The sequence below is a fragment of the Cimex lectularius genome, unplaced genomic scaffold (genome assembly GCF_000648675.2).
Source record: "Cimex lectularius strain Harlan isolate CLEC.00 unplaced genomic scaffold, Clec_2.1 scaffold210, whole genome shotgun sequence".
In the NCBI taxonomy this organism is placed as follows: Eukaryota; Metazoa; Arthropoda; class Insecta; order Hemiptera; family Cimicidae; genus Cimex; species Cimex lectularius.
Window position 1 is genome coordinate 755,816 of NW_019392884.1, and position 70,329 is coordinate 826,144.

Here is a 70,329-nt window from a genome sequence, read left to right on the forward strand (position 1 = left end):
ATTTGTTAAAAATCTTTTAGTTTTGGAGTTATCATTGTTTATTTGGACCAAGGTCGTGAAATCTTAAAAAGTCAGAAAAAGTAGAATAACTCCGAAACTGCTGAGATTCGGACCATAGTTAATTAGGTCGTTTTGGTTCCATTTTGAATGTAGAATCTACTGGCAAAGTATGTAACACGTGTAGCCGAACACCTTGTATATAAAAATAAGCTTTTACTTAATTACATCAGCAAATATAACACAAAACACAATTCATTGGCACAATCACATTTTTACAATGTAAAAACTACGCAATATTATCATTTTTCATTAAATATGACACTTCGTTATTTTATAAAGAGAGGATCATTATACAAAATTTCAAAAACTACAAAACAATGCAACATAAATTTCAGAAATTTTAAATTTTACTTAAGATATTTCAAAACCAAAATTTAATTTGGTTGTTTTTGTTCATGATAGACGTTTATTCTGTATTATGTTTGTTTATTTTTCATTAAGATTTTGTAAATATATATTCTGTTTATTTCTCTGAAGATCTACAAAAACTGTTGAGATGGGACCATATTTAGTTTGTAACACGAGTAGCCGAACATCATGCTTTATATATTCCCAATATTTTAATACTGTTTTATAATATTGTTTATCTTTGTAAATTATGTAAATCCGGTTGGATAAGTAAATTAATAACGTAAGGGGATTCGTGGTTATCCATTAGCACTGGATGGCAAGGTGGATTGAATACAATTCCACCCTTTTCCAGTTGAATGAATCCGTCCGGACAAGTCAGTCCGCGTTGAATAACAACCTAATTACGTCATTAAACTAAATATATTTCTCGAAGGTTTGCAAACAGGCAGCTTTCTAAGCTTTATGCTTTGCGAATTGAGTCTGACAATGAAAACGGCGAAAATAAACGGAATGAAACGGTTCCTGGGTTGTGGGTTAAAGACGAGAAGTCTCCTTCTTCCTCAGACATTCTCGCTCGACAGACGTGAATCGACAAAATTGTTTTCTAAGCCGCAAATCCATCAAAAATGTCATGTTGAAAGTAATTTTCTCGATGCCGCTGAAATATATTTAAACTGAAGAGACAAAATAATTAGGACCAAAAACAGTCACTGTTCATTAATTTCAACGGTTCATCAAATTGAACGAAATTTTCTCATTTAATTTCAGCCCGGTACCATAAAATTTTTTTTAAATTTCTATCACATCTTTTCAGTAATTTTTGTTTTTAATTTTGAAATAAGCGGCGTATCAAGCCGAAGATCGTGGGTTCGAATCCCGCTCGTGCCATTGACTTTTTTATCTCAACTGAAAACCTTAATTAATTGTAAGATATTAATTCGTCAAGCGGACCACGAAACTAGTGATTTTTTGAAATGACATTAAGCCAAATAAATTTAATACAAGTTTTATTGTAATTTGGTCATAACCGATTATTTCAGTAGAACCAAATGCATTGCCAGAAATAAACAAATCAATTTATTGGAACCGTCCAAAATTTAATACTCCATAAAGGTCATGGAAAAAAGAGAACATACTGTATAAACTCAATTATATTTTAACCAAAAAAAAAAAAAAAATCAATTTAGACTTATTTGTTATTTGTTCGAACCTCCTCTTACTTAAAGATTTAGAAATCTTATCTTTATTAAACATTCATCTTCGCTAATGTTTCCTGTAATTGTCTAAAAAGCACGTTAAATGATTAAAAACGAGGAAAAACCTTAAAAATTCTAAAATCAAGGAAATTGTTAATAATTAAAGACTGGATTTTCGTTCAGTAAAAACCTTCAAAACGTGCAATGAAAACATAAAAATTTGGCTTGGAAAAAGCCTGGCCGGCAAAGAAAAAATTCTAAATGTGCAAAAACGACAAAAAAGACTTAAAATTGCGAAAACTTGTAATAAAGATGAAAATTCATTTAATATAGTAAAATTTTTATTTACTTAATAAAATTAATCATCGTCTTAAATATTGTTATGATTGATTGTTTACTTTATAGTCAATCGTTTATATTAATTTTAAACCCAACATGTACAAATATATAATTAAATTAAAAAATACAAAGCAGATAAAAAAATTAACTTAGTGAAATTTAATATAAATTTGAAATCCATTATATTTCGTGGTCCGATTGACAAAATAACTTCTTTCAATTAATTAAACTTTATATATGTTGAAATGAAAAAAATTAGTGTCACGAGCGGGATTCGAACCCACGATCTTCGGCTCAATAACCGCTGCTCTAACCACTTGAGCTATCGTACAACCAATACCTTACATAAAGATTAATTAATAGAAATATATTTTAAATATAATTTGTTCTCATTTTCCTTACAAAAACTTTTTATATGTTTTCAAAACGTTTTGTTGTAGGAAATAAAATCGAAACAATGATATGGTCATTCTGGCTTTACGCGTGGAATTTTAGATGAGGAGGGTTAAAAAATTTGGACATCGGTCTTGGGCTCCGGGATGTCCTGGGGAGTCCTGCATTGTTTCCAAGTCGAAGAGACATTGAGAAATTAAAAACGAAAAATATGCAAATGATGTAACGGTTCATTTAATTAAAAAACAAAACAAAAAAAATTTGTGTAGTGAACCATAAAAACTTCCAATTTCGTACAATAACGGGCGAAACGTGAATTTCGTGCAAAATAAAAATAGGGTCAAAAAGTCGACCTTTCCCTGATTCCAATGCCTTTCTTGGTTTCATGCAGTCGGATTGAGCGTAAAAAGATGAATTTGCACCTTTATTAATAATAAATAATAATATAAATAGCGACATAATTTATGATAATGTAATAGTTTTCTTCCAAACATTTAAGCGAACTTACTCCTTTTTCCACTCTATTTCTCTCTCTCTCTCTCTCTCTCTCTCTCTCTCTCTCTCTCTCTCTCTCTCTCTCTCTCTCACTCTCTCTCTCCCTCCCCCTTTCACTCTTTCCAGAAATTCCTACTTTTTAACTTTTAACTCTTTTAAATTATCTCATTTTGTATCTTTCACACATTTTACCANTTTTATTAATAATAAATAATAATATAAATAGCGACATAATTTATGATAATGTAATAGTTTTCTTCCAAACATTTAAGCGAACTTACTCCTTTTTCCTCTCTCTCTCTCTCTCTCTCTCTCTCTCTCTCTTTCTCTCTCTCTCTCTCTCTCTCTCTCTCTCTCTCTCTCTCTCTCTCCCTCCCCCTTTCACTCTTTCCAGAAATTCCTACTTTTTAACTTTTAACTCTTTTAAATTATCTCATTTTGTATCTTTCACACATTTAACCAACTTACCCCAGGTATTTTCTCTCTGTTTCTATCCTTATTTGTTTTCTATTTTCTTCTTCTTGATGTCACTCTCCCTTTCTGTCTTCCTTTCTTTCTCACTCTCCCTCCCCTCATCTCTATCTATTATTGTCGTTGTTATTTGCCATTCGCTCTCTACATTTTTCTCTTTCCCTCTGAATTTCTCTCTTTGTCTATATTTCTCTTTCCTTCACTTTCTCCCGCTCTTTCTTTTTATTTCTCTCACTCTATCTCAATTTGTCTTTATCTATTTCTTTGTCGTTTTATATATATTTTATTTATCTTTTTATTTGACTCTTCCATTCGCTTTCTATTTTTTCTCTCACCCTCCCATTTTATCTGTACTTCTATATTTCACTTTTCTCCATTTCTTACCAAAAAATTCCTACTTTGTTAATTTTTAATGCATATAACCTTGGACTAATAAGTTTTTCATTTTATTCTTTTCTCATATTTAAACGAACTTACTCCATATACTTTCTCTCTTCCCTTCTTTCTCTCTCTGTTTCTTTCTTCTTCTCTTCGTTTCCTTGTCTCTTTCTCTCTCTTTCTTTCTCTCTCTCTACCCGTCTCTCTTTCTCTCTACCCCTCATTCATTTTATCTCTATCTGTTTCTTAGTCTTTTTATATATCTTTTATTTAGCTTTCTCTCTGACTGCCATTTCTCTCTCTCTCTCTCTCTCTCTCTCTCTCTCTCAATTTCTTTCTTGTCGATTTGTATATCTTTTATTTATGTGTGGTGATTAATGACCGTTAATCGATATTTATTTAGAAATCGTGTGATGCGGTCTGGTGTGATGTAGGTTTCAGAAAAACATTTTCTTCATCGTGCCAACGTTTCGATCTTTATTGAGATCATCTTCAGGGCCTGGGATTTACAAACATTGTTTACATATTACAATTACATTTTGGATGTAGAAAAGTGAATTTGACCCTAGTGACCCTACTCCTTCTCTCATCAAACAGACAAACAAAATTCTCCAAGAAAGACTTATACGAAAAGAAATTGACACATACACCTACAAATCACTTCAAAACAACTCACCAACAACCCCGAAACTATATGGATCTGTAAAAACACATAAACCCGAACACCCTCTAAGGCCCATAATTTCATTTATAAACTCACCCACATATAACATGACAAAATACCTAACCAACATACTCAACAACATCACAGATAACACATATAATGTAAATGATTCATTTTATTTCATTAACAAAATTAATAGTATCCACATTCCCTCGCACTACTCTCTCATATCCCTAGATGTTTCATCTCTGTTCACCAACATCCCAATAGACACAACACTGAACATTATTAAAGATAATTGGCCCAACATAAGACCACACACAACTCTATCACAAAACACGTTCATTACAATGATCCGACACTCCTGTGTTAACGGATATTTTACATACGACAATCAATTTTACAAACAACTATTTGGTATAGCCATGGGTAGCAACCTAAGCCCGATACTGGCAGACATAATCATGACACATCTATTAAATACAGTCATACCACAACTTCCTTTCACATTACCCTTCCTCACTAAATACATAGATGATATATTGGCAGCTGTTCCCACAGATGAAATTCAAACTACATTAGATACATTTAATAGCTTTCACCCACGCCTACAATTTACACATGAAATCGAAAACAACAAAAAATACCATTTTTAGATACACGCGTAATAAAACAACCAGATGGCACATTAATCACAGATTGGTATAAAAAACCAAGAAATACAGATCGCTACCTCAACTTTACGTCTTACCATCCTCTTCATACAATAATAAACACGGCCAAAGGGTTACTTCACAGAATGATTACCTTAAGCCATGAATCCTTCCACCACAAAAACATAAAGATATACAAACAGATCCTCCATAACAATCTCTACCCTAAACACATAATTAACAGAATAATCAACAATTACAACTCAACACTAACACCATCCACTATTACTAATAATACCACATTAAATCTATCGAACCCAAACAAACCAGCATGCATTTCCATACCATTTATCCAAGGCCTATCACAGAAATTAAACACATTTCTCTCGTCCGATAATTTCGAAATAGCTTTCAAAAATTATAAAACAATTCAAACACTTTTTTTCCAAAATTAAAGGTCCCACACTAATAACAAATAAATCTGACGTAATCTACAAGATCAACTGTTTAAACTGTCCGGCAATTTACATCTGCCATTTTTTTTCTCTCTCTCTCTCACACACTTTCTCTTTACTTTTAAATTTCTCTTTACTTCTCTCTTTCTCGCTCTCTCTTTTTATCTCTCTCACTTGACTTTACCTTTATCTATTTCTTCGTCGTTTTATACATTTTTATTTGTCTTTTTATTTTATCTGCTACTCGCTCTCTCTATATTTTTCTCTCTCTTCCTCCTATTTTCTCTTTTCGTCAACATTTTCCTCTCTCTCTCTTTCTCTCTCTCTCTCTCTCTCTCTCTCTCTCTCTCTCTCTCTCTCTCTCTCTTTATGACTTTCTTTTAGTTCGTCTTTTCTCGCTTTCTATCTTTTTTCCCTTACTTTGTTTTTTTTCTCTCTTTTTGTCTCTTTCACTCTTACTCAATTTATCTTCATCTATTTCTTCGTCGTTTTAAACATATTTTATTTGTCTTTTTATTTTACTCTGCTACTCGCTCTCTCTATATTTTTGTCTCTCTTCTTCCTATTGTTTCTTTTCGTCAATATTTTCCTCTCTCTCTCTCTCTCTCTCTCTCTCTCTCTCTCTCTCTTTGTATCTCTCTTTTTGTCTCTCTCACTCTCACTCACTTTATCTTTATCTATTTCTTTGTCGTTTTATCTTACTCTGCTATTAAATCTCTATATATTTTTCTCTCTCTTCCTTCTATTTTCTCATTGCCTCAATATTTCTCTTTGCTTTTCCTTCTCTCTCCCTCCTTCCCTCTCTTTCTCTCTCTCTCTCTCTCTCTCTCTCTCTCTCTCTCTCTCTCTCTCTCGCTCTCTTTATTTTTATACCTCAAATGATTATTCAAAGCAAACTAGAGATATGTGAGGGCGCAAATCGTATGGCTTGCAATTTCTGTCTTTGACTAAACAGACCAAGTTGCCTACAACCACAGAAACTAACTTCAGTAAGTCGGTGGACAGCACGGTCTCTCGCCGGACCACCGGAGTTAATAAATAACGTCGTAACGAGTGAAGATTACACCAATAACAAATTGGCAATAGGTTGTATGTTTGTACATATATATTTGTACTACTATACTATACGCAGTTATATAACCAATAGGAACAGTGATATATTGTTTGATAATGTATTTACTTTGTACTAATTTAATTTCCATTAAGTTTAGATGAATTGAAGGTTGCATTTTTTTTTCTTTGTATAATCCTGTACTTGTGAAAGGAAATAGATAAACAGATCATTTATTCGGGCCATATTACCAGCCATGCCAAAATTAATTGAAAAATTATCAAACGTTTCCCATTATCAAATTTTGAATTTTCTGTTGTTACATATATTTTCGACAGTATGTTAAAGCATGTTTCACACCAAGTCGCGCAAAGCATAAAAGACATCGCGAGAGATCCGTGAATTTGTTCAAGCGAAAATCTCCTTCCGGAGTCCTTGTACCAAAAGATATACCTCTTTCCTTCTCCACCTTTAACTTTAACATTTATTTATTGAACCTCGTGTAATAAAGTTATTGTGATTTTTTAAAAATTTATTATGAGATAATACATCAAGAATAATTATTTAACGGCTTATTGTTAAAGTTACTTCCTTCAATTAAGTACTCACGGATATTCTAATTAGCCGGTCGATTAAATCCGTTTTAAACATTTATTCTAGAAAGTGTCTGTAAAAGTGACTGACATGAGCTCACAATTTAAAAAAAAAGAAAGTTCGTCGTGAAATAGTTAAGTGTAAATTGCTTCAAACTTAGTAGAGTTTGTGAGAAAAAAATCCACAATTAAAAGTGTCCTGTTAAACATATTTTATGTTTAACGACAAAATAAATAATTTATTAACGTTGTAGTGTTTTTTAAAAATATTTACTTAATCAAACCGGCAAATTGATGCTATGTTAATGAACCGCTTTTTTGGCCTAGGCTTTTAATTATTACGGTAAGAAGATCCCTTTCATGAGTTTTGTAAGGAAAAATCACTTTCCGTTGCAAACCAATCTTGATGAAAGTACATACTCTCGATTACAAAAATATTGTATTTAGTAAAAAATGTATGCTGATTAGTAACCGTTAGTCAGTGATTATTTGGAGATCGAGAAATGCGGTCTGCTGTGACGAAGGTTTTAGAAAAACATTTTCTTTGTCGCGACAACGTTTCGATCTTTATTGAGATCATCTTCAGGGCTCAAAGTGGTTGTTTTATATGGTAAACAGCAATACCTCACTAGCAATCTCAACACGACATTCAAGAATGACACAATTACGCAGAAAACAAACACTTGGAGCCCTGAAGATGATGTCAATAAAGATCGAAACGTTGGCACGACAAGAAAATGTTTTTCTAAAACCTTCGTCAACCAGACCGCATCTCACGATATCCCAATAATCACTTATAAATAAAATAAAGTATTTTCTGTCAAACAAGACGGTTTAAGGGCAAACTCAATATGACCGGGGTATAAAGCCAGAGGTCTTGGGTTCGAGTCCCGCTCGTGACACTAATTTTTCTTCGCAATCTCCTTTGAAAAATGAAATCCCACTTGCGTCACTTCAATATTGAAGACAGCCAAGTCGAGATGATTCTGATGATTCTCAAAAAGAATAAACAATTCTTAACTGTCGTGTAGTGGATGTGATAAAGTAATCAGAAGAATGATTCCTCAAGGCGAGAAGTGGCCTCTTGGCACTTCAGTTGAAATGACTGGCAATCTTACTTTTTTGATAGAACTGCTTGGATGTTATTGATTGGCCCTTACGCACGCGGTAAAAGGTTCTGGAACACGTGTACACACGTACATACATGTATTGAGACCCACCATAAGTTTGCGGGAGGTCTCAGTGTGCCGGACATTCCGCTGAAAATCAGCCATCATACATGCTAATAATTATATTTCTTTGATTTCGTGGTCCGATTGTCCAAATAACATCTTTCGATTAGTTAATCTTTATGTAAGGTATTGGTTGAGATAAAAAAGTCAATGTCACGAGCGGGATTCGAACCCACGACCTTCGGCTTGATACGCCGCTGCTCTACCACTTGAGCTATCGTGCCTTTGATCCGCTCGGACACCAACTTCCCACCTCAACCCAACATTTCGAATTTTCCCTCTTTTTTGCCAGGCATATTTAGACGAAGGTCGTGGTTCGAATTCCGCTCGTAACACTGACTTTTTTATCTCAACCAATATCTCACAAAAAGATTAATTAACTAATAATTATATTTACACTAATAAATAAATTCGCTCTTTCATACCATATGAATAAATAAAATTTGGGGGAGTTTTACGCCAATGTCCCTCTCACAATCACTCGAAAAAAAAAATATATATATATATATACATATTTTTTTATTTCATTGATTGTTAGACATATTGGCGTAAAACTCCGGTGCCTCCCAAATAAGTTGGTGGGGGTGTTGTATATTTCGCCACAAACCTACACACACACACACACACACACACACACACACACACACACACACACACACACACACACACACTTACTCACTCAATTCAGGCTAATGCATTCATTCTGTACGATAAAATAACTAACCTGATACACTCACACTAGGGATGGGAAGGGTATAGGGATAAGAGAGGCGGTCACAAGGCGTACTGCACCTCGACCTTAATAGATCTATTGTACTCCTCTGTTAATTAAAACTAACTGGCCAACTTCAGGCTATTAACCGGCCTCCACAGCTTTGCCAGTGGTTCCTTGGTGTAGAATCTTGCTTGTGGTTTTTCTTGTCCTAGTTGCAAGAACCTGCACCTACATAGACCTTTACAGAAACATAGAATGTTTTCTGCGGTCTCCTCTTCCTGGCAGTATCTCCACAGTGTTTCTTCCGTCTGTACTCCTATCTGGTGCTTGTGCTTTCTTAACTGGCAGTGCCTCGTCAGGAGTCCAACCAAAACTGGTTGCGGTTGCCTTCCATTCTTTTGTACGTTTTGCGGATGGTCCTTCTATGAATCTCTTCCCGTGCCTCATACCTGTAGTATTGTTCCACCAGGTTGGTACCATTGTAAGGTTTATCCTCTTTTGTGGCAGGTTGCTAGGCCGCAGTTGGGTTCTGGGCCCATAGAGTCCATGTTGGCTCCCTTTTTGGCGAACATGTCAACCTTTTCGTTGCCTCTATGCCCCGAATGTCCAGAGACCCATGCAAGGGTCAGGTCATTAATGTCGCTGATTTCCATCAGGGCTTCCATGCATTTCCAAACACTTTTTGCCTTCGCCTCGCATGAGGCTAACGCCCTGAAAGCTGCCTGGCTGTCAGAAAAAAATGGCTATCTTCCGGGAATGCATTCCTAGCCTTTTTATTGTTCTGGCGCAGTTCAATCGCTATGACTTCAGACTGGACAACTGTAGCATACTTGCCTAGTTTTACCGTCAGTTCGGTCTTGGGGTTCATCCCAACGACCCAGATCCCGTACCCTTGTCGATTTTGGAGTCGTCAGTATACCAGTAGGAATTTGAACACTCACGCTAATAAATACATTAATTGCGATATCTTTGCAGTCTCAATGCATAGTCGGCATATTTTTGTTTCAGTTTTCCCATTATTTTGATGAATTAATTAAACGAACAATGGCCAGTATAAAAGCCTATGATTTTCTTCAATTATTGTCCGCTAGAGAGAAGTGAATTTTTATTTTCCTAGTCGAAATGTTTTAGTACCATGTGTGGTCATTCACTGTATTCGTTCACTAGGTTTATTGGTCTAGGGAGCATTCGGATAAACGTATTTGCAAGATTTAGTAAAGCAAGTTGTGTGAAGTACAAATGCAATGATTACGATGGCTCCTTGGTTGGTGGGATTGGAATATTTTAGGAGTATGAAAGTCAAAACTAATAATCAAAAAATTCACTAATTTCGTGGTCCGCTTGACCAATTAATATATTACAATTAATTAAGGTTTTTAGTTGAGATAAAAAAATGGCAAAAAGGAGGGAAAGTTCAAAAGGTGCGGTTGAGATGGGAAATTGGTGTCCGAGTGGACCGAGGTCACGATAGCTCAAGTGGTAGAGCAGCGGCGTATCAAGCCGAAGATCGTGGGTTCCAATCCCGCTCGTGCCATTGACTTTTTTATCTCAACTAAAAACCTTAATTAATTCTAATAATCAAAGCTTTCTTTGATTTGAGACGCAAAATGGCATAATGAAGTCCAGCATATTTTTACATATTATTTCCATTTTTTTTAAATCTTGATGTATTTGTTTATTGTTATTCACCATATTTTGTAAAACCCAATTGTATATCTATTTTGGATTTTTTCTTTTTATGACACTAACTTTTCCAAAATATTACGTTTTGTTATTATTATTTACTGACTTTTTTTCTCTTACAAGTGTTAAAATCTATTTGAAGTTTACGTCATATTAGATCAATAAAGCCTTTTAAAGTACATAATGCTTCACCAAATCAAGATAATAAAGGAAGCTTTGGAAACGATACAGGGGATGTTTCTAAATAGGGCTTAACTTAAATATTTTATTGCCTGAGTAGCCCACCCACCAAAGAATGAGACTTTAAAAGCTTTAAACTGACAATTTCATTTATGAATTGTTAGGCTATGTAATCTCAAAAGTAAATTGATTTAATTAACCATTTCAATTATTTATTCGTCGGCTAACCAAAAAGAAACAATAATTTTATGTGTTTGCTGTTATGGATTCTCTAAGCGATAATTTTTTGTAAAAAATTGTACGTATTTTAAAAACTTTTAGAAAAGCTTCTTCATTCATTATTAGCAAAGACTAAGTTTGAATAATTATTTATTTCAGGTTCAGGAGGCTCCAGAGCCCGTTTTCCTGCCTTATTATAAACTTGGCCATCGGAGATCTTGGAACTTCATGCCTGCATATTATGGTCGTCGTTTCATCGTTCAAAGGAAAATGGGCCTTTGGCTCAACAGGTAAGCTAAATTTAAGCATTTTATCATCAAATTCCAAGTCAAAGCTTTATTCTTTTTCACAAGTTTTATATACACTTACCGGAATCTTCTTTGAGGTTTCGTGTTAGCTGACACCTCTGTTACATCGTACATTGCTCTCTTTTAATATTTAAATCGGTAAGAAAACTTTAAAAATATTTATAATATTCTAACGGTCCAATCAAGTTATATTACCATGTATATACCTTATTAAATTTTTTTATAATTATTTTGTCGTATTTTATAATACATCGGAGATATCTGAAATAGAGCATGGGAAGTTTGGTGCAATTTAATTGCTGTATAGAACTTCGTAAGCCACGTAGAGATCAGGTCGTGGGGGCTTAATTCAATAATGGTAATTTTGCCTATTCAGGCTTCTCTCCTGTTTTATGTACTTTAATGTTTTGAGCGAGGATGATTCATATCCTAGTCTGACTACTATTGCTGATTTTGTAAGCAGATTTGTTAACGACGAATACCATAAGAGATTAATGGAGAAATCGACGGTTACAGATTTCTGTCAAATTACGACTGAATCGAATTATTTACCGACATAATAAGTATTGACCATATTTTACAAAGCAGTTAAATAAAAAGCCTGCGGGATGACCTACGGAGATGCTGCTGATTTATGGTGGCATTGCGGGCGAGGCTCCGTTGCTGTAGGCGTTTTGTTAAGTCGGGAAATGTTAAAAGGTTATGGGTTTGTATGGAATTCTACCTTTTTTTTTTCTTCTTGCATATAAGCCCAAGCAAAGGGAACGGTCGATCATATAATTTTTTCTCAGCAGGGCTATCTTCAAAGGCCATATTTGACATCCATTGTGTACTAATTGTACTATTGTACCTTGCCTCCATGTGCGATTCAGGGTTGCAAATCGCTGAGGCAGAGTCTCTCAAGCCCAGGTGTGAGAGACATTCGGCCTTCGGGGAGTAGCAGGGAACCAAAAGGGAAACTGCGAAAGCCTGAGGAACCGGTCGCCCACAACGAGCGCTCTGATTGTGAAGAGTGGATACTTGCGATTGAGGTTCCCAATCCGACCTGCGGGATTGTGTTCCCGCAGACTCGGATTCATCCTCCCGAGACGACTGGCTGGGATAGGGCCACTTGTTCGGATCTTGAAAGGCCATCTCGTCTCACCCACCCTGGGAGTCGTGGCGCGCTACGTGTGGAACTACGGCGACGACGGGTGGTATACTGTGGTTTGAGACTCGAGACCCCGAAACGGCTAACCTCGTGTTCTCATCCACGGCCCTTTTTTCTCAATCCGAGTTCCTTCATTCTATCCTGTGACCGACCCCTCCCAACCCTTGGCTGCAAGGGGGTATCCGGGCACAAAATAAAGGTGCAGCCCAGAGGTCGTGGCAACCTCTCTGAAACTCAAGCTGTACTCGTGTCGGCATGGGCGGCGGGTACCTTAGTAGAGTCACACGAGAGCCAGTGCACTAGATCCTGTCTGCATAGTCGGGGGAGGGTGTACGGCCGTCTGTACTACGGGGTAACTTAAATATTTCAAAATCAGCCCAATGTTTCAATGGGAAAGGTTTCGTGGTGGCGCGTGGTGACGCCCCTGGCGGTAACTTAGATAGAGGCTGTCTTCTATCTGTGACCTTCGTGAAGCTTGCGTATGGCCAGCGTACTTACCTCGGTTCACGGGAGACGTAGCGACCGGACGACAGCGTGGAAGAGTTGAGGATGCGATGATCATGCTGAATAGCCCCTCGAATGCGTGCGTAAGCGAACGGAAACGGGTAGTGAATCGGTGTCTCCGACTCGAGTATGCTTTGCATTGTTGTGCGTATGACCGGCGTGGTACCCTTGGGGAAGCGAAGGATCGGACCACCTAAGCTGAGCGTATGGCGTCCCTCGAATGCGCTTGGCAGGTGTAGGCTGAGCTCGATAAGAGATTTACGGTAGGCGGTGCTCATCTAGGGTGTGGTCAGCAATTCTACTTTAAACTAAACCACTGTCAGGGAGTTCCCGGAAGTTTCTACGCTAGGGGAGCCCCTATACTCAGGGAGATAGAGTGGCCTTCTATATCTAGGGAGTACGCGGGAGAACAGGCTGATGTATTTCGGCCTGTTAGCCCTTTACGTGCGGCATACGACCCGATGCACAGTGTGGGCCCGACCATTCGGAGTGGACAAGCGGAGAGCGAGGTTGTCTCGGCCCTAAGGGGCTGGGGCGCCTCTACACCAATGCTGCTCTCATCTTGAGAATCAAAAGTCCGATAAGGCCGAATAGGCTAGGTGCGGACGTTAAAGATCCTCATTCTTCTTTTTAGGACGACCGAGTATACGGGAAAGACTACGCGTTATTCCTACAGGGACAACTTCCTTGTGGGTTCAGGCAAAATCCGACCATCAACCCTGGTGCCTTGGGGCAACCAATGATAAAGGCAATTTCCCCCCTATACCCTTCTTTTCCTAATTTTCCTTTCTCTTCCTTACCCCCCTCTGCTTTGGCAGAGGCTTCCTGGGTTTCTCAACCCGCACCCCTTAGGCAACGATGCATCAGTATGGGGTTCGTTCGAACTCCCGGGTGGGCGATCAGTCCCACCTTAAAAATAATCCTGGAGTAGAGTATCCAAGCGGCTCTAGTAATTGAGTTGAGGACTCGTGGTTTGTAAACAAATTATACCCTAGCTGGAGGGTACCGGCCAACCTGAGCCGGAGATAGTGCCTTCTCTACTCTCCAGGGGTGGTGAAACGGCTCGAAGGCTGTGCCGGAAACCACAAAACTGCCTTTTTCAAGGCACATGTATGGAGCACTTCTGAGCTTGGTTAGCATTGTACCACCTCGCTAGCCAATGAAATCAAGTCCATCCATGTAAAATATTCCTAGTCTTCTCTTTGAGAACACTGGGCGACTGAGAAGTCCTCTCGGGGATAAGTCCGGACGTTAAAGATCCTCACGGGTCTCAACACCCATGAGTAAAGATGGGAACATCTGTACGCGTTATGCCATTATAGTTTCTCCTTGTTTTCAGTTTACCAGTAAAAACGGTTTTTAAAAAATTTTGTGCTTTCACCGTGTATTTTCGTGTCAAGTTACCGCTACTTAAAAAAATAGTAATATCGTGCAATTTGTTACTGTAAAATTTCCTAGAGGGTTTACGCTGTTGTTCATCGTAGAATTTATTTAAGGGGAGTTCCAGGAATTCAGAAACGGGATATAAAGCGGTTTTTTCCATGGAAAATTGTTATTATAGTAAGGGGAGCCAGTGGCCAAAGTAGGTTTATTATATCTTCTTTCTTAACGTCAGTTTAATAAAAAACAACCCTTACAACCTCACTACTTACAAGGCACTAATTATCTGGTGTATTTATTGTTATGTAATGTTGAGTACACATCCACTCAAATTTTCACTGGGTTTAAGGTCTTTTCAGGTTATTTGATTTTACATTCTTTTACCTAAGAGGTTATAAATAATGCCAACATTAATTTAAAGTTTAAAAATCGGTTGTAAATATTAATAATATTGACCTTCTCAAATTTTAACAAATAAACCTTTTAAAACCCTGAACTAATACCATTTTAACAAATAAATTGATATAATGTACATATGAACATGGACATATACATATTAGACTTAATTTCAACAAGAAACACTATCCTATGTTTTTAAAAATTTTTAAATATTAGATATATTAAATTAAACATTTTTCACTATTTTTTTAGAAACAGCAGAAAAAGAAAAAAAGGAATTTTAAGGGTTATTTTCTAAAAGCTCTTTTTACAAAGGGTGGAATGACCTTACATTTCAATTCAAAAGGAGACAGTTGCAGAAAGGTGTTCACCCACTTCTTGGTATAATTCAAAGGGGAAATAAATCAGAGTGGCCCTTTGTTAGATCTTTTTTAACTGCTACGCTGGTCTTGTATGAAGTAATGTTTGATGATCTTTACACAAAAAAATTTGTTTTTACGTTAAAATGTTATAAACTGTTACAAACCGTACAGGAAATGGGGTCAATAACGATTAATAAAAAAGGCAACATTATATTTCCAAATTTGAACAAAATTGGACAGAGAAAGAGCTCAATCGAACAAATAAATGGCACATGGTTAGATCCTTTTAAATTTGCATTAAAATTAATTTATTCGATAATGTCCATACTGAAGTGAAAAAAACCAAAAACGTATGAAATCTTGTATAAAAAGTGTGTTTTTCTATATTTCTATATTTTCTACAAAAGCATACATAAAGTCAATATTTTTTTCTCTGTGTGCGTTGTAGGAGAATTCTGCAACGAGTGGCCAACCTGTTGCTTATATTATGCTATAAAGCTTATAATAAAAATTATAACACAGTTACTTCAAAGAGAAAAAGGCAGCAAAACTATGAAAAAACCTTGTTTCAAAAGAATGAGGAAGAATATTTAATACAAAAATATACAAACCTAATGAGAAAAGATAAAGCAGTAAGATAACAAAATGATAAAAATAAGAACGAACGTTTTTATATGGTATATAATAAATATTACATTATGAAAATACCGAGGGTTAAAAATAAAAAAAGGAGTCGTTCTTTTTAAGTCTTAAAGGCTCCGCGACCAATATTGGTCTATTGTGCAACTTTGTTTAGAGCACTTCGTTAAGCGTAAGACTTTTTATCAGACCATAAATCTATGTTAAGGGAAAATATATAAAATATTTTAGAACTTTAAATGATTATGAATTATGCTCATATGCCAAAATGTATTTAAATTACATGAAAGAATGGTTAAATAATCAGACATTTTTTAAAATTTATGTAAGGTATTGATTGAGATAAAAAAGTCAGTGCCACGAGCGCGATTCGAACCCACGACCTTCGGCTAAATACGCCGCTGCTCTACCACTCGAGACTTTGAAGTCACAATAGCTCAAGTGGTAGAGCAGCGGCGTATTTAGCCATGAGTTCGAATCCCGCACGTGACACTCACTTTTTTATCTGACCCCATACCTTACATAGAGATTAATTAATTGAAATATATTATTTGGACAATCGGACCAAGAAATCTAATGAATTTTTTAAAATGTAGGAGAAACCTTGATGTACATACTAAAAAAAGAAATTGTCCCAGGCAACTTCCATGTAGAACCTCCCCCCCATCTGATGAAATTCGTTCTCTAACAGACGCTTCAGAATCAGTCCGTTAAGTATCGTTTCAGTATAAAATAATACATTTTTTTTAAGCACGAGGACATTAGCTGATTTGGATTTCACGTCATGTTTTTAATGGTTAAAGGTCATTGGTTAATTTGTCAATGGTGTTATCTCCATTATTATCTACTTTGCTAAGCTTAAAGCTTTTATCAGACCCCAAAGCTTTAAGTGCTCGTGCGAGTACTGTACAAGGCTTTACCTCTACCCGAATTAGTATATGCCTTCGCACTAACAGAACACATATTACTGTTTCCTCTTCTTCCTGGCAATATCTGCACTGGTATATTTCTGCTCCTCCGAGTCTTTAATTATGCCTCAAAAGTTTGCAGTGTCCAGTCAGCAGTACTATTAACTAGAAGACTATTCTAGTCTTAACACTTCTTAGGGTAAGTTGTGCCAATACTTTCTGTGATGATAAAAGGGTCCGTCATGTTCATCGAACATTTTGTTCTAATCATCTTTGATGAGTTTTTTCATTTCTGTCTGAAATACCGAAAATCAAGATATCCCGAAAGCCATCTGACAGGCCAACCCAAGCCAGTATAAGAAGACCAAAATGGTAATGACCAAATTGCATATTTAGTTAGATTTTAATTTTTCCAAAGCAGCAGTAGAGGTCATTTTGATTATAATACTAAAATGAACTTTTTTATTATTCAACTTCTAACATGACGATTCAATAGAACTTAATGGTTGTACCTTGGCCATAAAAATGTATTATTAAAAATGATATAAAACACTTTTATCAAATTCAACTGGGATTATCACATTAATTTTGACTGCTGTCAAACATTTGAGTTCGATCGTCTGGATAGCTGCGCCATTAGGCTATAAAGAGGTCGTGGCGCTGGGTTTTTTTTTCATCTAGTCCTTCTGCGGATTATGTCTTTCTTAGTGACGTCCATCCATTTAAAAGTATTTAATGAAAAATGAAGTGTTTCATTTTAAGTTGGTATCCGGTTTGTTTCGTGGTGGTTAATGGCTGTTTTGTCCCCGGATAAGGATTGATGAAGCACGTTGTAGAAAAAGTTAATATTTTTTGGACAATGAATCACAAAAGTTAAAAGTTTACATTTTTATGGAAAGCCGTGTGGCGAAAACAACAGTGATGTCAGGGAAAGCCTGAGGTCTTTGATATCGGAATTTTAAGGATTAATTTACGTACTTGATCCACAGATCATACATGAATAAGTTCAACGACGTGGATAAAAAAGAAAAACCTTTTTACGGTATTTGATATTCGGATGCATAAAAGATTTATAAAATATACGTACTATTTTTAGTTGCAATAAAACGTTTTACTGACCCGTGTTTCAAAAAGAAACCACGAGGAAATTTTAATCTATTTTGAGATAATTGAATCCTTTTTTTTTAATCATTTAAAAAAAAGAAATCCATAATTCTCTCGAATGAAAACTTATGATGCTGACGTGTAATAAAGAGAAGTCAATTTAAAAAGGATTTTAGGATGTATTTAGCAACGTTAGCGTTTTATTCTTTTCAATGCGAGGATACGCTCATCCAGATTAGAAAAGCTGTGTCCTTAAGCTTTGAGCTTTTTCTCTCAAGCCGCAAAAATTCATTTTACCTTCTTAAACGGGACGCTTTTGAAGTCTTGAAGGACTTATTGTTCTTGTTCGGAGGTAAAAGAAGACTTTTGGATTAACGGGTTTTACTCGAATGAATCGATTCATTTTGTAAAGGACACATTGATTTTTTATTTTAACACTTAGATGGCACAATGTATAATTTTTATTGTTAAATAATTTGTAACTTTTTTCTAGGGTGTGTTTTCTACGCATTTGGCGTCGGTTTCTTCGGCATGATGTCCATTTTCACCCTGGCGGCGATTTCCGTCGAGCGGTACCTCGTCATCACTTCCAGGCCTTTGTCCAGCTGGAAATTGACAAGACGTGGAGCTAGAAAAGTAATTTAAACATTCAATTTTAAGTCAAAGAAACTCAGTATGCAATTAATTAAAACCTATAACAATTAATTAAGGTTTTTAGTTGAGATGAAAAAAAGTCAATGACACGAGCGGGATTCGAACCCACGATCTTCGGCTAGATACGCCGCTGCTCTACCACTTGAGCTATCGTGACCTCGATCCACTCGGACACCAACTTCCCATCTCAACCCCACCTTATGAGTTATAATGTTCAATTAAAAAAAATGATGTAAGACTTTGTTAACAAACTAATTAAATTCCCTAGTTTTCGTTGTCTGCTTGACCAATTAATATCTTTCGATTAATTAAGGTTTTTAGTTGAGATAAAAAAGTCAGTCTCACGAGCGGGAATCGAACCCACGACCTACCGGCTCCATATGCTAGTAACTTTTTATCTCAACCGCACCTTTCGAATTTTCTCTCCTTTTTGCCATTTTTCAAATTCAAAGGTGGGGTTGAGATAGGAAGTTAGTGTCCGAGTGGATCGAAGTAACTAGCTCAAGTGGTAGAGTAGCGGCGTATCTAGCCGAAGGTCGTGGGTTCGAATCCCGCTCGTGACACTGACTTTTTTTTCAACTAAAAACCATAATTAATTTGTTAACAAAGTTTACAGTTTTTGGTAGTTTTTCTACTTGAACGATTTTTTAAAAATTATTCATTAGGTTTGATCTACATTGGTGGGCTTACAGGATGTTCTATTTGAAGAGATATCGTTACTGATTATTGAAGTGACAATTACGAAATAAAAAATAACACGGTTTACTGCTTCCACAATCATAAAATCAGATTAACGATTTATGACATCTGTCATGTTCAGATGGTAGGGAAGAGAAAGTTGTTAAGAGAAACTTTATTGTCGCATCTTTCCAAATTTCGGTCACTACTTCTTACAATACCGTCTAATTGCTTGGCAAAGTTTAACCTGGTTAGAGAAGAGTAAAAAATATCGAAACATAATTCATAAATTGATTCCAGGTTGGGCAATGAAACTTTTAAAACCAAAAATTCCCCATCGTGATGGTAAATACGTGTGTTGGCTACAACACATTCGATTTTGACCGAACCTAAAAAAATAAGATTCTTTGCAAACAATTCCTTGCGACGTTTCGCCAAATGCAATATCATTCAGGACAACGGACCTATAAAATTTTTGTTACAAAACAGAAATAAAAGGAAATTGTTTACTATAAACTTAATATTAAATCTTTAAATTAAACTTTAAAAAAATATTTTTTTTTAGATTTGTTTTTTTTCTTGGATTTACTGTACCAGCCTGGTGACCCCACCGTTATTTGGATGGTCTCGTTACACCCTTGAAGGCTTGTTAACTTCCTGCTCTTGGGATTACACGACCAAAACCGTATCCAATACCGTCTATTATCTGTATCTACTGGGTTTTGGGTTTATCGTGCCCGTCGCCGTCATCACCTACTGCTACACGTCCATCGTGTCAGCTGTGTTCGCCCACGGTAGAGAGATGGCCGGCGTCGACATGACATCAGGTAAATAATTTTTAACTTAATATTTTTTTTATCGAGATTTATAAAAGTTGTGATATTTTTGACGGGGAATTTATTAAATTTTATAATTTTTGATAAGAATAAACTGATTTTGACTACTATATTAAGTAATTGAAAGAAGCCCTCGTTTTTTGTTTTATTTTATAAGACCAATTAAAAAATATAGCATTAATTTTACTTTTCACAAAAATTCTAAAGTACGTTAATGACTTAAGAAAATTTATCCCATTTACGATGTATTATGTAAATACGCATTGCAGAGGGAAAAGTTCAAAAATATTATTCCATAGTGTTAATCTAATAAAAGGTAGATTTTTATATTAAAAGCTGAATAAATTTAAAAAAATAACAATGTACGTTTTCTTCATCTTTAATAGAAAGACTAAACGGTTTACAGGATTAAATTTAAATGTGGATTATAAAAACTTCCTATGTTTTTACAAATTTTCAGTCTGTACGTAGATCAACAATAATAAAATTGGTTTTTGGTCCTTTAATATTTTACAAACCAATTCGATCCGTACATTTTGAGTGTCAACAGACGATTGGCTTTTTTCTCGATTGTAGGTGTATTTTTCTGACATGGGGGTCATATTTACATCTTTTTAAATTATAGTCTCTAAATAGGCTAATTAAATTCTGATACTGGTTGCATATCTTTTCTTTATCTTTTTGGAGATTTACATTGTTGTCAAATATGTTAATATATCCATTAAATTTCGTGGTCCAATTGACCAAATAACTTCTTTCAATTAATCTTTATGTAAGGTATTGGTTAAAATGAAAAAGTCAGTGTCACGAGCGGGATTCGAACCCACGACCTTCGGCTCAATACGTCGCTGCTCTACCACTTGAGCTATCGTTACTTCGATCCACTCGGACACTAACTTCCCATCTCAACCCCACCTTTCGAATTTTCCCTCCTTTTTGCCATTTTTTCAAATGTCGTGTAATCAGGATTTAATTCTTGGCGACAAATGAAATGGCCACGGAGAGCTTTAGTGAACATATACTTCGTTTTACTTATTAAATCCATTAAATTTCGTGGTCTAATTGACCAAATAACTACTTTGAATTAATTAATCTTTATGTATTGGTTGAAATGAAAAAGTTGGTGTCACAAGTGGGATTCGAACCCACGACCATCGCTAAATACGCCGCTGCTCTACCACTTGAGCTATGTTAATATTGGGTTGTCCGGAAAATAATGCAGGATTTTGGTATTAAACAAAAAAAAAGAAACTAGTTACTTTAAAGCAATGTTCTTTAATCAAAATAATTTCCCATACTCTCAATACATTTCTCCCAACGTGTTGGTAACTTATTAATTCCGTCTGAGTAGAATTCAGAATTTTTAGAATTGATAAAATCAATAAATGCATTTTCCAGTTCCGTTTGATTTTTGAATATTATGTGTTGTAAGTAGTGGTCCAGGTGTCTAAAAAAATGGTAGTCAGTAGGCGAGAGGTCCGGAGAGTAGGGTGGGTGAGGCAAAGTTTCATAGCCAAGCTCCAATAATTTTTGTGACGTTACACGTGACACATGTGGTCGAGCGTTGTCATGCAACAAAATGGGCCCTTTCCGATTGACCAAAGAGGGCTTCATTACTGCCAATTTCTGATGCATGGTATTAATTTGGTTACAGTATGATTCAGCATTGATGGTTTCGCCAGGATTTAAGAAGCTGTAGTGTATTAAACCAAATGAAGCCCACCATACCGTAACCATTACCTTTTTTTGATGAGTTGGGGGCTTTGGAAAATGTATTGGAGCTTCTCCTTTGTCGAGCCACTGTCCAGAACGTCTAGTGTTATCGTAGAGAATCCACTTTTCGTCACATGTAACAATTCTGGCCAGAAATGGGTCATTTTTGTTTCGACAAAGAAGTGATGCACAAACATCAAAGCGCTGATTTTTTTGGCGATCGTTTAATGAGTGTGGAACCCAATTTTCGAGTTTTTTCACTTTTCCAATCGCCTTGAGGTGGTCAGCGACGGTCGTTTTACTGACTTTGAGTTGCTCTGCAAGTTCTCGAACAGTTGTTTTGGGGTTTTCTTCCACCACTGATCGCAGAACATCATCATTAAGAGAGGAAGGCCTTCCACGACCTTCTTCATCTTCAAGGCTGAAATCTCCCTCCCGAAATTTTTTAAACCACCTTTGCACAGTGCACTCATTAACACAACCCTCGCCCCAGACTTGGTTAATGTTTCTAGCCGTTTGGGCTCCGCTTCGGCCGAGTTTAAACTCGTAAAAGAAAATCGTACGAAATTCTCGCTTTGACATTATAAGGATGACTGAATTATTTCCAAGTAGCGGAATGCTACAGAGGTAAACAAACAAATCATTTGGAAGAGGATTAATAAGTGTTGACATTCATACAAATGAGTAATCCTGTAAACGTAAACAGAATATTTTATATAGATTTTTTTTAATGAAAACTTAAAATCCTGCATTATTTTCCGGACAACCCGATATATATTATTTCCAAACATTCTAAGTTTTGCTATTATTTTCTTAATCTAAAATTTTGATATTATTAAAATCCATTACATGATTTGTTGCTATTAAATGTTTTGATGGACCTGTTGTTTTCGATTTATTATTTACATCTTTCTCATGTTGTTTCCTTATAATTTTTAACAATTGTATGGTTTTGCCTATATACACGTTTTTTACAGCAACATATTATTTTATAAATTACATTAAATTTTCAAAGTCTGTCAGTTCGCTCGTTAATATTGGAAGGAGATTTTACTTTGTTTATTAATTACATATATAACTTGCTGTTTTCTATATGTTTTCTAATAGTTTTTCTTTTTTTAATATATTAATGTTTCTTTCTGTCAGATCTTCGATATATACAATAATTTAATACCTACTATCTAGATTTTTGTTTTTTCTACTTTTGGTATTGCACCATTACATTTATTGTAATATATATTACATCCATTATATTTAATAGTCTATTGACCAAATTACTTCTTTCAAATATTTAATCTTTTGATGTAAGGTTTTGGCTGAAATGAAAAAGCTAGTGCCACGAGCGAGATTCGAACCCACGACCTTCGGCTAAACACGAGGTAGAACAGCGGCGTATTTAGCCGAAGGTCGGGGGTTCGAATCCCGCTCGTGGCACTAGCTTTTTTCATTTCAACTAAAACCTTTCATAAAAACATTAATTAATTGAATATATATTACGTTCTTTTTGAACAATTGTGTTGATTAAGTTTGTAGGATAATTGTTGTCTACTAACGTTGTATATAGTTATTCGGAAATCGTTAGATGCGGTCTGGTGTGATGTAGGTTTCAGAAAAACATTTTCTTCATCGTGTCAACGTTTCGATCTTTATTGAGATCATCTTCAGGACATGGGATTTACAAACATTGTTTAAATTTAACAAATACATGTAGGATATGGAAAAAAGTGAATTTATACAACGCAAAAAAAAAATTATATTCATTCAAAATATTTCTACTAACTCAAAATGTCTACGCAGAAAACAAACACTGAGTGAGTAGAAATACTTTGATTGAATAGAAAATTTCTATCATTGTATAAATTCATTTTTTCTCATCTTACATGCATTTGTATAATTTAAACAATGTTGATAAATCCTAGGTCCTGAAGATGATCTCAATAAAGATCGAAACGTTGGCACGATTAATAAAATGTTTTTCTGAAACCTACATCACACCAGACCGCATCTCACAATTTCCGAATAATCATCGACTAACGGTCACTAATCACCACACAGTTGTTTATAGCTTTTAATTTATTTTTATGGAATATCTATCACAAATATTTAACATTTTTCTGACTAGGTTCGTTAGTATATTATATTTTTGTTGAAATGGATGAGATGATAAAGAGATTAGTATTCTATTGCTAGTCGTGAATTTTTTATACAATTCGATGGTGAAACTTTGATTTTCTACTACACATGTATGTAAGTTTAGAAATGTCGTGTTTTTTGTTCTCCTATTCAGTCTCTAAGGTGAATTTAAAATGTGCAAAAAGACAAAGAAGTGATATTCAACCAAAATTTAATTAGCATATTTAGAGACAATAATTTTAAAAAATATGGCCATGATGTATTGGCACTCAAAACCAAAAGATCGAGTTGGTTTTTTAAATATTTTTCAGGTTGAAAAATCCATTTATATTATCGTTGATTTATACAAATTTTAGAAAAATATAATCAGGAGGAGGCGGAAAGAGCCTCGAAATGCATCTACGTAAAAATAAAAAGTTGGAAAAGCTTACTGAGTTTTTATAATCCATGTTGTCATCCCTATCCAACAAAAAGAAAAGGAAGAAATTACATTTAAAATTTTTATTACATTTAACGTACATTATTGATAGCAAGTCATTTGGACTTTGGAACGACGCTAGCACAAATTTTTTAAATGACTTCCATCCCAACCTAACCTACGGATCTAATCTTGTTTGGATATTGTGGGTTAAAATTAGGCGTGGACTCATCAGGCTTACTAATTTCGGGGATAATTATCTCGTAGGTACATATGAATCGCGGATTAACCTAAGAGTAATCAACAATTGAAAAGCAATCCGATCAAGTCCCGTGATGAACTAAAACGTTTACATTGCGATTAAACATCTCTTCACCTTGCACAAAATTTCAATCGACTTTGCACAATTACATCCAAAATTAAATATTATATAAAATTCTAAATACTGTACACGATTAATATTTGGGGAAATATTAAATAATTGAGAAGATGAGATAGACTATTAGGAAATATTTCTCTAAGAAGTTAGAAAATGTTCCATTATATTAAAAGTTTGACCGTGATAGAGAATATGAGGCAGGCGCGCGTTTAAAATGATAACTATTCAGATATGGTGAGATGAGGTCGGGTGTGATGAAGGTTTCAGAAAAACATTTTCTTTATCGTGCCAACGTTTCGATCTTTTATTGAGCTCTGAAGATGATCTCAATAAAAGATCGAAACGTTGGCACGATAAAGAAAATGTTTTTCTGAAACCTACATCACACCCGACCGCATCTCACGATATCTGAATAACTATCGATTAACGGTCACTAATCTCTACACATATAATGATAAAGTTAACAGTTCCCATAATTTATTGCGTTTTAAAGAAATCGATGCCCAAGTTTTAAACTTAATACAAAAATATTATATAGTTGTTTATTTCTAGATAATTATTTAATCTATAATACGGAATAATATATAATAAGCGAAATAAAAAGTTAGATTTTTTATTAAAGTAGCTAGATAATTAAAATAGATCATATTAAATGAGATCAAACATACCAAAAGTTACAAAAACGAAAACATCCTTCAGTAAAGAAGGTCAAAATGAATTTTATTTGTAAAATCATATCTGTTTACTCTTAACCCTCTTTAAACCTTTAAAATATGAATTTTGAAACCTTTGTAAATAAATTTAAACCTAGTAAGTCGAACAAACTAGATAACATTATAAAATTCTGTACTGGGACTGTTTGAATTTACGAAAATAACAACCCTAATGATAGAGAGCTCATTAACAGCACAATTAAGCACTAGAGAAGATGTTGATGGTTAGATGAAAAAATACGGGCTTAAAAGTTAATAAATAATAAATCAATTTTGCATTTTCTCTCTCTCTCTCTCTCTCCTCGATCTATGTATCTGTCTTTCTCTCCTGATTTTGTAACGTTATTATAACATTGGAAAATGGCAATAAAATATCATCAAAGTTAAAATTGTAAAAAAATGTTCGTTCTAAATAATTAATAAAATATTAATTGTATATTAATGTAACATTTTTGTATTTCTTACTTTTTTATTCACTCTGCTCTAATTAAAATTCTGTATCGTTCCACTTAAATTTTTCACCAACTATCTGGCTGTTTTAAAAATGAATCCAACATTTTTGAGCTCTTCTTAAATCCTAACCCTAATTCGTTTGTTTTTAGGTTTGTGTTTTAATTTGAGATACTGCACTCAGTTGACAAATATTGGGAATCAAAGAACTTCGGGTTGGGATTTGGCATTTCTGAACTTTTTATATTTGTTTGGTAAAACGGATTTCTTAAATATAATAAATAACCAGATCTTTCAAAGGCAAAATCTTGTTTGTTAAAACTCTCTATGCACTAAGTATATGTGGATTATGGCGATTTATGGTGTAAACAATTGATGAGACACTTGCTGAATCCAACAGTGCATTTAAGTAACACATTTCGTCGCATTGTATGGGTCATGACTACAAACGTTATTGGCACACCTGTACGAATTGGTAATGTGATGGCTGTTGAGGAACTAAGTCAAAAAATATAGATATGTGAAATCTCTTACAAACAGAAGTCCAAAAAAAAAAAAAATCAATTAAAATGAAATTAAAATAAATAAACAAAAATAGATTAATAAAATAAATTAATTAATGAAAAAAGATTGGTACCAATGAAAATAAAAGAAAGGTAAACATAGAGGAGCTCGAAGTAACAGATTTCCTGATTTCCTTTGAATGATCGTCCATTAAATTTATTTTGTTCACTTCAATTTCTTTTATTTTACCAAAAAATAAGTGTATTTTGTTTTGCGTTTATTAAATAAGATCAATAATTTTTTTTCGTTTCTGATAATTTACACCGCATTATTCAAATTGTAATTAAAAAAACTTTATTTTCATTTCTAAAGTAAACTTATTTGAATTAATTGTACATTTCCTAACTTTAATAAAAGTTTAAATTAAAAATAAAACAAAACATTTGTTTATTTTACACTATTTTATTAGAAGGTATCTTTTTTAATTACCCTAATTATTTTACTGAATAGTAATAAAATATAAAAGGAAAATTAAAATTGTTCCTTTAAAACGTCTGGGGCAAGTAATATTTTAGTTGTAGGGCCACAGCACGGAATTAAATTAATTTTCCACGGAGAGATGACTCGTATATAAACAATGTACCTATACGCATGTAAAACATTTGCAAACATCCATTATAATTAGTGGTCTATTGACCAAATTACTTCTTTCTCTTAATTAAGCCGAAGGTCCTGGGTTCGAATATTGCTCGTGACACTAACTTTTTCATTTCAATGAAAACCATAAAATTGACGTAAAAAGATTGATTTTTAAGCATGCGATGCCGTTGTGCTACATAAAAAAGGACTCATGTGCTTGATGTACACTCGCCCAATGTGATCTCGGCTTCCACACAAGTACATTTCAATCACATAGCAATTTTTTTCTCAAGCCAATTTTTCAGCTCCAACTTAAGTACATTCTACAGTATGTGTGTGGTGATTAGTGACCGTTAATCGATGATTATTCAGAAATCGTGAGATGCGGTCTGGTGTGAGGTAGGTTTCAGAAAAACATTTTCTTTATCGTGCCAACGTTTCGATCTATATTGAGATCATCTTCTTTACCTACTTGGTCAGCATGTTCGATTCGTTCTGTACCTTCCTGTCCCACCTTATTTGTTCTTGGGGCCACTAGGCAATTTAGACATTCGCAGCATGGAGTTAAAAACATAGACATTTAGAGGTTATGTCGCAGCTTGACTGCCCGTAATCTATCTATGTACATCTGTTCTTAAATTTCTTCCTTATCAACTCCAGTTTACAGCATTGAGTTGTATGTGTCTCATTTAGTATACAGTTGCAAGCTGCTGGATCTTACCTTCTTTCGCATATAATTTTACAAATGAATATAAATTTTCGTGTGTGGTAGTAGTAAAAGTTTAGTTATTAAATTAAAATCATTTAGTGTAAGTAGTAAATTTATAAAATAATATAAAAATTTTGATAATTTTTGCCATGTTGACGGTTGGATTGGAGAACAACCATTCCGCACGACTGTCGAGACATGCGGGTTTAACATAACCACCTTCATATAGAAAATCGTTCCATAGAAAATAATTTCTTGAAATGATAACTAAGGTAAATTTAATTCCATTGAAATAACAAGATAAAAAAGATATTGCAATACTAACTTAAAATAATAACTAACTAATAACTAATAAATAAGGTGCTAATAAATTATCATTCAAAATAAATATTTATTAGAATTATATAGAATATCTTAGCATAATTCAACGAAACGATTTATTGAAATATTAACGTGAAGTTGACGTGAAGAAACCAATAATGGATTAATTTAACTTTTGTGAATAAATAATTTAAATTTAACAACTTAACCTAAAAGGCTTTTTTTCGTTCGCCTTTTTTCCCTCTTTGTGCGCACCCTTTCTGAGCAAATTAATAAAATATATATTTTTGTTATAGAATCGTCATGTTCAGTATCGTGCTTGATGATCTGAAAATTTGATATCACTGTACTTGAAAATATATTGTTCTAAAAATAGTGATATTTCTTAGCCTTTTTCGTGATTAATTAACGTTACAAAGTCCCACGAAAGAACTGAGAGTATTCTTTGTGATTGTTCAGATTTTTGATTAAAAAAATATATGTAACATCAAATATAAAATTTAATTACTTAACATCCGGACTTAATGATCAGAGGATCTCAATTGAATTATTTACATGGTATGTGTAGAGAGTGATTGACCACCCTGATTATTTAAGAATGAAAGGGAATGTGAATGGTTTTTTAATGAAAAACTGATTGCGTTGGGGATTTAAATGATGTTGATAATCCGTGGAGCCAAACTCGGTGGCTGGATACAGGGGATTTTTGTGATTGTCAGCACCCGGGTCATTTTCGAAGCCTGCAGGTACGTTAATATTGAAAATTACAGAAGCGAAGTTTTAGAAATAATAGCAACGGCCAGGTGTGTTACTAGAAGAGAAACTGTAACGCATTAATTTCAATTTGCCCCCAGGAGACCACGTATTATTTATTGTTGGTACCAAATTTTTACAAACATCAAAACTTTGATAATCTTCGCTACAATGAGCCCAGGTATGGTTTAATCTAATCAACCCTTATTTCACAATCTCATAACAAACATAAATCCATCAGTAATGGATTTAGTTAACTTTTGTATTTTATAATATAAAATAAAAACTAAACATATATTATAGAAAAGGGCCTTTTATCCATGAAATTTGTTGTTTTTCCGTCTTTGTTACTATTTTTCCTGATTGAAAAATTAATAATAGTTGAGTATGAACTATTTATAAAATTCTGTAGTGATTAGTTTAGAAAAATCCTCTTTTGGATGAAAACCCTATGTATAATTTATATAGCTTTGTAATTAGTGTATTAATTTGCAGTTCTTTCAACCAATACTTTTTTATGTATTTTTCCTCAAAACCCTGTTTTCCTTCTTCTGGTCTACAAAACTTATTTCGGGGGCGTCGGTGGCCGCAGCGCCCTGCATTAGAACCCGACATACGTACAAATGAGCTTTAAAAAAAATTATTTTTTTGTACATGTCTTTTGGTATACGAAGTGTTACATTTTCATAGAGAAAAACTAATTTCTTTCTACTCAATAAAAAATATTTCTAAATTAGAAGTCTTCATATTGTTAAACACGAAAAAATTTAGATGGTAGAAAACAGTTTTTAGTAAGTGTTTATTTTAAATTTGAACAGATTATCAAATTAAGACGAATCACTCACAAGTGAAAAAATAGAGGTTCGTGCTAAGTTCTCCGTGATTATTACATTTACAGCACTAATTGGAAGGAAATCAGAAACAAAAATGTAGTCCTTTAACTTTGTGACGAAAGTCAATTTGCTGCACTAAAGTACAGCCATGTTATAAACGAAACTTTTAATCACATTAACTCGTTTTTACGTAATAATCTGTCTCTTCGTACTTTTGTGAATTACTAATTGAGACTTGTTATTAAGCTAATTGGTCAAACATGTCATAAAAAAATTGGTTAATAAAATAAAACAGAGTTCAGAATGAAAAATATTTTTCTATTGTTCAACCATGAAAAAGCAAACACTGTCCAAAGTTAGAAAGTATAATAAAAATGGGGTCAAATGCACAAAATCTTTGTTTCTTTTCAAGAATAAACATCTGACAGATACGAGTACAAATACAAAACTTTGCAAAGTGCAAAGTAAATAATTTAAGAAACTAAAAACTAGCGGGAAATAGGAATAATTCCCGTCTAGATTAACTCAATAAACAAGTATTACTTGACTTACTTTTTAGTAACGTCACACTTTTTTCGATTGAAAATTTACTTTTTCTCTATTTTTTATGAGATTTTGCTCAATTTATCTACACATCGGTTTTAATTACGTTTGTTTAACCAGTTTTTCTGTTCTTTTCTTTTCTTGATTATGCTTCGCTAAACAAATGTATTATTTATTTAATTTTCGGCTAAACCTCCCATATCATACAGACTCAAGCTGGTAATTGATCGTAATTAATAATTATATTTATTTATTTGAGCAAATTGAATAAAAATTCAAGAAACATGATTACAAACATAGTTAATATAATTTGTAAAAAATCAAAATAATTATTTTTAATGGAAAAGGTAAACACACACATATTTTTTCAAGAATTAAATATTATGCTTTATCAAAGAAAGGCCATCGTCTCAAAAAAAAAAAAAAAAAATAGCGTAAACATCTAAAAAATAAATAAACTTTTAAAACATAAAAATGTTTTATTTTATATAAATTCTAGCTATTTCTAGTGAGTTGAGTTTATGACCGTCTTTTCTTCATGTAATAGATATATAATTTTCACATCTAAATGCACATAAAAATTTAAAAATTTAATTAAAGCAATCTGCTTCTTTCTGACCAAGGGATTGTATATTTTTGAAAAAAAGCAAAAAAAAAAAAAAAAAAAAAAGAGAAAGCTCGCTCATTGCAATAAACAAATCACCAGTGTTGTACTTTGACTGTTATTATGAATTCCGAAACACGTGAAAGGGTTTATGTTTAATGTCTTTCACTTTACGGTAATTTTTCATATCGTTTTTTCCCTTTTTAACTGATCCAACTGATGCCGTTTCATTAAAATGAAACACCTTTTTTACATAAATTTCTATCCATGAGGCCTTTTAAAATGAAGTAACTTTTTGTTGACATTTATGAATATTCTCTTGCATAGTCCATTTGTTTTCTTCTCTTCCGGTTACCCTATCCCATTAGCTCTGTTTCAATCTCTTTTTTCTCTCTCTTACTCTTTGTTACTCTATCTAAGATTTTAAGTATCCAAATTTCGCAACATTATAAATTAAATGCTCAATCTATGTCTATTTATTTTGTCTTGCCCTATTTTCTTCTTTTTTCTTTCTCCACACCTTTCTACTCTTTCTCCCTCCTTCTTTCTCGCTCCCTTTTTCTTTTTTGTATCTAACACAACGTAACACACAAACCTATCTATCTGTTGTCAATATGTTTATCAATCATCTATCAATTTACATATCTAATTATCTATGAATCAATTATTTTTAATCTCACTGTTTTTTTCTCCTCTCACGTTTTCTCTGTAGCACACATCTTTCTCGTTTTTTCCTCTCTCTTCTTTTCCTCCTATAACTACCCTTTCAATATGTCTCTTACTTTTTCTCAACATCTACCTAAAGAGAGAAAGAAAAAGAGAGAGAGTGAAAGCGAGAGATTATTTTTACGTACTATTTAGTTTAATTCCGCACACAATACTCATACATTGACACTAAATAGATAAATACAAGGAAAAATATTTACGATTTCTTAAATATTTAAAGTCTATAGTTATAAATCAACGAAAATAATGGTAGTTTATAAGATAACCGCAGTTATGTTTCCATTTATCAGAATTTCTCGTCCGCCAGAGCTGGTTGGTCTGCTGCCAGATTTATTCGCGCATTAAAGTCAAGTTTATTTATTGAAACACAAAAAACCTTACGTTAAATATCAAATTTTACAACAATTTTGAAACTAAGGTCTTCAATACTCTATTTTTTTTGTACTCCGTAGGTACATTTTGATATGAAAACAAACCCTCTATTGATTATTCCTGTAAATTCTCTTTAAACCGGAAAATTGCTTTACCTCTTCTACCATGAAAATTGAAATATCTCTGTATGGCCCGTGTTCTTCATCCGTGTAAATATAATAATTAGTAGATTAATTTGAGTAGGTATTTTACAAATATTACAAACTTTACTTTGTCCTTCGCTGAAAAACATTATTTCTAAAGAGCCTGTAAGTAAGCTTAATTGTCAATATATTAAAATAACATTATTAAACATTTTAATCAGTAATTAACATGCTTTTTATATCAGGGAATTCGTTGAATTGTGGTTATAAATCGAGAAGGTTGGTATATTTCACTTTCTATGCTATCTTTGATCGTTTACAAAAAAATGCTTCATTATTGATTTATGATGTAAATAATTTGAACCTTACCATTGTATTCTTCAATTATTTTTTGTTTTATTACTTTCTATAGGTGATTTTATTAACAATATTTCCTGTGAATCGGATTTTGTATGATAAATTCATATGAATAAAATGAGAGTTAATGAAATGAGATTGAACAGAATGTTAACTTAATGTTGAAATCGGTATACTCTCTCTTATTTCATTTATTTTCCGATAAAGATCCCATCCGAGCCGATGGGGCTTTTTCACAAATTAAACATAGGCGTCGTTTTGAAAAGCCTCTAGAAAACGAATATTGGACTTCGGTTTAAAAAGCAACACAGGAAAACGGGTCAAACGACACTCGTAAATTCGCGTTAGAATCTCGCAAAAATGGTCGATTTTAGAACAAAACGCCTGTCCAAAAGTTAACGGAGCGAACTCCTTCACGTGAATTTTTTAAGAGCTCAATTCCCTGAGGAATTCTCTGTTTGATCAATCGGAAAAATAATTTGCAAAACCTCTCTCAAAAAAGATTTTAAGGGATCGCTACAATTTATTTATTAATGTAATAATAATAAAAGGGGGGCGTCGGTGGCCGCAAGATTTAGTCTTTGACACGGCGCTCATCACTGTAAGGTAAAGGTCACGGGTTCGAATGCATTCGTATATTTTAAAGACTGTTTTAGTCTTACACTTCTCAGTGGGGTCGGCGTCCGATTTTACTACGGCGTATATTTTAATCGTACACGTTTCAGTGGATTGAGCGTCCGATTTTACTACATTACCAGGAAACCCCTTCTACTGCTATTCCTTGTTTCGGAACGTCGCCTGTCGGTAGTTTTCTGGGAATTAGTTTTATTTTTGTCCCAAATGAATCGAAAACTCAAAGAACCCTGTCCGAGGATATTCATACCATCATCACCTCACAAAATAGAAACAAAATTAAAGCAAACATTCGATTCAACATGAAAAAACGATTTTCTGATTTCTGCCAAGATCGGACATACACCCACAAAGGGCAAAATAGTTTTGCTCTTCTTTCCTATTACAGGGCGAACACAAGTTAGATACCACTTTGAATGAGTATTTATTTAGATGGATTAACTCACATCTAGCTTTAAAAATCCAACTAATTTGATCAGTTCTTAAGTCACAATTTACATATTTATTTACAGAATTCAGTTGCTTATATAAACTACATAAATGAACTTTCTGTATATACTTGTTTTTTAAGGTTAGCCTCACCTTCTCAAGGATTTGTTCTACTTTACAATCTGTGCTTATCAACTCTGTTACAGTTATTCCATATTCCCTATCCAACTTTTTTTATACTTCAAACCAATACACATTTTTAAGGTTAATTTGATTTACAAAGTAATTGGGGTACCGTTTTGATGGTAGACTGAGACATTTACGCCAATAATTTATATGTAGTTTTAAGATACATATAAATACAAAAACCGGAAACAACTCAGGCTCTAATACAAAAAATGGCTATGTGTATGCGATTAAACATTTTTTTCAAAAAATTCCTCTGCACTTGCTCTACACCTTTCAGCTGCTCACACCCTTATGTCTGGGCTACATAACAAAGTGACGTTTTACAAATACTTTCAAATATAACCATTTTGGATTTAAAAGATATTTTATTATTTGACATTATGCCATGGAGGGAGCCAATGATAAATTTACACTTTGTCCTTTTCCCTCAAAATATTTCTGGAAGGACCCCCTTGAAGTCATTGTTATACCTAAATATTTGTAATTTCCTACCACCTCTATTTTTTTGTTTCCAAACCACCATTTCTCATTTTTAGCAGTTCTTCCACCATTACTGAAAATTACTATTTTGGATTTATCCATGTTTACAATTAAATTCCATTGTAAACAATATCTTTCAAATTGGTCGATCATTTTTTGCAAAGTTAATTTATCCGAAGCCAATACAACAATGTCATCAGCAAAGGCTAGTAACCTGATACATTTTCCCATTATATTAACACCAAATCATCATAGCTCCCATGTTTATGTTAAAACTCTCCGTCAGGCCATTTTTATTCCAGACTGTAGCCTCTGAACCTTCGTACAATTTTCTAAGTGCTCTTAACATTTTGCCAAAGTTATTTATTGATATTTCATATTAAATGAAAGTGAATGTTGCAAAATTCTGTATAACCTTAAGAGAAAAAAAGTCTAGCGAAATTTGAAATTCTTATTTGATTTTGAACACACAAATCTATCACTCAAATAATAAAGAATTTTGGGGGCCGAACCTTTACAAGTAGAGGACTTGCGAGAAGCCCTAGAAGATTGTACGAATAATTAAATCAATAAGTAATATGAAACTTAAATTAGAATAAAAAACCAAGACCAAATATTTTTTCTATTAGTAAATACCAATAAGACATATGAGCAGTCAATGGAGTATGAAAATAAATTTTACATTCTTCCAGAATAAGTTTTCTACTAAAAAAAGAAAAAGATTAAATAAGTTTTATTCTTGTTAACTAAAATATAATTATTCGAAAACCAAGAATGCACAATTCATTTTTTTAATATTAGGCAACACGTTTTAAATCATTTCCAGAAAAATCATTGTAGTTACATCAGCATAAATAAATATTTTACTAGATAAATCAAGTTTTAACAAATTATTTACAAAAATAAGAAACAGAATTCGCCCTAATATTGATCCTTGTCGTATACCAGAATAAATATATGATGTAACAATACCAGAAAAAGCAACTTTAGTAATTTGAGTTTGATTAGAAACGTGAGACCTATAAAGTTTCAATTTCCCACAAAAAGTACCCATATAGGACATATTTGTCAATAACAACTCATGAACCTCTGAGTTAAGGATAACATAAAAAACATAATTATTCTTCCAAGAGAATTCATAATATGCTTTTTGTATAATTGTTAAACGATTACGCCTATTTAGGCAATTTTGTCAGGTTAGTTATGCTCCGGTCTTGTTATTTTGCCATGTCATTTTTTTATTAATTAAATTTATTTTTTAAAACTGGTCTTATTAGACCAACCATTAATTTTACATTAATATTATAGAATAAATAAATGTTTACATTCTTATAAACCCATTGGTACAATAACAACATTTCAGTATTCACTAGTCATTTTTAACTACACAAGTTCATATGGCTTTGTTCTTTTTAATCTTCTGATCATGTTTCGGTTATGTAAGAGTTTGGTCGCTTCCACATTCTCGTGCTGGCTGAGACGAGCCTGGTGTTTGGCGGCAAATCTTTTTATTTCCGCCGAGACTTCAGGGATCTTAAGATCCCTATGTAGGTCCTTATTTCTTATGTACCAAGGTGCATTGACCATGTTACGTAAGATTTTATTTTGGAGTGTTTGTATGATTTTGATATTGCTCTGTTTGGTTCAACCCCATAGTTGAATACCATATGTCCACATAGGCTTTATGACTTGTTTATATAATAATATTTTATTTTGTATAGTATGGTTGAAGCCGCGTCCTATCAACTAGTATAGTCGTCTTATCATCTCACCTTGGCATCTAAGGTCATTCCCAGATATTTAGCCGTATCGCTGTATGGCATATATGTTCCATCGATTGTGAGCGACGGAACATGGTCCACTTTTTTATTTATAAAGATTAGATGAACTGATTTATGCTGATTTCCCTTGAATTTCCATTTTTTCGTCCATTCGTTTATCTCATTACAAGCATTTTGGAGGATTTTGGTTGAATGGGTGATAGTCGGTCCTAGTGATATCACCGCTATGTCATCTGCAAACTTGCAATTTTGACTCCATCTATTTTCGGAAAATCACTGGCGTATGACAAGTAAAGCAGTGGACCTAATATGCTACCTTGTGGCACTCCTTCATTTATTGTTTTTAATTTGACTCTAAACAGTCTGTCAGTTAGGTAGGAACTGATAATATCGACATACTGCTTTGGTACACCTTTTAGTTTATTGATGAGTCCTTCGTGCCAGACCTTGTCAAATGATTGTGAGACATCAAGGAAGACAGCAGAACAGATTTGTTTTTCTTCAAGAGATTTTTCTATTACGTCAATTACTCGGTGAATTTGGTCTATTGTTAAATGTCTTGTTCGGAATCCAAATTGGGGGTCAGGAATGATTTTCTTTTTTTCACCAATGGGTTTTATTCGTTTTAATAACAACTTTTCGAAGAGTTTAGACACTGTCGGTAGTAGCGATATTGGTCTATATGAATTGACCTCGTTCCTGTTTTCCTGTATTTTTTTATCATAATGACTTCTGCGAATTTCCAGATGCTGGGAACATATTTCAGTCTGACTGCAGCATTACATAGGTATATTAGTTTAACGATACTCTTTTTTGGCAATTGTTTTAGTATTTCTCTAGTGATAAGGTTATCCTAAGATGAAGAATAGAATCCATAATTATTCTTTCAAGAGAATTCATAATATGCTTTTTGTGTAATTTCTAAACGATTACGCGTATTCAGGCAATTTTGTCAGGTTAGTTATGCTCTGGGCCTAGGCGTTTTGTTATTTTTGTCATGGCATCATTTGTACATTAGGCTTATTATTTATTTAAATTTTGTACACATACCAATTAAACATATGTAATAATGTTTATTTTGGTCTTGGTTTGATGGGTTTTTTATGTTGGGGGCGGAGCTAAATCTACGTTACGGTCTAAATTATGTTAAAACCAAATACATTTTTAAAGATATTATTCATCATGTTTGAAAGGAATCCAGGACGTTGTAATTAATTTTATTGTAATTAATGCTATGGAAATTTCAGGTATTTGTAAATAAATATATGATAGATTTTATTCTCGTAAATATCGCCATATTAAATTATGTTTTGATGTCCCCTCCTTCTACTGGACTTTATTTAATTAAATCGAGACATCAAGTTACACCGTGTACGAAACAATCCCTTGTTTTATTTTTCATCAAAAACTGTCTTGTTCAAAATAAAAACATTTGTTTTCTAATTGGTCAAATATGTACAGAAATGATAAAAACACAGTAGACATTTATATTCTCACCAAACATTGTTGAAATTTCTCATTTCCCTTGAGGGGGGGCTTTCGAAATGCACTTGCTTGTATTTTGGTATTTCCAGGTCCTGATAAGTCCATGCATAATTTAAAGCACGAAGTCGATTTTCGCCCGAACGGGATTGGGTTCGAGAAATTTTGAAATAGACGACGAAAACTATTTTTACGATTGTTTATAATAGAATTTTTCTCCTAGTACAAACAGAATGTTCTTCAAAAAGACAATATTTTAATTTTTTTTTGTCAAGTAGCCTACTACATTTGCATTAAATATTTAGAATTAGCACTAATTTGCATAAATGCTGATGGTTTGAGTTAAACATAACATATAATAAATTAAACATAACATTACCATACAATTAAAATTCATTCCTTCAAATTTAAATGATCGGTTTGATATAAAAATCTCGTTTTGTGATGATTTATAAAAGTACAATAACCCGTTTTGTTATTATTAATTTATTAAGGTAGTCTGATTTTTTAAGTTCTGTTAAAAATACATAAAAATATAGATAAAACGTGAGGTTGTTTTAAATAAAAAGCTTTATATTTTAATATTTTAAAAGTTGTAAGGTTTTAATTAAAATGGGAAAAAATTGTATATGTATCAGTAATCATAAAGTTTAAATAATTAACTAACTCAAATTGGGTCGTCCGAAAGGCTTTTGCGCGTCAAGAGCACGATTCGTAGATGGCCCTCCGAGAACCTGAGCCCTAAACAAGGAATCGTCCTTACGCGATTAAGAATAGGCCATACGCGGCTGACACACGGGCACCGCTTTTGGGCCAAAGCCTGCGCAGGTGTCCCTTATGCAGGGAAAAGTTGCTCGATGTGTCCCACATACTGGAAACATGTCATGCCTTGGCTCTCTACAGGGAGCGTGTAGGCATGCCATCCAATTATAAAATGGCATTCAAACACTGCAGCGGGTTTCTTGGTCTCCTGTTCCGCTTTCTTGGGGAAATTGGTTTTTTTATTGTATACAATATGTCTTATGGGTTGTGTGTCTATATGTTTTGTCTGAGTGCATGTATTTATTAGCGTGAATGGCGAGTGGTAAGGGTGACATAAGAGTACTCCATCGACCCCAATCTAGATTAGTTTAAGTATAGGTCGTTGGAGGAATATCAAGTACTCCACCGACCAAACGGAATGAGTGTACTGTATGGATGTATTTATGTGTATGAATGTATTTTTTTGTATGAATGTAGTGTTTGAAAGGGTCAATAGAATATAGACTTAGTTGTGGGCTGAAGTGACCTAGATGTCGGAAGCCGCAGTAAAAAAAAAAACAAATAAATAAATAAATTATGCAGTATTATGTTTGTGTAAGTCATTATATAATAAAAAATAATTAACACGTTCGCTAAAGTTCTTCAAAAACCCTGCTTTCGAGCTTGATTGAAGGTGTTAGGGGTATTTTTGGAATCGAATTGGTTTCACGGGCCTTTAGACTTCTCAATGTAACTGGGAAGACCATTTTTCAATTTTACCTTTTGGAAATTTTTTACGATTTTGAAAAAAAATGTTTTCTTAAAGAGTATTACTAAAATTTGGGAGCAAAAAGAAAATCGATCCGTTTCATGTTGAAAGGTCAGCTCAAGAAAATCTGAGGCCGGGCCTTTAGCTTTCTCAATGTTACTGGGAAGACAATTTTTCAATTTTACCTTTTGGAAATTTTTTACGATTTTGAAAAAAAATGTTTTCTTAAAGAGTATTACCAAAATTTGGGAGCAAAAAGAAAATCGATCCGTTTCATGTTGAAAGGTCAGCTCAAGGAAATCTGAGGATCCAAGAGCTCAAAAGAAAAACATCCGCAGACCCACTGATCGGAAAACTATATGAAGAGCTGATAGGGATCGATGTCAGTGGAAAAAAATGTCTCAGGACCGGTGGTCTTTGAATCAGTGAACGCCATTTATGTCATAAAATTATCTAACAATAAGGCTGATTTTTTAATCTAGAAGTTTATTATTCTTGAATATTCATTATTCAATAAAATAATCCCATCGAATATTTACTATTTTATCTTTTCGTTTTAATTATACATTTTGGATTTTATAAATATTCAGTTTGTAATATAATGTAAGTTATAGCGATTAGGATCAATGAAATTTTTTCAAAAAAAGTAATTTTCATCTAATTGTTCTTTCTTTTTCCAGGCCGTTCCGGTAACTCTGGAGTGGGAAAGAGCACAAGTTTAAACAACGCCCATAGCACCAGTCTCAAGACTGCTGAGATAATCTTCATCCTCATCGCCTTCTTCTTCTTGTCCTGGACCCCCTACGCGGTCATCACCTTCATCGGTCATTTCGGCCCCGAAGGAATCCTCAACCCTTGGATCACAGCCATGCCGGCTTACTTCGCCAAGGTACGTTAAATTATATTTCGCTAGAAGAATGTATATAGGTTATTACTGAAAATATGTCAAAAAGAAGGAAAATTAGAAAGGATATAGGTTGTGATGAGGAGTTCGTCTCCGAGGACGAGTGGATTGATGTCATGTTAGCTCAAGTGGTTAGAGCAGCGTCGTGGGTTCGAATACCAAAAAGTTTTACTAGTACAATTACAATTAACATTAGAAATGATTTTAAAATAATTAAAATATAAATCTAAAATCAATGATCCTATTGTTATTATATATCCGAAGGTTCCGTTTTGGGAAGAAACAGGGCTGTTTTATTCTATACTGAATTGGTATATATCTCGCATGTTTTTTTGTGCATCTTAAGAGTGAATGTATTTATTAGAACGAATGTGTGCAAAGGGTGTTCAAGGAATATCGAGTGCTCCACCGATCTATTTGAGTGAATGGTATGTAGCAAATGAATAATGTACGTAAACCATTTATGTTTAATGGTCTAATTGACCAAATTACGTATTTCAATTAATTATTATTTTTATATAAGGTCTTGATTGAGATGAAAAACTTATTGTCACGAGTGGGATTCGAACCCACGACCTTTGGCCCCTAACCACTTGAAGTCACGATAGCTCAAGTAGTAGAGCACGGCTATTGAGTCCAAGGTCATGGGTTCGAATCCCGCTCGTGACACTAACTTTTTCATCTCATTCAAGACTTTAGATAAAAAGTATAGTTAATTAAATTAAGAAAAATAGTAAAAACGAACTGGATAGTGACAAGAAGAGAAATTTCTAAGGGAGAAATTACTGAATTTTATTTAGGTTCACAAAATTAGAGTGGAGAGCCAGAGAGAGAGAGAGAGAGAGAGAGAGAGAGAGGGAGGGAGGGAGAGAGAGAGAGAGAAGGAGAGAGAGAGAGAGAAAGAGAGAGAGAGAGAGAGTGAGTGTAGAAAATGTGAGATGAAAATTGTGTGAGTACATGTTTATTGTTGTAATTTTGTGTGCCTATATGTATTAACCTAATCGGAGAGTTTCTTACCTTTTTGTTTTATATTGTTAAAAAAATTAAAAATATTATGTAATCCATATCGTTGGAAATTTAAGCTGTCCTAATTCAAATAAAAACGGAAATGTCAATGGTCATTAACTTTTATTGTCTCTGACGATATTATTACAAAAAATACTTTTATTTGCAATATTAGCCTGGAAATCTACAATTGAATAAATAGTCGAATTTCTTATCGGAGTATGAAAAGAAGAAAAACTTTTTTAATCCCTTTTGTGGAAGGATGTCATTGTATTCTTCGATGACCTCTTCCCCAATTCATATTTGCTACGGAAAAGAGATTATCGAAAGGTGATTTGGTGAAACTTATTATTGGTTTTTTTTACGGCATTATGGAATTTTACCCAGGCCCACCGTACTTGACAAAACTTCATCATTTGTCGTTCTTGTTATTGTGGCTCCTATAGAAAAACGAATTGGGCTTATTTGCCCTTCGGAGGAAATTTGATAAAAATCGTTTTCAAGGGTAGAAACAGAAATAGTTGATTTTTTATATTGAAAGTCTGGATTTCGAAAGGTCTGCTTCGTTGGTTGAGATTCGGAAGTAAAGAGGACGATTTTCTGCTTTAATACTTAAAAATTGGTCATTTGTTTTGATTTTTTGCACTGCTATCTGCTATCCTGTAATGGGAAATTAATCTCAAATATGCACTTGCAAGTATACTTACACACGGTTACAGAGTTGAGCGTTATGACCACTATTCTTTTGTAATTTACAATAAATTCCCAGCAGGCCTCTAGAATCACCAACTCCGGATGTTAGCTGTCCGAAGTCTTGTCCGTCCAGATTCGAACCCATGCACACACTCACTCTTAATATACATTATTTCCTATTTACATACCATTCACTCAGTAAAAGTGAGTAGTAATTGATATTTCTCCACCATACTCTGTATTACATAACTAATCTATTGAAGGTCAATGAGATACCCAATATTTCGACATCAGCCCTCTCACAGTCTGAATAAAGACAAAAACACAAAACGAGATTTTTATAAAGTACGACATACAGTAAAGAAGACATGTTTTACTCGAAAAATCGAAACAAGAGACCCAAATTCTTCCTTGAGTTTTCAAGCACAATTCTCATATCGGGTAGCATTCCTACACGCTCTCTATATGGAACGATGAAATTGCATCCTCTAAACAGGTGTAGCGCACCGAGCTACCTTTCGTGGGCTTTGGCTTAAAAGTGAGGTCCGTGTGTCAACCTTCCTAATGTCAATCGGTTGAGGATGACTCTTCCTGCCACTTTCATGTTTATATTTCATTTTTCGTGTAATGAGATGTAATTGTGATGGTTCCTATTGTTAAGTAATTAAATTTTATATTTGATGTTATATATTATTTCAAATCAAGGATGTGAACAATTGGAAAGAACACTCTCAGTTCTTTCGTCGGACTTTCGCCTTCAATAGGACTTTGTAACGTTAATTAATCATGAAAAAGAGTAAGAAATATGAATCACTATTTTTTAACAAATATATTTTCAAGTGCAGCGATATTAAATTTTCAGATCATCTAGCACGATATTGAACATGACGATTCTATAGCAAAAATATATATTTTATTAATTTCCTCAGAAAGATGTTCACAAAAAGAGAAACAAGGCGAACTTCATTTACACATCCTCTGATGGTTAAATACAGATGATAAGTAATTAAATTTTACATATTTTTTAAACCAAACTTTGTAACGTTAATTAATCAAGAAAAAGAGTAAAAAATATGAATCACTATTTTTGAACAAATATATATTCTAGTAAAGTGATAGTAAATTTTCAGATCATCTAGCACGATACTGAACATGACGATTCTATAACAAAAATATATATTTTATTAATTTGCGCAGAAAGGGTGCGCACAAAGAGGGACAAAAGGCGAACTTCGTTTAAAAAAGAAGCCTTTTAGGCTAAGTTGTTAAATTTAAATTATTTATTCACAAAAGTTAAATTAATCCATTATTGGTTTAACTTCACGTTAATATTTCAATAAATCGTTTCGTTGAATTATGGTGAGATTTCTATTAGATATTTATTTTGAATAATGGTTTATTAGTACCTTATTTATTAGTTTTTAGTTAGTTATGATTTTAAGTTAGTTATTATTTCAATATCTTTTTTATCTTGTTATTTTAATATAATTCAATTCACCTTAGTTATCATTTCAAGAAATTATTTTCTATGGAAAGATTTTAAATATGAAGGTGGTTATGTTAAACCCGCATGTCTCGACGGTCGTGCGGAATGGTTGTTCTACAATCCAACCGTCAACCTGGCCGGACTGTAGCAAAAATTATCCAAGTTTTTATATTATTTTACATATTTGGTACTTACACTAAATAATTTAAATTTAATAACAAACCGTTTACTACTACGATACATGTGAATATAGATTCATTTGTAAAATTATATGCGAAAGAATGTAAGATCCAGCAGCTTGCAAATGTATCCCAAATGAGACACATACAACTCAATGCTGTAAACTGGAGTTGATAAGGAAGAAATTTAAGAACAGATGTACATAGATAATTTACGGGCAGTCAGACTGCGACAAAACCTCTAAATGTCTATGTTTTTAACTCCATGCTGCGAATGACTCACTTGCCTAGTGGCCCCAAGAACAAAGGTTGCCTTAAGGTGGGACAAGAAGGTACAGAACGAATCGAACACGCTGACATAGTAGGTAAAGAGTAAACAGTCTTCTAACCCACGTGAAAAACCACAGGTACGCAGTACATACTGTAGAATGTACTAAAGTTGAAGCTGAAAAAATGGCTTATTAGCACCTTATTTATTAGTTATTAGTTATGATTTTAAGTTAGTTATTATTTCAATATCTTTTTTATTTTGTTATTTCAATGTAATTGAATTCATCTTAGTTATTATTTCAAAAAATTATTTTTTGTAAAACGATTTTCGATGTGAAGGTGGTTATGTTAAACCCGCATGTCTCGACGGTCGTGCGGAATGGTTGTTCTCCAATCCAACCGTCAACATGGCAAAAATTGTCAAAGTTTTTATATTATTTTACAAATTTGGTACTTATACTAAATAATTTTAATTTAATAACAAAACTTTTACTACCACGACACACGAAAATTTAGATTCATTTGTAAAATGATATGCGAAAGAAGGTAAGAACCAGAAGCTTGCAACTGTTTCCCAAATGAGACACATGCAACCCAATTGTGTGAACAGGAGTTGATAAAGAAGAAATTTAAGAACAGATATACATAGATTATTTACGGACAGTCAGGCAGCGACAAAACCTCTAAATGCGTATGCAGTTTGCTCCAGTAAGGTGCAGAACGAAACAAAAGGCTGACCAAATAGGCAAAAAAAGAGACATATTAAATACTGTCAAACAACCGTTTACTATAAAAATAACGGGTCCAAGATACTCGCTGCCGAGCCCAAGCACAATTCTTGCATCGAGTGGCATTCCTACACGTTCTGTATATGGACCGAAGGAATGGCACCTTTCATTAATTGGGACACATCGAAAAACCTTCTCTACATGCCGAATACATACAATTCTTAATACATTTTTTTATCCTATCCTATATAAATTTTATTATCAGTCGAAAAGGCCATTTTGAACTTGTTCTGTATTAAGACTTGCCTCAGACACAAAAATTAAATGAGCCGGACCTGAAAACAGGCTGGCACACCAACTACATACAAAGATAGGAAGAATAGACAAATATTGATATATTACCAGTGGCTGACGATAAACACGTGATTTTACCATAACCAGTGAGTCCGTTGGAGGAGATGACCTAATAATTTAGACAAGGAAGATTTAGACATTATGGAGTTGTACGAAATTGTTTTTAAGAATTCAGGACATAAATATGAACTCCCTTAACACAACAAGATAAAACAATAGTAACATAAATAATAACAATAATACTATAACTTAGATTCTACTCTTGCGAGAAAAAAGTATTATTGTCCAAAACCCGCATCGTCAGATTTAATAAATAAAAAATTTCGATTAATTATTCTTTTTATCTAAGGACTTGGGTTCGAATCCCGCTCGAGGTTTCAATCTAATCTTACTTTCTCATTTCAACCAAGACCTTAGATAAAAAATAATAATTAATTGAAAAAATTAACATGGTCAATTACGACTGCTAAACCTATATGGATTCTTATTTTTTTAAATATTTATTTTTGTTTCTTTTAAGGGTATTACAGAATTAAAATAAAATCAGTATTTGACGATATTGACCACTTGGTTATTAGGATAGCGGATTTAAGCCTAATCCAACCGAAATCACAACTTGATCTTCTTTAGGGCAAAGTCCGACCTTTTAAGTCAAGAATGGCAGTCCATTTGGCATTATACCGAATCAAATTGTATCTCACAGGAAATGTACGTCATTAATCCAGGTCCTTAGAAAGTGAGACCATTATGAAAAAAAGCCGCTCTTTTACAATACGGATTGTACCTTTCCGATTTTTCCAATTGAATAAAATCACGAACAATCGGGCCGATTTAACCATACAATTAGACCAGTTTCACAAAGCATTTATCAAGTCGGGCGGCAAATACATTACGACCAGTTTGACCAGTTTCTACTAAAATCTGAGCGGATTCAGCGATAAACAATCTGTCGATATATGTAAAGGGGTGGCCACAAAACGTATTTCTGTCGCGGTCTAATCGAACGACATAAATCGATTAAACACGATGAAAGTACAATTTAACATCAAGTGTCATGCCGTTGAGAATCAGGGATTATTTCATTCCAATTATTTGATAAATTAGTCATAAAAAAGAATTCCTTGATATACAGGCTTTAAACCTGAAAATAACAACAGAAATTAATTGTGACACACAAAATTTTACGTTTTAAAAAATATTTTCCCCAAAGTTTTATTAAAGTGTAATTAGGCTGGTTATATTTTTTTCCATCAAATGTATTATAAAATTTAACTGTGATGTAAATGATAACCCCAAATATTCACGTTCAACTATTTATAAAATTTCATTTTTGAATTTCTATTTTTCGTAAGGTCAAAAATTATGTTTACTGTTTTTAAATATTATAACATGAGTTAGAGGTATTAAATCAAAGTTTCCAGTAGTCCCAATACATTTATAAAATTACTAAAAAAAATTTGTAACACGAAAAGGGACTCTGCCAACAATGCGATATCGTCAGCATGTATTAACAGTTTAATTTTCACGTTTCTGATTCCAACTCTACCGCACAAACACTACGATAGATAATCTATAAATAAAGCAAACAGCGAGGGTCTTAAGGTGCACCCTGTTTAACTCGTGACAGATTGCCAATATTTTGTGCCTGCGAAAGTCGTTACAACGCAATAATTTTTAGGACATACTTAGATCACTCACTTTGAAAAATACAGCATTTACATCTACTGTCAAAGGCGGCGGAAAAATCAACAAAAACGCGTACACATTTCGTTTATTGACATTAAATTTTATGCTTATTATTCCAGTCAGATCATATAAGTTATCGTCGGTTGAGAAGCCCATTCTAAAACTGCCCTAACAATAGTAATAATTTCACTAGTTTCGTGATCCGTTTGACCAATTAATATTTTTCAATTAATTAAGGTTTTCAGTTGAGATAAAAAAGTCAGTGTCAAGAGCGGGATGGGACAATGGTGAAGCGACCACGAAAGTAGTGAATTTATTAAGTTTAAATATACCTGCACTAAAGCTCTCCGTGCCATTTCATTTGTCGCCGAGAATCAAATAGATTACTCGCCATTTGAAAAATGACAAAAAGGAAGGAAAATTCAAAAAGGTGGAGTTCAGATGGGAAGTTAGTGTCCGGGTGGATCGAAGTCAGGATAGCTCAAGTGGAAGAGCAGCGGCGTATTGAACCGAAGATCGTGGGTTCGAATCCCGCTCGTGACACTGACGTTTTTATCTCAACTAAAAATCTTAATTAATTAAAAAATAATAATAATTAATAAATCTTGATTTGCAAGAATGTACATTGAATATAAATTTACATCAAAAAATCATTGCTAAATCCCCTGTCAGCTGTAAAAAAAACAAAGCTTGTACTAGACAGCATGAGGTTTTTGTACATTATAAGAGAAATAAACAGAATATATTTTTACAAAGGCTAATGAAAAACGAACATAATACAGAATAAACGTGTAGCATGAAAAAAAACTAAATTAAATCTTGCCTTTAAAATATCTTAATTAAATTTAAAATTTCTGAAATTATAAATTTGTTGCGTTTTTTGAAATTTTGAATTACTCTCATTTTATAAAAAAACGAAGTGCCATATTTAATGAAAAGTTATATAATATTGCGTAGTTTTTGTATTGTAAAAATGTGAGTCCGCCAATGAATTGCGTCTTGTGTTATATTTACTGATGTAACTTTATATACAGGGGTGTTCGGCTACTCGTGTTACAAACTTTGCTTAATTTAAATCTACATTCAAAAAGGAACCAAACAATACTAATTAACTATGGTCCGAATCTCAGCAGTTTCGGAGTTATTCTATTTTTTCTGACATTTTAAGATTTCACGATCTTGCTTCAAATAAACAATGATAACTCCAAAACTAAAAGGTCTTGAACAAATCCATTAATACTAATGAAAGCTGCGTTAAATGTCCAATAAGATGTGATCAATACTAAACTTGTAAACGTTGGTAAAATAATCTTTTTAGTAGCCAGAACTATGAAAAATAATTTTTTGTTCAATGGCCAACTTATTATATTGATTTTAAACTACTATTTCCAAACCAAGATACCAGCGAATTTCATCAAACGTACTCCATTTAATATCCTTTTTAGCTGTGTAATTGCTTTTTCAATTACTTTTTCAAAGATGAAGAAATTGATAAAAGAAAGAAAAAAAACCGTGGCTGATGGATTGGCAAGGTGGAAAGATTAATAATACCTTGTATATACAAAGATAAAAATTTAAGAAAAATGTGGTTTAGCTACATTACTTTAAATTCACCCCATAAATTTTTCGTAAATATAAATATTACAATTACATATAAATTCATTTTTTTTTAATCTAAAATTTTCTACCTATGTATAAATTCATTGTTTTNATAATATATATATATTTTCTAACCTCAATGTAAATATATAAATAGTTAAAGATATATCTATGTACAGATTGTAATAAAACGTTGAAAAAACCTCTAGCGATGTTAGTTTAGGAAGCCGGTGGTCGGAAAGATATAGGATCGTGTACAGATAAGAGACGTGTAATTTTAATGAGTATAAGAAAATGAGGTCAACCTAGGACTCCAAAAAAAATCGCATTATTAAGGGTGAACAAAGGGAAGAGAAAGACTTTGCGAACAAAATAGGGTTGTAAGGCTTCGTATCATGCCGTTGAAAGCACCAACCCTGACTACATGGCATATGATAGAGCAGCACAGCTAAAATCAACTTGAATTTTCTGCTAACAGGAATGAGATTATTACAGATAAAACGCATATTTTGCGGTATGAATGTCGCGTTTGAGGTTGACGGCCAGATTTAGATTTAAAAAAATCCCAGATATTTATTTCTATTGACAATTTCAATAAAAATACGCCATAGTTTTTGACTGTGAATGGTTGAAAGATTCCATTTATCACAGTAGGTCTCCAAGGCCTTAATATTTTTCGCACTGCGTCTGGGGAGTCTCTCGTATTTCCATATTTATATTGATTCATATTCAATACATTGAGGGAGGTTATATCTTTTACAAATCTAGATGTATTATATAGAAATTAAACAGTGCAAATAGCTCATCTGATTTTTTGTTTGTTATAAAACCTTACAGGGTGTTAAGAGAAATATATGTAGTAATCAAATTAAGCCAAGTTGTTTTGTTAATTACTTTAAATCTTTAAATTTAAACTTCAGATGTCATTTGTTAGCATCTCTTAACTGCCTAATACTACCGATTTGACTGTAGACGAATTTTTTACTCTTTCTGAAAAGTGTTCAATACTTGCTAAATCCCAAAATAAGTAGGCTCCTGGTTTAGACCGACTTCCTTGTCCTGAATTATTTTTAACTTCACTAGTTTTCGTGATCCACTTGACCAAATAATATCTTTCAATTAATTAAGGTTTTCAGTTGAGATAAAAAAAGTCAATGTCACGAGCGGGATTCGAACCCACGACCTTCGGCTAGATACGCCGCTGAACTACCACTTGACCGCGATCCACTCGGACACTAACTTCCCATCTCAACCCCCACCTTTTGAGTTTTCCCTCCTTTTTGCCATTTTTCAAATGTCGTGTAATCTACTTGATTCTCGGCCACTAATGAAACGGCCACGGAGAGCTTTAGTGAAGATATACTTCATTTTAACCTATGAATTCTCTAGTTTTCTAGTTTCACTAGTAATAATATTTTTGGAAAAATAACTATTATAAATGTTGTAAAAATTGTTATTATATATTCATTTAATGAAGTTCATTAATTCATTCATAATAAAGAAAAATTTATAAGAAAATATAATTAATATTAAGTTAAAGAGTGGAGATTAAGTGAAACATTGTATCAGACGTTTTCGGCATCTCGTGGAAGCGCTGAAAAATAAATGGAAATTGTGATGAGAACGTCCGTCAGGCACTTGATGTTTCAAAAGAAGCCTACGGTAAAATGAAACAGCAAAAACAGACTCTCGAGTTAAAAAATATTGATTCAATGTAAATATTTTATCCCTTGTAAAAACCGTCAACATAAATTGCGATCGGCTGTGAAAGAACGGTGTTTTTTTAACGATTCTATATTTATTTGTTTTTACACTCAATTTTTCAGAAATGTTTTCTTTGTATTGTACAAATGTAATTCAATGCTCAAATGTCACTTTTAAAAGATTTTTTGGTAATTTTTTTTTTCATCCTAGATGTCGGTGATATACAACCCGATAGTCTACGGGCTATCCCATCCCCATTTCCAGTCGTCCGTCAAGCAGTACTTATCCACCTGGATGGCCAGCTCTTCGAACAACTCGAAAGACAACGAAGAACCGACGACCGGACGTAACGCGGCCGTCGCGCTCAATCCAATCAAACACGATCAACATTTCAGGTAAAACAATTTAAAAAACACTTGATAAAATAAAATATTAAAATTAATTAACCTAAAATAATATTAAATCTATTAGAGTTCGTAGTCCGATTGACCAAATAACTTCTTTCAATTAACTAAAGTTAATGCAAGGTATTGGTTGAGATAAAAAAAGTCAGTGTCACGAGTGGGATTCGAACCCACGACCTTCGGCTCAATACGCCGCTGCTCTACCACTTGAGCTATCGTGACTTCCATCCACTCGGACACCAACTTCCCATCCCAACTCCCACCTTTTGAATTATCTCTCCGTGGCCATTTTTCAATCTCAATCAATTTATCTCAACCAATATCTTACATAAAGTTTAATTAATAAAATAATATAATAAATACAAAACGATTTTATTTGAAATTAAAAATTGACATGTGTTATTATTATAGTAGGTTATAAAAAATTCCATGTCAAGTTTGTATATTTAATAGCAATGTTAATAGCTATGTTTTTCTATAACTAACCAAGCGTTACCGATGCTGTATTATTTTGGCACATTGGTTGCCTTAAATAAGAAATGATTAGGTTTTACCATCTGGAGCATCTAGCCAAATGTGTCATAGCTATTCGATTAGGTTATGTCAGCTGATTGTGACAATGTTTCATTAACGATTCCCACTCACTTATCTCCATTACAACAAATAGTCCATTATACATTTCTGAGTGGATTTCAAGTCACGGTTTAAACACCTTATACGAAGTCGATGCAGAATGACTTCAGCCATAAAATTGGTTCAGTGCGTAGTTACCAGGTACCAAACAAAATTACAAAAGCCATGAACGGTTAACTGAAAGCGCAATAGCTGCAAAAAATGTGTAGGTTAATTTCTTTAATCAATAGATGTTCTAGATCAAAATAATGAAGTAATTATCCAACTGAATTCTTAAATTCTCACCATCGTTAATGTGAAGTTTGGTATTCCGACCATTTTTCTTAGAAACAATTTGTTGAAGTCGTGAAGAGCGGTCAAGAATGAGGTGGTTGAGAAAAACACCTTTTTTATTTTTTCGCCGTATCTTCAGGACATAAAGTGTGGTGCTATTCTTGTGGTGTCGTATTGGTGTTGTGTTACAAGATTGCCCTGAAGATGACCCGGAACAAGGTCGAAACGTCGGCAAAAAAATGAAAAAGGTGTTTTTCTAAACTACCTCATTCTTGACCGCTCCTCGAGACTTCAACAAATTATAAAAAAACGTGTCACTCAACAAACACACACTTCTTAGAAACGTTGAGCCACCCGTCTTTGGGGGTACAAGACTGGCCGCCAAAAGATTACTAAACAATACAATCGAATTTTTATCTAGGATAAGAAAAAAAATAGATCATATTAAACGAGGCTGGTTACATAAAATGTTCAAAAATAATATGAGTCATGTAGATCAGAAAATAATTTTGAAAAAAAAGCAATTCGCATTTGTTTAAGCACCCTTTAAAGCCCTTAAATACGAATTTGTACAGCAAACAAAAATTGACATTTTTGGGTTTGCCTGTATGTTGTCTGAGCGATGTTCCACTTAAAAATTCATACCCTCCCTGTATTTATGGATGCCACGTTCATGTTATTATTGTAGGGTTCTATATTATTTTATGATTCTTAAAAAAAAATGTTATGGTAAGTGAGTGTTTCAGAAAAATATTTATTTTCAATTTTCCAAAAAATTTGTAGTCAGAAGTTTAAAAAAAATTGTTCTCGACGAAAGAAAGTCAGGTTTGTTCTAAGCTTCCTTTAAAACAGTGAAATACTGATTTAGTTAATTTAATTTAATTTTAGCAGATAAATCAAGAATTTCTCTCTCTTTCTCCTCTCTCTCTCTCTCTCTCTCTCTCTCTCTCTCTCTCTCTCTCTCCCTCCTTCCCTCTTTTAATATTTTCCCCATCTTTTTTCTTATTTGTCTCTATTTTTCTTCTATACTTTTCTCGATCTTTTCTCTTATTGTTTATCTCTCTTCTGTCCGTTTCTTAATTTTTTTTTCTTTATCTCCCTCCAACTTTTTTCTTTCTTTCTTCTTCTCTCACTCTCTCTCTCTCTCTTTCTCACTCTCTTTCTCTCTCTCTACCTCTCTCTCCCTCTCACATTCTATCTCTCCCACTCCTTCGCTTGCTTCCGCTCCCTCTCTCACTCTCTCTTTCCCCCTCTCCCTTTTCTAATATTTTCCCCATCTTTTTTCTTATTTTTCTCTATTTTTCTTCTATACTTTTTCTCTCTCTACTGTCCTTTCCTCTATTTTTCTTTCGTTATCTCTCTCCATCTTTTTAATCTTCTCTCTCTCTCTCTCTCTCTCTCTCTTACTTTCTCTCACGCTCCCTTTCTCACTCTCCCTCTCTCTTTCCCTCTCTCTCTCCAGCTCCCACTCCCTCTCTCACTCCCCCCTCTTCTAATCTTTTTCCCATCTTTTTTTATTTGTCTCTAATTTTCTTCTTTACTCTCCTAGATCTTTTTCCTTATTCTTTTTCTCTCTCTTCTGTGCTTTTCCTAATTTTTTCCCTTACCTCTCTCAATATTTTTTATCTTCTCTCTCCATCTCTCTTATCTCTTTATCTCATCTTTCCTATTTTTTATTCTCTCTCTCCTTTATGTTTATATTATACCTATTGGAAAGCTATATTTCCCGTTTTCGGAACTCTTTTTTCTTTTTCGGTTGTGCCAAGAAATCAGTGGCATTTGAAAGTCGAAAAATATACTAATTTTGTAAAAATTATGTTGTCTTATTAATTACCAGCAAATTTTATTCAGAAGTACGTCAGAGTGTAAAACAACTATAATATGTAATTTATCTTGTGCTTCGCAATATCTCACCAACAAATTAATATTACGTTGCAATAAACATGGTCGTCCGCAACTAACCATTACGTCTTGGAAAATGGGTTTTGACATGGGTCGAGCTTAAAGGTTTTTGAGGAAAACAAATGTGAAAAATTTACTTTTGCTCGCAGTGTTTGGTGCTACAGGTACGAATTTTTATGAAATTAATTTCTGGCATACGTCTTAAATTATTTGAATAAAAAAAGTTTTCTTTTTTCCACCTATTTTTTAGTTCGTTAATTACGATTATTGCCTTCTGTTTTGTTTAAAATTTCCAGTTAACATGTTAAACTAAAAGCCTAACCTTTATTATGTTTTCCTTCTGTTTTGTAGAGATTTCTTTCTTTTATGTATACCTATTTATTTTTCCCAATTTTTTTTAGCATTTTTTAAAAATATTTCTTTGGTATAGTTTACGTCTTGTATAGAAAATTTTTTAAGGCGTTCTTCGGCAAATTGTTTAATTGTTTTCGACCTATTAGGACCAAAAATTTAGAAAAACACCTTTTTCATTTTTTTGCCCTATCTACAGGACATAAAGTGTGTTGCTATTCTTGTGGTGTCATATTGGTGTTGTATTACAAGATTGCTCTGAAGATGACCCGAAACAAGGTCGAAACGTCGGCAAAAAAATGAAAAAGGTGTTTTCTAAACTACCTCATCCTTGACCGCTCCTCACGACTTCAACAAATTATGAAAAAACAGGTTACATAAAATGTGCAAAAATAATAGAACTCATGTAGGTCAGAAAAGAAATTCGGAAAAAAAAGCAATTCGCATTTGTTTAAGTACCCTTTAAAGCCCTTAAATACGAATTTTTTAAAAAATTTAGTTTTGCTTGCAGTGTTTAGTGCTACAGCTACGAAGTTTTATGCAATTAATTTCTGGCGTACGTCTTGAATTATTTTACTTTGAATTATTTGAAAAAAAGGTTTTCTTTTTTTCCACCTATTTCTTAGTTCGTTAATTATGATTACTACCTTCTGTTTTGTTTAAAATTTCCAGTTCACATGTAAGTTAAAAGTCTTCCTTTGTTATGTTTTCCTTCTGTTTTGGATTTATTTCTTTTATGTATACCTAATTCTTTTTCCCCATTTTTTTTATTTTCAATTTTTTATTATTTTTAAATATAATTCTTTGGTATAGTTTACATCTTGTCTAGAAAATTTTTTAAGGCGTTCTTCGGCAGATTGTTTAATTGTTTTCGACCTATTACGACCGAAAATTGTTTAATCCGACTCGGTAATTCCACATTCGCAGGTCCCATTTTTTTGTGTGCCCATAGAATAAATTATATATGATGTAAATTCTTGTCAGGTCCGCCTTTACCCCCTTCTACAAATGTGCGCAATCCGATTCTACCTTCCACGGGTTTATTACCTGCGATTGTTACCAATTACACTGGTACGAGGCACTCGACTGAAAAGACGTGAAACTGGTATTACAAATTACACCAAAGATTACAAAGTCAATGATCTAATTTTCCACCTTACACATTTACTGGGCATTTGGGTGAAATGGACTCGGGGTCGAAGTACAGATTCCTTTCAGTCAGTTTGTAAAATCCTCAATCCTTATTAATCCGGAACTATTCGAATTGAACATAATTTGAGTATTAAACTTAATCCCCATCCTGTTCATTTTAAACTAGCGGCTGCTTTGTTCGACCCATACCACCATAATCCAGCAGTTTATATCTAAATTTAGATTATTCGTGTAAATTAAACTTTATTTCGCCATTGTGAAATAATAACAATATAATAATATATTGTTAAAGAGAAAAACATGAAACAGTCGATACAGCAAATATAAATAAAATTTGATTGGTTATAACCTTCTCGTTTGATGATTTGTGTGAAATGTTCATTTATTCAGTTTATTTATTATTTATTACAGGGAAAGGCGACACTCAGAGATAATTGCTTCTGCACAATCCACTCGGAAACCCGACATTGGATAAAACAAACTAATTTACACTAACCTCGTTCCCAGTGGAGAACTAGCTCATAAACTTTGAACAATCAGAAACAACTTTTAGAGTAAATAATCGTTAAATTCATTTATTTTCCTTTAAGCCTACTTTCAACTTGAGATCAACTTAGATTTGACGTAAGCTGTTTCTGCGGGAATTACGAGATTTTATTGAACGTACCGAAATTTCCCGTATCATAAGTAGATACAAACGTCACCCCCATGGTCATTTTCTCGATTCACGTGGATGTTTGTAATTGATAAATAATACATAATGCGAGAACCACATTGAGAGATGTTTCAGAAAAACTGAAAAACAGGAAGAACCACAAAGAATCTTACAATTTTGAACCATGAATATATTTGTGGGCTGGATACACAATATTTTTTAATCACAGTGACAGATGGATAGAGTTAGATAGATAGAAAGATATATATATATATATGGNAGAGAGAGAGAGAGAGAGAGAGAGAGAGAGAGAGAGGGAGAGGTGAGTTCTCCTGAATCTTTCTTACATTTAACAAGCAATCACAATTAATATTTATCCAGAAAGATATATATTGATAGCGATGGAGAGACAGAGAAAGGAATGTAGAAAAAGAATGAAAGAAAAAGCTACAATGACAGATGGATAGAACTAGAAATAGATATATCGATAGATGCATAGAGATAAATAGATAGATACATAAATAGATAGATAGATAGATAGAGAGAGAAAGAGAGAGAGAGAGAGAGAGAGAGAGAGAGAGAAAGAGAAAGGGAGATTTTTTTAGCTTATTGTGCTTTTCTCAGCTCTTTAGCTTATTTTATTACTCAATCCTTTTTTTCGAATAAACATCTATTTTTTTCTAATTAATTTTTTTAACTCCCTCATTTCTTGTTCAAAAGAATATAACTTTATGATTGAAAATCAAGTTCTAAATTTTTACCGTACTTGAGAATCTTTTCAAAGCCATTTAATTTGTTTAAAGCGAGGACAAAAGTTACAATTTTCAATGCGATTTTTTTCAATGTCGTTTGTTCTATAACAACCTACCTGATTTGGCTTTATTTTTCTCAGCATAATATCAATTAGTAACTCCTTTTTTTAAATGGTGAAGCGAGAAAATAATATTATAGTATATAATCCAGTAATTATATACTAGAGTACTTAATAGTATGACAGCTGAGTAGATTGGATCCTAAATTTATTTGCTATGTGTAATTAAATCTACGTATTGTTCTTGAAAAAAAATAAATACTGCTTTGGAACACTGCAAAAACCGTCCCTCAGCAGAACAACTCACTTAATTTAAATCAAAACTCCCTAACACCATACAACCAGTTTGGTTAGGATCCCAATCGAATCAGTAGATTTCAAAGAGAACAGTAAAACAAAATACAAAGCTACTTCCTACGCGAAATGCCATGGGTTTCTGATTAAACCGACAATCAGTCGACAATGTCACAGCTGTAAACTTACAGCGACGCCCGCGCAAAATCAACAACATTGACATTCCGCAAACAACGCGGAATGACGAAGATCGAAGCAATACATCGTTATCAATACACGAAAATGAATGTGTTATAATTTATTCTATAGTCAAAGAATTATTTTAACTTTTCAAATCCCCATCAACATTTAATTTAACCAAACCAAGGAACAACAAAACATAATTTTTTTCTTATTTTCTTACAAAAATATTTCTAACTGATTATAAAGTAAAATTTATGCAAGGTCTGGCGGCAGTGAGCTCTTTTTAAATGGAAAACAGTAAATTATTTATTCTTGCTTTTCCGCAATCATAGTTGATCTTGATTCACGCGTACGCCCATTGACGCTTGTCAAAAAGAAAAGTCAAACTTGGGAAAACTGAAGGCCCAGTGGGAAAACGAGATTTTAAAAAAAAATTTTTTCTTTTCAAAGGGTTTCCATTCGAATGGATTTCTTTTTATCAATGCCAAACAGGAAAACGTGCATTGAAACAAGACTATCTTTCCCTTTCGCTTTATTTTCATCTCTCTCCCTCTCTTTCTCCCCCCCCCTCTCTCTCTCTCTCTCTCTCCCTCAAATAAACTTTGGTTGGTCTTAAAGTGTATTTAAACTTTTTGAACTGATCTATATTGATTGTGTTACTGGGTTTGCCTACTCTAGCTTGCCTGTTTTTTTTCACTCATATGAGTCTCTCTCTTTCTCGTCTCTCGCACTCTCTCTCTTTCTTTCTCTGTCCCTCTCCCTTCTAATCTTCTCTCTTTCTCTCTCGCTTGTTCTCTCTCTCACTCTCTCACTCTCTCTCGTTCTCTTTTTTTACTTGTATTCTTCTCTCTGACTCTGTCTGTGGGTCTGTCTGTCTGTCTGTCTGTCTCTCTCTCTCTCTCTCTCTCTCTCTCTCTCTCTCTCTCTCTCTCTCTTTTATATTATTCTATCAGTCTCTGAATGTTTATTCTCACTTTTATTAAAATATTGTTCAGAATTATCTTGAGATTGTATAATGTTTTCACGCTTCCACATATTACATACTGTTTATCTGCAAAATCATAAAAATTAAAAGTAATTTTAAACTCATACATAAGTCACGATTGAATTCTTATGTAAACAATTTTACTTTTGGTTTGTACAAATTATTAAATTTTAAAACTACACGTTTAAATATGATGCTTGGAAATCCATTATGCAGAAAACAATCATATAAAACTTTATTTATTCCAAAAAGTTTTCAATTTTAAAACGAACTTTCCAACTCTGTAAAAACGTATAAATTCAAATATTCGTATAAAAAGACCTAAAAAATATCTCTCACGTATTTTCCACCTAATTAATTAAACATATTGCACTTTAGAAAACATATTACATTTTATAAGCTTGAAGCCCAACAACAACAATTATCTTGGTTTTTTATGAATAAAAAGTTAATAAAAATACATTATACTAATTATTAATCACACTTTTCGTGGTAAGAATTTTTGCAATTCAGTTTTATTTATTTTTGTTTCCTCTATGTATATAATTTTCTACCTAATATGTATATAAGTTTTCTTGATGATTTCCTGGTAATTGTAAGAAGTTAATTGTTCTCTTTTTCAATTTGTAGAGAATTTTATGTTTTTAAGATAGAGTTTAATTTTATTTAATTGATAACTATAAAGACATAATTATGTAAAGAATTTTACTTTTGGTTTGTACAAATTATTTCTGAAAACGATAACATGGTATAATTTCAATGTACCTCGTTAAATGTAAGAAATGTCCTTGAGAAAAGGATAGAAGAAAAAGAGATAGAGAAAAAAAAGTTAGAATGAGGGGGTGAATTACAAAAAGGAACAAAGATGGAGAGGGAGATAAGGAAATAATTTAAAAAATATGAAGAAAAGAATAGTGGAGAGAGAAAGAATAAGGAAAAGATCGAGAAAAGGATAGAAGAAAGAGAGAGAGAGAGAGAGAAATTAAAAAAGATCGAATGAGAGGGTGAATTAGAAAAAGGAACAAAGATGGAGAGAGATAAAGAAATTAGTGAAAAATGTGGAGAAAAGAATAGAAGAGAGAGAGAGAAAAAAATAAGGAAAAAGATCGAGACAAGGATACATTTTCTCCTAATTTTGCTTGTAAAATTAAAATAATAACATCAAAATCAAATCTCTCTCCCTCCTTCTCACTCTCTCTCTCTCTCTCTCACTCACTCACTCTCCTAATCTCTCTCTCTCTCTCTCTCTCTCTCTCTCTCACTCTCTCTCACCCTCTCGCCCTCTCTCTCTTCTATTTTATTCTATTCTCCTCTCTGTATCTATCTCTCTCTCTTTTGCTCTCTCCCTCTCTCTCTCTTTTTCTCTCTCCTTCTCTCTCTCTCTTCTATTTTATTCTATTCTTATCTCTGTCTTTATCTGTATCTTTTTCTTTCCCTTTTATTCTCTTTCTCTCCTTTCTCTCTCTCTCTCTCTCTTTCTCTCTCTTCTCTATCTTCTTTCCTTCTCTCTCTCTCTCTCTCTCTCTCTCACTTACTCACTCTCCTAACTCTCTCTCTCTCTCTCTCTCTCTCACCCTCTCACCCTCTCTCTCTTCTATTTTATTCTATTCTCCTCTCTGTATCTATCTCTCTCTCTTTTGCTCTCTCCCTCTCTCTCTCTTTTTCTCTCTTCTTCTCTCTCTCTCTTCTATTTAGTCTCGTCGGACAGCGGTGCGTTAGTTAGACGACCGCCCACCCTAAGAACTCCCTTTGAATCTATAAATGGAGCGAGTGATTTCAAATCGGAGTGAATTTTTGTTGTTATTTCTTTCTGTACCGCGACATAAAGACAGGTGGAGGCGTTACGTAGTTCTGACAGTTCAAGAAAACTGTATTCTCTTTCATCAGCAGGGACTCTGCAGTTATGTGTGATACGTATGACATATGCCATGATTCTGATCAATTTACTGTATGAGGATGATCTATCTATCAATTCAATGAATGGTGATGGGTACTTATCTAAACTAAGTAAAACAGTTTCTGATTTTATCTCAGGTAAATCCTCTCCAACCACAACGTCCAACGATTTGATTGGCCAGTCGTTAATAGGGAGCCTAATCCAACTGGGTCCGAGCCACCATGAATCGAGGTGTACGAGGTTGGATGGCGATTCACCCCGTGAGGCAACATCTGCGGCGTTGTTTGCAGATGCCACGTGAAACCATGAATAATCATTAGATAGTTCTTGAATAATACTGATGCGGTTTGCTACGAAGGTCTTCATGCGATGGAGCGGTAGACGGCTCCACGATAACACTGTCATTGAATCCGAAAACAAGTAAATCTTTCTTACGTTGATTCTGTCAAAGAAGTTAGATAGAAATTTAATTGTTCGAACCAGTAACAGAGCAGCGCATAGCTCTNGGTGAGGTCAGCGAGTGGAGCGGCGAGTCACAAAACAAATGCGGAGGAGATCGACACGCACAAAAGAAGAAACGGTCGCGAATAAATTGCGCATGTAACTCGTACACAAAGTCTTACACAAATTTACGGGTTGCGGGACTGCCTCGAACACGTGCGAGTAGCGAAGAAGAGCGTCTCTGGGCCTCGTCGTCAAGCGAGTCTCCACAACAAAACCCGTCACTTCACGGCCTTTTAGATGCGCGACGTACAGATCACAAAATTCACACTTAACAACAATAATTACATGTAACTTATACTAATTATTTTTAAAAACAAAATATATACAATATATACAAAACATAGTATGCGTTAACAACATCAAAACATGGTAAATCTGAGCATACTTGACGTTAGAGTTTTAGGTCATGGAGGTTCGATGAAAGTAGTCAAGATGAATTGGAACATCACAGAATTTAGAAATAATTGGCACATAATCTGGAACTTCAAGTTCGTTTTACGAATTGTTCATTCGGTGTTGATTTAAAGGTGAATTTTTCGGCTTTAATAGGCTCAGAGGATTTTTAACCGCCTCAGGATTTTCACCCGTGATTGTCGATTTCGTCAAAACCATTGACAAGGTTAATTATAAAGTTCCAGGCTTCATTTCGATCTGGGCGGAACTTTACACGAGATAAAAGGGGCGTAATTTGGTTTGTTAGGTTTTTCGCAAAAATAATTAATGCTGTTCGTGTTTTTAATCACAAAAGAGAGGTCGACAATGACGACTCGTCATGATTTTCGATTCAAAATTTTTTCGATATATTATACTAAATTGTAAATTGTTATAATTTTTTCCTTTGGGATTTAATACAGTCGTTTGGTAGAAAGGTTTGCAGTTGAAATCAAGAAAATAAAAAAATAACCCTTTTTCTATAACTCCGTCCCAATTCATCTTATTTTAAAGACGGCATTTGCTGATCTGTCCTCTTCGGAGGTATTCTTCTTATCTGACGTCTTGTGTCCATCTGTTCATCCGACTTCTGAAATTTTGCAGTTTTCTTTTATATGCTTCCAAAATAATTTTCAATGACAGAGCTGCAAGATTGACCTATGCTGCTGCAGTGTTCTGTTGGTGGCACTGGTAAAAGGTTTTTTTCACGGATGCTTTCATGAGTCACCTTTATTTTTACAAGTTCGTTAAGTTAAAAATTACTTCCTGTGATATATCAATTTTAAACTTTTTCTTCATATATTGACTATAATTGTGCTTTTATTGTAAGCCTCTTAATTGACACAATCACTTCTATCCTTCTCTCAATTTTTATTAATTCCTCTCTTTTTTTTCTGCTATTCTTTTCTCGATCTTTTCCTTATTTTTTTCTCTCTTTATACTATTTTTTCTCCATGTTTTTTTTAATTATCTCTTTATCTCTCTCTCTCCATCTTTTTTCCTTGTTATAATTCACCCTCTCATTCTATAATTTTTTTTAATTTCTCTGTTTCTTTTTATTATATCAATTTCTTGATTTTTGCCTTACACTTTTTCTCTCTCTCTGCTATTCTTTTGTCCATTTTTTAACTTATTTCTTTATCTCTCTCTCCATCTTTGTTCCTTTTTCTAACTCAACCTTTTTTTCTATTGTTTTTTATTTCTCCCTCTTTTTTTCTTCTATCCATTTCTCGACATTTTTCGTTACACTTTTTCTCTCTATCTACTATTCTTATCTTCATATTTTTTACATATTTCTTTATCTCTCTCTCCATCTTTGTTTCTTTTTATAATTCACCCCCTCATTCCATAATTTTTTTTATTTCTCCCTCTTTTTTCTTTTATCCATCTTTTTCATTATTTTTTTCTCTTTCTCTCTACTATTCTTTTCTCCATATTTTTTACTTATTTCTTTATTTCTTTTCCCATCATTTTTCTTTTTCTAATTCACCCCTCATTCTATCATTTTTTTATTTCTCTCTCTCTTTTTTTCTTGTATCCTTTTCTCGATCTTTTCCTTATTTTGCTCTCTCTCTCGTCTACTATTCTTTTCTCCATATTTTTTCCTTATCTCTCTCCATCTCTTTTCTTTTCTAATTCACCCCTTTATTCTATAATTTCTTCATTTCTTTCTCTCTTTTTTTTTATTTTTTATTTTCCTCGACCTTTTTCCTTTTTTTCTCTATTTCTACTATTTTTCTCCATATTTTTTTAACTTATTTCTTTATATCTCCCTCTACATCTTTGTTCCTGTTTCTAACTCACCCTCTCATTCTATCTATTTTTTTGTTTCTCTCTCTCTTTTTTTTCTTTTATACTTTTATCGATCTTTATCCTTATTTTTTCTCTTCCTCTACTATTCTTTTCTCCATCTTTTTACTTACTTTTTTCTCTCTCTTCGTTTTTTTTCTAACTCACCCCCTCATTCTCATTCTTTCTATTATTTTCTTCTATCCTTTTTTCAATTTTTTTACTTTTTCTTTTCTACTTCACTCTCTTATTGACACACACACACACAGACTTTCTGTCTGTCTGTCTCTCTGTCTGTCTGTCTCTCTCTCTCTCTCTCTCTCTCTCTCTCTCTCTCTCTCTCTTATTAATAATTAGCTTTATTAATCACCTCGTCAACTCATTGTTTTAAATTCTTCATTGTTTAATTTTTTTAGCTGTTAAATTTATTTTTCTATTATTTTTTTCTGAAAATATTGCAATAAAATACTATTTAAGCGATCTAATAAATTTTATTTCGGTTTTAGGTGTTTTTCGAGTAAAACATTTGAGGACGTTGATCTAGGAGGGCACTTGGACGATCAAGACGTTAGGTACTTAAAATTAGCTGGAAACTAAACAAAATGATTATTGTTTTCTAATATTTTGAATAATTTCAAATTAGTAATAACAATTATTATATTGTTTTAGGGTTATTCAGGAGAAAATTTATCAGACGATTAAAAAAGATTCCCCAATCAAAAGAGTCCAGCCCATCACTCTGACCCGAACGGTAATTTTTTTATTTAAATAAGCAATTAATCATAAATAGCCGGTTTTATTAACCTAAGATCTGAAATATTAAGCCCATAAAATGTTTGAGCATATTTAATCGTAAAAATTTACAAGTGTTGCCATATCTACTTTTTTATCGATCTATGATTAAGGATTCATTGTAAAATTACACCAATGGTTATAAATACATACTTCCAGTTTTACTGTGTTTTACAATTTTTATGGTTCGGCTTGGAATTGATAATGGTTCAATAATAAACTTTCCTGGGGGGGGGGGAAATTGATTGTTTTGTTTACACTTCGAGCTGGCCAACAGCCACTGCCATTTTGAATCGATGCTGTCTGTCGAAAATGTCTCCTGGAGTGAAAACAATTTTCTAAAAGCAATTCAAATTCAGCATGTACGACCGTATGATTGAAATGCCACATCCAGTGTCAGAATAACAAAACTTATAACCTAAAAAGAATATCCCAAAATCTGTCCAAAAAACGTTTAAAAATGGGCAGACGGCAGACAATAAACCAACGAGACTTTTATTTTGCTTTTATTTACAGTATTATCTTTTACCCCCATAATTTTCGAATACGTTCACTTTTATAATAGCTTGTTTTAGGTAAGTCCGAAAGTTGTGATGGCCTAAAAAACATAAAGAATGCGCGATTTTTGATCACACTTACAAATCCTTTTGGTACTGATTTTTTATGCCCTTCATAAATTATTTTTAACAACAAAAAATGGCAAAAAGGAGGGAAAATTCGAAAAGGTAGGTTGAGATGGGAAGTTGGTGTCCGAGTGGATCGAAGTCACGATAGCTGAAGTGGTAGAGCAGCGGCGTATCTAGCCGAAGATCGTGGGTTCGAATCCCGCTCGTGCATTGACTTTTTTATCTCAACTAAAAACCTTAATTAATCGTAATTTTTAACAACCTGCTTTATTTCTTTAATAAATAAACAAAAAGCATCAGACAACTGATACTTGTGAAATTATCATTGCATTGCCCCTTGCTTTTCATTTTTTAATAAAATTTAAACAAATAAATTTCACAGTATACATTTAATTATTTTATTTGTCTTTTCATATTGCCTGGACCAATAAATGTATCAAATAATTTTTTATTAAATATATAACATTAATTTTGGAGAATGCAAAAAGTCTATTGAGTCCTGATGTTCATAATTGAAATTGTACTTTTGATTCTGGTCCACCGGGCCATTTTTTTTTTTTTTTTTAAGTTCTGTATAAGACATTTGTATACATTTAGGTTGCCTAAGAGGTCCTTCCAGGCGTGGCATAATAGAGCTTGAGGACCGCAGTAAAAATCTTCTCTATGTTTTGTCGTTATATCTTAGCTAAATAGTCGTTTCAGCATTAACTACCTCTGCCCTGACTCCTCTCTCTGATTTGGTCCTGTCTGTATATAATACCAAGGTTAAGAATCCTACTTCTTAAAATTTTGCAAATCCTTTTTTTCGCTTATCGTTGAGTTCTTCGTACTCTTTATATTATGGGCGAAGGCCCTGAAGGGTCCAGTAGGGTCATTGTTACCTATGATGTTTTTTTTTCTTCTTTTCATCATGGTTGGTAATAGGAACGGCTTGCTTGTTCTGTGAATACCTGATAAGAAGGGCTTTCAGGGAAAGAACATCAATAACAGGTATTTCCTGACTGACCAGGTACGAGTATGGTATCTGAGACGAAAGGAGCACATCCTTGCTTTGACTAAGAGAGCCATAGGACTGGAATATATGGATGATATTCAACATCTTGCTTTGTATTGAAGCCGATCTAATCGGCGAAGTGCTGCACCTCCATAAAAATATTACCATAGCCTAACCGAGATACGTTTGGTGTAATTATAACCTTGAAAACGAATGTAAAAAACGTAAAGTAATTCATGTTATAAGGAGGGCTTAACGTCCAACTTCTCGTGGCTGTCATGGACATTGCTTCCCGTATTCTCTGTCGTCCTAAAAAGGACAATGAGGATCTTTAAGTCCGCACCTAGCCTATTCGGCCTTATCGGTCGTTTTGATTCTCAAGCTGAGAGCTGACGCACCTCCGCACACGACAGAAGGTGTTACTGCCGCAGCGTTGGTGTAGAGGCAGCTCAGCCCCGAGGGGCAAAGACAACCTCGCTCTCCGCTTTCTCATTCCGAGTGGTCGAGTCCGCATTAAGCATCCAACCGTATGCCGCCCGCAAAGGGTTACCTAAGCCGAAATACATCTGCCTGGTCTCGCGCGCACTCCCTAGGTAGAGAAGGCCACTCTACCTCTTAGATTAGTGGGGCTTCCCTAGCGTAGAAACTACCGGATCCGCTCCGGCCGCGGTTTTGTTTAGAGTGGAATTGCTAACCACCCCCTAGAGGAGACCGCCTACGGTAAAAGCCCCCAATCGAGCTCAGCCTACACCTACATGTAAAGCATACTCGAGTAGGAGCAACCGATTCACTACCCGTTCCCATCCGCCATTAGTCACGCATCCGAGGGACTTTTCAGCATAATCATAGCGTCCTCAACACTTACACGCTGCCGTCCGATCCGCCTTATCCGTGCGGCCGGGTGTATAACGGTGGTCAGACGCAAGTTTCGTGCGAAGGTCACAGGTAGAAGACAGCATCTTCTCTAAGTTCCCTCCAGGGGAGTCACCACGAACCACTACGAATCCATTCCCAGTGTAACAGGGGCTGAATTTTGGAACATTTCTGTTACCCCGTAGTACAGATGGCTGTGCACCCTCCTCCGTCTATGCAAACAGGATCTTACATAATGGTACAGAAATGATGCAATATTTTATTTTTCAAAATCCTATTTAGGTATGTTTGCTCAGGTTATGAAACCAACCAAATTTTTTTAACTGAAGAACTCGCATATTAACCAGAGTAAGTAGTTGGTTGTTTCAACGTAGTTGGGGGGAAGGTTATCATAAAAAAAGGCCAGACGCGACCGTGGGAATCGAAGTTCTTCATTTAAAACATGTAAACATAAATCCAATTAAATTATCTATCAGGAAATTGAACAAATGAACTTTATGATATTCGTTCGACCTTTTTTCATTGAACGGCCTAAATTTTTTATGATAAACTCCATTGACTTTAATGAAAGAAATTGTCTATCTAAGCATTAAGTAATTTCCCTGGTGGTCAAGTAGAACTCTCTTTCTTGATGTAGTGAAGTACTGAAGAAGTGCGGTTCGCTAACTTCTTCTATCATACTTATCTTTCTTTTTCCCTCTGCTCAAAAAACCCTTGTAATAAATATAACGTAACGCAGTGTCAGCATATATACTTTTTTTCATATAGTTTTACTTGTACATGAAGAATAAAAAAATAAGAGATTTTCTGAAGAAATTTAACAATTTGGGATGTTTGTGTTTTACTTTTTGATGTATATTTAATTATTATATTTAGATAAGTGTAATTTGTAAAGCGGAGTGGCATTTGCATAAGCAAAATTTTTCCTACATGTCCAATGTATGAGTATTGGAAAATTTTATGATAAAGTTTTTGTGTGTTGCCAAAAATGCACAATTCGTTGAATCATTTAGTCACGTTATCAAGAAAAAAAAAGAAGGCAAAACCTGCCTTTGCTTAAACACCCAAAAAGCATGCAAATTTTCTCAACAATAAAAAAATGCAATGAAGGAATGAAAAATGTTTTCATTCAGCGATAGCTGTAGACATTCATATAAGGCATCTGGATCTGGATTAGGTATGTTTATCAATATATCATTAATTTGTTAACTAATCTGCTCCTGATGCTCTATATGTGTTTGATATGGTAGAAATTATTATTTTTCTTTAAATCGGGTTCGCACAATTATTTTAAAAATTAAGCCTTCTTGTATTGGGAAAAATGCAAAATGATGCTTTGGATGTTAAATTTAGTCTAGGAAATAAATCAAACGGAGCTTTTTTTTCTTACAGGTGAGAGAGTACTACATCTGAACAAGAACTGGCCAAAAACAAAACAGTGTTCAACAGAATCTGGACTACAGGGTTGACGATATATATATAAATATATATATANAATGTTAAATATTTAAAATTTTTAAATCTTTAGGGTTACTTTACCAGAGCATCGACCTAGGCCATCATTAATTTCAACAAACCCTAATATTTATCGCTAGGTTAAGAATAGAAAGAAAACTTGAAGATAAATTCCTATTCTATTTTTGTGTAAATCAAATTATTTTATCTTTGTTAACTACTCCTAATAAACGTATATTTATTGTATATGACGATCAGATGCTAATGTAAATCTATTTGAATTGTCGCTATCATTGTAAAATGTATTTTTAGGAGTAAGAAAAAAAAAGCACTTGTTTATCAATTAATTAATATTTATGGAAGGCATTGGTTGAGATAAAAAAGTCAGTGTCACGAGCGGGATTCGAACCCACGACCTCAAGTGGTAGAGTAGCGGCGTATTTAGCCGAAGGTCGCGGGTTCGAATCCCGCTCGTGACACTGACTTTTTTTATCTCAACCAATACCTTCCATAAATATTAATTAATTGAAAAATGTTAATTGGTCAATCGGACCACGAATCGCAATGGGCTCTTGTTTATGTTATCGTTTATAATGACATTTTATTAGTATTAATCCTGAAAATTTTTAATGATTATTTACAACAAATACACATTTAAATCTGTTTTCCAGTATTTATTCACAAAAATATTTCTTTACATAAAAAACGAAAAATGTTTCATAAATGTTTTCCTATGATCTGTATTGTGACTGTAATTTAATCTTAACCGATCATCTCGGCCTGTCTATGTTTATTTCTGGGTTGGACTGTGTGAGCTGGTCAAAAGACAACTCACTGAAGATGACGAAATGCCGACCTATTAGCCCAGCTAATATAGACAGACCAAGTTTTTTTCTTATTTTTTTATTTGTGTTTTCTAATATTAAAAGTGATGTACAGTACAATAATGTACTTTAAGTGAGCATTAAATAAAATTATATATTTTCTCTACTGTTAGATAGAGTATAGAAATTAAATGACTTTGAGTTAATTCATTTTTGTGAAATGTTTTCCTTAAAAGAAAATTTAAATTTATATTTGTAAAATCAATGTGCTCCGGCTTGTGTAGGAGTGTCAATGTCGTTTAAATTTGTTAAAATTAAAGATATTTTCAAAAATGTCTACGTTATTTTTTATGTAGAATGAAATTTGTATTAACAACTTAACTTTGATTTTTATATAACAATTATATGTTGTTGTACATTGCAGTTTTTGAAATTTATTTACAAAAATTTTAAAATGATCGAAAATTTATTTTATATTAAAGACAAAAAAATCGTAATTGGTTATTTACTTATGCTGCCCAACACGTTACCAAATATTTTCTGTGGATATCAAAAATAAGGTGAATTAAAAAAAACGTAAAACTTGCTCACATTAAGCTAGTTAAGAAAAAATACGAGATGGAAATCTTTGGTTGAATTTGTAAAATTTAAAATTAGATGTTTTCCGCAAAGGAAAGGCTTGAGTCGAAAGAGATAGCGTCTGAACTTTCTTAAGTCGCATTTCTTAAACTTAGGCCTCAAACATTAATCTTTAGCTCAAAGCTGGTCTGAGAATGCTTAATATCTCCAGCTCTAGAAGGAAACAAACAGGCTGACAAATTAGTAAAGGCAAGAGCACCTTGAACCGGAACCGCAAGTTGACACGTCAATATAGAAAAAAATTACCACACGTTGGATAAACTTACCAGGTTAAAAATGATAAAAATAAGCCCATCAACATCTCAACCAAGAAAAATCTACCTCTTAGAATTAAAGAAAATAATATGCCTTTGTACTAGCCATTGCCAATTTAATTACCTCGTTAAAAAACTTGACGATTCTGTCATGAAGAAGCAGAGAGATCGGAGGATGGGACTGAAAAGTTTTGGCGAAATATTGACGCCAAAAAAAATGCAAAGAGGAATCGCGGATTGTGCTAAACTGCCTTAAGTGTTTAAAAGTAAAGAAGGATTATTTACACAATATATCTTTTAGCTAAAAGTGGAAGATTTTGGTCCACAGTGATTCTGAAAAAACTTCATTTCTACGAGAATTTTTCTTTAGTTAAACTGTCAAAAAGCTATAAAACCCCAGATAGTGTTGAAAGTTAAATCACATATTTTTAACGTTTATCACAATATTCCCACCCATCAAAAACTGCAGGTCGTTTTACGTCCAATATAAAAATATTTTTTATTGCGTTTATCCCGAAAATTACGGGGTTTTACAAGCTTAATTCTTGTTGCATTCGACTCAGCAGGCCGGCTGTGAGAGGCTTGTGAGAGTTGCTGTTGTGAAAGCGACTATCGTAAGCACACCCCGTATAACCATCGTGATACCATACAGCCATAGTACTCACATAATCTGGGCCTGATAGCTGAGAGTATATCGCGACACTCAAACCTACTCTCGTAGTCACTATCACACTTTCATGATTGCAAAGTTATCAAAACATTGATACTAGCGGGTTACTTAAAAATTGTCCCGATTTTAATAAGAGCAGAATACTAGCAGTAGAATAGAATAGTTATCATATATCATATCATTATCATACCATTATAACAATCTCCAAACAGCCTCGGTGGTACTATTGTAGCGACCATTTAAGTAATTTCTACTCTAGCTCAATCCCGCTGTAAATGGTTCCATTCCAAACCTTCCCAATATCTGAACCCTTTCGTCACAAACCTGTCATCCACCATGTTACACAATAATTAGCACAGAAAACAAGAATAACTGGCCCCACCACAACCTCCATACATGACATCGGTCTCCTAGGATGGAGTCCATCTCACTCATCATATTGATGTAATAACGGCATCCAAACTAAATGGTATGGTAAAAAAGGATAGTAGGAATCGGGGTTTGCACTCCCCAGGCCCCAAGCATGTTGTAATTAATATAACGACAAAATTACATAAACATAGTTTGAAATAAACTACAAAAAATATGAGTGTCCTGTTCTGACGCTAGCCGACGAAAAGGGCGTACTTTTATGAGCAAAACCATGAAATAATTTTTTGGTTGAATTTTATGAACAAAACAATGTAATAAATTGTTAGTTAAATGTTATGGGCAAATCCATGAAATAAATTGCTAGTTAAATTTTATAAGCGAATCCATGAAATAAATTGTTTTTTAAATTTTTTTGTGCAAAATTTTGTAATAAATTGTTACTTAATTTTATGAACAAATCCATGAAATAAGTGTGTAGAGATTAGTGACCGTTAATCGATAGTTATTCAGATATCCATGAAATAAGTTGTTAGTCAAATTTTATGAACAAACTCGTGTAATAAATTGTTAGTTAAATGTTATGAGCGAATCCATGAAATAAATTGTTAGTTAAATTCTATGAGCCAAATCGTGTACTAAATTGCTAGTTAAATTTTACGAGCGAATCCATGAAAGAATTGTTAGTTAAATTTTATGAGCGGAATTCTGCAATAAATTTTACTTAAATTTTATGAGCAAATCCATGCAATAAATGGTTAGTTAAATTCAATCTATTAATAAATCGTATTCCGCTGTATTTATCAATTTTCTGCCAAATCATTAAAATTAATTTTTTAAAATAAAAACTAATGAATTTTTGATCTCGCTTAATTTGGTTTATATTAAAATAAGTATGTTGCAATTAATATAACGACAATAATATATATAGCTTGCAATAAAAATATGAGTGTCTCGTTCTTTTGCCTTCGACTGTACTCGATGCTACCCGACGAAAATCTGGACAGTGGGGAGTGCATAGCGTAGAATAGGGTAGAGTTGCATGGCACCGGGCAGATGTGCACGGGGATAATACAACCTTATGGAAAATTGGACTT

At 33.5% G+C, this 70,329-nt stretch overlaps 1 protein-coding gene and 1 non-coding gene across 2 annotated transcripts; one reads left to right on the top strand and one right to left on the bottom strand.

Moving 5' to 3' along the window:
- The first annotated feature begins 11,171 nt into the window (after positions 1-11,171).
- Positions 11,172-59,514, top strand: LOC106673984 (rhodopsin, GQ-coupled-like). Its single transcript, XM_024229046.1, has 7 exons — positions 11,172-11,197; positions 11,288-11,418; positions 18,376-18,518; positions 19,780-20,041; positions 39,545-39,753; positions 49,683-49,867; positions 59,150-59,514. The coding sequence occupies exons 1-7, from the start codon at positions 11,172-11,174 to the stop codon at positions 59,151-59,153; spliced, it is 960 nt and encodes a 319-aa protein (XP_024084814.1). The 3' UTR covers positions 59,154-59,514.
- On the bottom strand, positions 50,026-50,098 carry Trnan-auu. Its single transcript has one exon. It is a non-coding gene; the product is annotated as a tRNA-Asn (tRNA).
- Positions 59,515-70,329: the final 10,815 nt, after the last annotated feature.

Excerpts from the sequence above, each read along its gene's own strand:
- LOC106673984 (XM_024229046.1), top strand. The coding sequence starts at position 11,172 with ATGGATTCTCTAAGCGATAATTTTTT. Across the intron at positions 11,198-11,287 it reads TCTCTAAGCGATAATTTTTT|GTTCAGGAGGCTCCAGAGCC; the intron begins GTAAAAAATTGT and ends TATTTATTTCAG. Across the intron at positions 18,519-19,779 it reads CAAGACGTGGAGCTAGAAAA|ATTTGTTTTTTTTCTTGGAT; the intron begins GTAATTTAAACA and ends ATTTTTTTTTAG.